General features: G+C 35.8%; 1 protein-coding gene across 1 annotated transcript; it reads right to left on the reverse strand.

The window, feature by feature from the left end:
• Positions 1-23,337: 23,337 nt before the first annotated feature.
• LOC120225124 (bifunctional heparan sulfate N-deacetylase/N-sulfotransferase 4-like) lies at positions 23,338-59,502 on the reverse strand (the record flags this gene model as incomplete). Its single annotated transcript, XM_039223352.1, is given in 9 exon segments — positions 23,338-23,444; positions 23,447-23,510; positions 26,193-26,295; positions 30,070-30,179; positions 31,327-31,497; positions 37,209-37,383; positions 40,024-40,147; positions 44,848-44,944; positions 59,320-59,502. Coding segments are annotated over 9 exon segments (1,134 nt in total), but the record flags the coding sequence as incomplete, so codon positions are not given.
• Positions 59,503-71,812: the final 12,310 nt, after the last annotated feature.

Genomic DNA, 71,812 nt, shown 5'->3' on the forward strand with positions numbered 1-71,812 from the left:
AATATTAAACATTGTGGTATCAGAGTTTAAAACATTTGATACTTACATAGTAAGTATCAAACATCTTACATAGGTAAGAATGTTATAGAACACTCAGTTTCCTCAATTAAATTGTGCAAAATCAGATTGTTTATGTGACAGCTGTACCCAGTAAGTTGGATCATATTTCTGTGTTAGATATCAGAATGGTGCGGGGATGTAGACTAGAATTTACAAGTGGTACCAGTTAATGCGGATGCAGTAAAGCTTTTTTAAAAGGCACTATAATGCTAAAACATGTGTTCTGTGTCATCTTAGCCTAGAAAAATTTTTGCACTGACCACCTGCTGTATCATGTTAGAAAAATTTTGGCCCCAAAATGATATTGATAGGCCATCAAATTTCCTCCCTTTGTTATGTGTATAAACACATATGTTGCCGTTGGAAAGAAATCACTGAACAAATAACCATATATTTCATTCCATTGAATTTCTTCTGTGAATTTTCTTCACTCCTGCCCTCTCTAATTCCTGTTTTCTCCTCTTACACATACCCATTTCCCTCAATTTACAATTCAAAATTTGATTCAGAGGTATCTCCACTGTAGGAATGTTCCCAAGTCTATTGTCTGAATCAGGTCCTTTCTCACTTCTCCCCATGTGCCATTTTATCAGAATATTAACATTCTGTATTGAAACTGACTAGTCATTAGTCTCTTCTCTCACTTTACCCTAAACATCTTGAAGGCAAGAGCTGTATCTTTCTCATTAACACCTCATAATCCTGAACCATTTTAAAGGCTCTGTAAATAGCTATAGTGAATGAATGTTACTGGTATATGTGAAGTTAGATTGAGGTTCAATCCATATGAACCAATTTCAAGCACTTCTGACTTTGATTCTCGGAGGTTCTGCTATATAAAAAACACAAAAAAAGAGAGGATGTTTTAGAATATTTGGCATTATAATACATACTTAAATTAATCATCTGGGAGCAATCAGATCAATATGTATAGGCTTGGATGTCAGTAGGTCAACATGAAAAATGTTAATTTCTGTGATTTTGGCCCAAGTCCAAAGAGATTTCTTTGAAAGTCGTTTGTAAGTACAATTTTATCACTTATATTTATTTTTTCTGATTAGGCAAGCTTAATGATAAACTTTAAGAGCAGATCAATTAATTTTAGTTTGTTCATTGTTATATTCTGGATGACAAATCAATATAAAGATAGGCTTACAGAATAAATGATTAAGTTACTATGGTAATGCTCATAAAACAATTAGATATAGTTGAATAATAAAGCACCATAGCCATATACATTTTTATTGCCTGTTATCTCATTATTTTAAAATCATGTTTTATGAAGTGAAATATTATTTTAACTCTTCTTTCATTAGATGATATTTAATCTATGCATAATAATGTCTCCTGTTAAGGAAAAAGATACTATAGAAAGCAAATCTGAAAATGCTACTTACATGGTTTTCAAATTCAATTCAAGTTTGTTTTAAAATAATTTAGTTTAGCAAATATTCATTGAGAACTTAAAATTGTTCTGGCTCTCAGTCCAGGCTGATCACACACATGAACGCACGGACATTTCTAAACTCTCTTCCTATCACTGGGAGATCTGTCTACAGTATCTTGACAATAATTTTATTTCTATAGTTAAAAGAAAATATGTTTACTTACAGATATACCACTTTAGTACTTGTAGTGAGACAATATCGAATGACTGTAAGCTTTGTAGTATATGACTTTATCTCACAGGGCATTGCAGGCTGGTGATGGAAACTGATCAGATGAATGAGTTCTTCCAGAAATGGTCTCACAAATTCACTCATACTCTATAAACCCTTCTGGATATGCTTCTTTTTTATTCATACTTCATACTGTATTTTAAAAATCCCAAGTTTTTTCCCAGTCACTAAACCTTGATAAAAGTTTGTTACATATAACATCATGAAATATTTAACAAATTTGAACTATATTAAACTTAAAAAAAATCTAAGATTAAATGAGCTTCCCCTGGAAGTGTATGATAAGCTCATATGTCCCCTAGAGAATGTAAAGAAATGACCCCATATGAACTTAAACTACATAAACTGTGTGAAGTTTTATTAATTTAAAAGTCTGTGTTCAACCTTTTTAAAGTTCTTAATATTGCAATAAAAATGTTCTATGACTCTATGAGAAGAGATAAAATTATCATGATTTTTCTTTTTTCTAAAATTTTTTAACGTTTTCATTTATTTTTGAGAGAGAAACAGAGCATGAGAAGGGGAGGAGCACAGAAAGAGGAAGACACAGAATCCGAAGCAGGATGCAGGCTCTGAACCATCAGCACAAAGCTTGACATTGGGCTCAAACTCATGAACCGCGAGATCATGACCTGAGCTGAAGTCAGACACTTAATCAACTGAACCACCCAGGTGCCTCTCATGACTTTTCTATTTAAAAAATTTTTTAATGTTTTTTATTTATTTCTGACAGAGAGAGAGTGAACAGGGGAGGGTCAGAGAGAGAGGGAGACACAGAATCTGAAGCAGGCTCCAGGCTCTGAGCTAGCTGTCAGCACAGAGCCCAATGCAGGGCTCGAACCCACAAACCGTGAGATCATGACCTGAGCCGAAGTCGGACGCTTAACTGACTGAGCCACCCAGGCGCCCCATGACTTTTCTGTTTTAAAAAAATTTATGTAAGAAATTGAAAGAAATCAACCACAAATCAATTAAAAAATTTTTAAAACCATCCAATTGTACCAACACAAAAGAATTAAAAGATCCCCATAGCTTTTCTATGGAAACAATAGTTTCCCCATAATGAAAACTAACACATTAGAAATGATAATGGGGAAAATGTTCCCCTGTGGACAATACAAGCTAGATTATCAATCAGGAGAAAACTGGGGATTAATATTTAGACATGCCCAAAATTTTACTTTACATGTATAATAATTGTATACAAAAAATAAAACTTAAACATACTATATTTTTATGGAAAAACTAAATAATGATATTTTAAAGTATATTTATGTCTAGTGCAATTCCATTCAAACCCTTAATAAGATTAACATGTTTACATGCTTGACAAGATTGTATTAAAACTGGTGGAGAATAAACAACCAAGAAAAGACATATCACTTTTGAAAATCAAAAATAATTCTGACAATACAAACTAAAAGCTAGAGGGATCCATAAAGTTCAATATTAGCACAGCAATATTTCAATAGAAGTGAATAGCACTAATAGTAATTTAATATTAGATAGAAATAGCACTATAAGGTTATAGGGGGAAGTGAAGGAGAGACATTTAGACAATTGGTATCACTTGACATGTGGGCAGTGGTTTATTATGGGATAATGAGGCACCATCATTCTTCCAGCAGAAATAATTAGTGAAAGTCATGTTAATATTTGATATAGCCTCTTTCTGAAATAAAGTAACTTTAATATATATAGTATAATGTGCTTGCAACTATTTTTAAAATATGAATAGACACTAATTCATTTATTGAAATTGGTATTTTCTGTAACCATACAGCTGCAAAACAGGGTGGACATACATACATGTATCCTAAGTTAAAGATGTGTTTCTTTTTGTTGTTGTTTATTTATTTATTTTGAGAGAGAGAGAGAGAGAGAGAATTCCAAGCTGGTTCTGAGTTGTCAGCACCCAGCCCAATATGGGGCTTGATCTCAAGAATTCTGAGATCATGACCTGAGCTGAAATCAAGAGTCAGACACTTAACTTACTGAGCCACCTAGGTGCCCCTAAAGATGTATTTCTAATCATAGATGGCTCCTCTAGTAATATGTAACACACATGGACAAAACCCCCCCGCCACTTTTTGTTGAGTGTCATAGACACCATTTTTTGTTATATGTTTCAGGTTTATAAATACTCATAAAAGTGGTTTGCAGGGGCACATAGGTGGCTCAGTCGGTTAAGCAACCGACTTTGGCTCAGGTCATGATCTCATGGTTCGTGAGTTCGAGTTCTGTCAGGCTCTGTGCCTCTCTCTGCCCCTTCCCTGCTCTCTCTCTTTCTGTCTTTCAAACATAAATAAACATTAAAAAAAGTGGTACCCTGCATATTACCACCAATAGAATGTTTTAAAGTTTGCCTTCCTTTTACTATTCTCAAATTTCTTGTTCTTTTGTGGAACTCTACAATGATCATTTTGATAAAAAGAACTATACCAATTGTCCAAGCTAGCTTGAACTTTACTTACTTGTTTTAAAAAAGATTTAAGTACATTAAGAAGGAGAACAGTAAATTTTTGAGCAGCTTTTTATTTGTATTTTTAAGTTGCTTCTTTTACATTCAAATCCTTTTAAATTAAATTATCAATTGCTAAATATGACTTGATATTTATGTGTGGGAAATAACTATCACATATACCAACTAAAATGAATGTCATTTGCTTAATTAGGCACAGACTATGTTTATTTTTTCTATTTTTAAACTTGTTTCACCAATGAATTCAATGATTTGAATTCTTTTTCTTTCCTTCTATATATCTGATACCAAGACATATATAGCAGAACTCCAGCCTTTGGGAAAATTAATTAGTATCAATGTACCTGATGGTAAGTAAAGGGACATATTTCCAACTTTATTTGGTTTCCTCAGCATGATAAATAAAGAGCAGCAATGACAGAAACAATTCTTTACTCGAATTAAACAATTGAAAAAGTAAAACATTTTATTTTATAAACTTGTTCTGAGTTTCTTGCCTTGAAGTCTTTGAAATACAAATTACACCCCTTGATTTCCTGGGTGTTCTTCTTCTCCAGGCTTCCTGGTCTATAAAAAAGAAGCCTCTGCCACAGCCTTGCTAGCCTTCCCACAGAGACTACTGCTCTGATGCTATCTAGAAGAATCAGGTTTATTTGTGTGGTTTTCCTTGTTTTCTTTGGATTAGTCATGATACAGGCTTTCTCAGATTGGTACCTTCATGTAGCCTTTTTTAAGGTGGCCCATTAAACCCTCATTTCTCATGGTGCTCGTGCTAGTGAATCCAGTACAACTTTTTTGTTTGACTTCTCTGTGAATTCTTGGATTTCTGTGATTCTGATGGCATTTGTCTTAGTTGTAAACAAGGCTAGGAAACCATGCATTCAGCACCCTCTCTGAAGCAGTAGTGAGGTCTGCAATAAATCCACAGAACTTATGGCTCCAGCTTTGGGCTTTAAAACAGACCAATTTACTTTCCTTTCTGTAGGGTCTAATTCATTAGACTCCTGCTATAAAACTTTTATTGGAGAAGTTGAATCATAAAGTCAACCAGGAAGAAAGGATTTGGTGATAAGTGGTATAAGTGTCATAATGTAAAGAATAAAATGCTACAGACAAAATAAAAGTGTTTATTTACTGCTTTTAGAAGTGAAGCAACTTGAAAAAGATAACAATACTGCATTCTTAGTGATGATAAATTTCAATTTTGCAAGCTTTTCAATGGTATGGCATAGTCAAGTGCTTGCTGTATTGAGGACATGATTATTATATCTGTATTACTATAGCGCATGCAGACATGCAGAACACACACACACACACACACACACACACACACTAACTACATATATATATGCATTTGTATATGGTTGTGTGCATATATGTGTATATGTTTTTATACATATACAAAAACATACTGTATAAATATTACATAAAATTTATATGCTGTACATTGGCAAACATGCCATAATGTATTTATTTATGTGTGTTCTCTTGGCTAGGGTAGATGACTTCATTTGGAAATGAGAACAATTGCTCCTTTTTTACAGAAGTTTGGAGTAGATAGAAGTCTCCTGCTCATGCTTCTTTATTAGTCTACAGATAAGATTAAGACCTGTATAGCTGCATTATTAAATAAGAGAACAAATTAAATAAATAAACAAATACAAAACTTCCTACACAGACAGACGATCAATTAAACAAATGTTAGCTGTCATTCCTCATCAAATGTTATATCTCCTTTCTCTTTTCTTTTACTATTAAATATTATCCTCTTCAGAATTAGAAAGGAACATAAGGCTGGAATTTCAGATTTAATTTATGACTTGCCTTTAAAATTCTAATTCAGTCTATCCTTGAACTTTTAAAAATATGTGCAAGTAACATACTACATCTTCCAAGCAGCTCATTCCACATGCCCTATTTATTAGAAAAATACTTTTTCTATTAAAAAGAAATTTACCTTTTTTATAACTTCTTTTTTTGTAGTAAGTTCATAAAACCTATTCACACTCTGGTTAACTTCTAATTTTCCTTGCTTATACCCACCCAACCCCCATCGAAACATTCCATTTCTCCATGTGCTCTTGATATGTTACGGTTTTATGTTCCTTTATAATCTCTTTCTCTCTTTTCATTTTTTTTACTAATATTTACTGAGGGCTTAATACAAAGTCTCAGGGAGCTCCAGGTATAGGGGATACCATAGTGAACAAAAGAGAACACTTCTCATGGAGCTTATAATATAGTCTATAATTTCCCTATAACATAGAGAAAGCAGACAAATGAACAGACAAACCATTCATGTATCAGTTAGTGATAAATGGCAGGGAAGAATCAAGAAAGGAAAGTAAACAGGAGAATGATGGTGTGGGGGTCTGGAAAGACTTGTCTGATAAGGTGGCACTTAAGCAAAAAGTTGAAGGGAATGGAGTGTGAGGAGTGCAGATGTTTAGGGAACAGATAGTGGGAAGGCTCTCCTGTAGTCTAGCACGTTCAGAGGGCAGTTAGGAGGCTTGTGTGGCCTGAAGAGGGAGAAGTGAAAGGAAAGTTGGTCAAAGAATTACTTTGACTGGTATTGAAAATAGTTGTAGGAGTTCAAATCCATAAGTAGGAAATTATATTAGTCCCTCTGAAAAAGATAATGGAGGCTCAGATTAGGGCTTTAGGGTTGAATATGACAGGATGTTCTTGGAACTTGAATAGTTTTGAATATAAAACTGACAAGAAGTGTCGAAGGCCGGTCCCGCAGGTCCAGGGGTCCCTGACAGATGGACGGTGTCGGTGAGGGAGAGAGTGAGAGAGCCCCGAGATCCTTTCTGATCACCAGGCAGGCATCTCCGTCCTGTCGGTTTCGGTGTCTTTATTTATAGGTCAAATGTTAACATGGCATCAGAAAATGGAATTTTTACAATGGATAGCTCTCTGTGATAAGATGTTTTTGGAAAATGTACAGAAACAGGTTTTACATAAGTCTTCTTGCAGAACTGCCCCAATAATAGTGAGGTTGAGTAACTAAGAAAATAACAAGGTGTTCACATTTTAATAACACTAAGATTAAGTCATAGCTTTGTAGATACTCTTATCCATCCTCATCACAACTGTCAGGGTAAGGGAAGGTGTTTGTGGAATGTAGGCCTTAGGGAAGGGGCTGCTATACACCATCAGTTAGCAAAGATGTATGTAGTAACTTATGTTCTGCCCTTATCTGTTCCTTCTCTCTAAGTTAGGTTCTTTGTCTCCAGGCAAGACTTGATTTTTCAGTTATATGCTTTATTGCACTGGAGAGCCAACCATACATTTAAAGAGTTTAGCTCATTTCCAATACACAGAATAGCCTCTTCGAGTGCATTTACCTTTGTGTCTACTTTTATGATTTTTTGAATAGCTAGGGCATGAAAGACATTATTGGTTAGTTGATTTACATGTTGAGCTGTATGAACATCTTGGACTAACTCAATGGTAGAAACAGAATTGTACATGTAAAGGTGAATCTTTTATGAGTAAGGGTCATTAGCCTATTCATAGCTCAAGGGAAAGTATGGAGGGAAACAGGACCTTCTGGAGACACGATGTCTGTTCCCATAATCAAAAGAAGAAGTTCCCACAATAAGTTCCTTCACAAGGTGCAATCATCATACCAGGGCCAGAATAAAGGGACAAGTCACTCCCGATATTGATCAACAAGGTACCCTAGGGGTAAGTGCTCAAGCAGAAATAATTGGTGGGGGTGGATATCGGCCATCATCTGATTGGCAAGAGACCATGCAAACTTGCTTTAACCTTACCAGGAGTTTTCTCGACTAGTGGGCTCAGAATGGTTTCCAACAAAGAAGTATTGATAGATGAAGTATGTGAGAACAAAGAAAGGACTCATAGCTGACTACAGTTTTTAGACTGAATAAATGAAATTGCCCTTTCTGTAAATGGGTAGCTTATTTTTCTCAGAATGGGAAAATAGTCCACTTGGCTATCATATCTTTACACCTCCCCCTCTCATAGTATGAAGTTCACTTGAGAAATTTCATGTCCCACGTGTGATCTGTTTAGCACAAAATAAAGCAAAACAATCGATTTTCATAAACTAGATTTACTATTTTGTTACTCACATGTTCTAATATAACATTTTAAAAAGTTTTATTTATTTATTTTGAGAGAAAGAGCACACCCAGGAGTGGGGGAGGGGCAGGGAGAGTGAGAGAGAGAATCCAAAGCAGGATCTGTGTTGTCAGCACAGAGCCCAATGCAGGGCTCAATCTCACGAACCCCGAGATTAAGACCTGACCTGAAGTCAAGAGGTGGCCGTGTAACCAAGTGAGCCACCCAGGAACCTCTAAATATACTATTTTTAATGGGCACAAATACTACATCACCATTTATGGATGTTCACTATGTTTCATATTGAGTTTACGATTAAATTAAATCCTGGTGTCTCTTTCATCCTCAGTCTGTGTGGAAAGTGCTAGATCATTGTTTACCATATGTGCCTCCCATTCTTCTTTGCAAACCATTCAACTACAGATCCTAGCCTATCTTGTAGTGAAGAGTGGTCATATGACTGAGTTCTGGGCAATGGAACATAGGTAGATATGATGAATATACCTTCTAAGCTTGGCTTTCAAAAAACTTTCTCATTTAGAAAGTCCCCACTCTTGGGTGCCTGGGTGGCTCAGTTGGTTAACAGTTTGACTCTTGGTTTTGGCTTGGATCATGATCTCATAGTTCGTGGGTTCACGCTCCTCACTGACAATGCAGAGCCTGCTTGGTATTTTCTCTTCCTCTCTCTCTGGTCCTCCCCCACTTATTCTCTAAACAAACAAACAAACAAACAAACTTTTCAAAAAGTTCCCACTTTGTCTTATCCTTGCTGCTTTCTGAAAATTGACAAAAGTCAATCTTGGGTTTTATATAATCAAGAAGACAGATCTTCTGTGAGAAAGATAACACTTCCTCCCACCCCCACTATTTAAAGTGTATGTGAGCAAATTTTTATTTTATGATATACTACTAAAAATTTGGTGTTAACCCATTACAGAGCTAGTAGCACCTTACTTAATGTTAATATTGGTAATTCAAGAAGTGACGCTATTATAAATGAACATTTGTGCCATTGTCCAGCAGTGTGGGTAGATGCTAAGGAGAAAGTGGTTATTAGATATTGGGTAAGAGTGGAAAAATATTTGCTAGAACTGTCATGCTTGGTAATTTGAAAGACAGATCAGATGCTTCCAAGACTATATTGTTACATATAGAAATTTTGAAATAGAATGCTTTTGATTTGTAATAGAAAATATTAGAAGAAAGAGATGAATTCAAGAATTGAATTCAAGAATTGGTTGATTTGTAGGCAAACATAAAATGAAATGGACTCCAGATATTTGAAGCCTCAAAAGTGGTTGAAGGAAATCTTCAGTTACAAAGACCCATTACAGTCAGACCCTTGATAAAAGTGAGACTGAATATTACCTTTCCACTTAAGTCTGATGCCTCTAGGAGAGCTGCCATAATGGAGGGAGTACGGATGGAGGACGGGGGACAGAGAGAGAGAGAGAGAGAGAGACTGAGAGAGGAGTAGAGAGAATGAGAGATGATTGGGGCAAGAAAATGAGGGAATAAAGCATATTTGAGTACTAGTTCAAGGAAAGAGTTTTGGTGATAATCACTGGCAACATGGAACTGAATGGAAACAAAATAACTAGGTTAGATATCTACTAAGTTTCTGAGGGAAGTATATACGGGAAAGAAATCATGAGTCCAGACTTTTTGAGAAGAAAAAGAGATGGGAACCATCAGGATGGAAAAAAATGATCATAGTAGATCCTTTGAGTGGGAAACATTAGGCTCTAATCAAGAAAAAAAATTTCCCACTTCCGGGCATCCCTATTTTCAAGCAAAAATGCAAAATGATTGCCATCTATTGAGATCCATGTCTCCTATTCTTCCCATTTTCAAATGGGATTGTTTATTGTGGTTTGTATGCATCATTGTATTTCTGTCTGTGATGAAAGAAGATGACTAATACACAGATTGTCAGATCACAAGAGCCATGTCTGGACCTGTTGACGAGGCTGACAGAGAACTCAGAGATTCTCCACATTGAGATGATTAAAGTTATGAGATAGGACTTTGTGTTACCCTCACTTGAAAATAGGTGAATGTCTTCTATGTGGAGGAGTAAGAATGTGCTGGATATTTGGTGACTGGAAGGAGAGACTACAACAGAGAATGTCTATTCTATTTACAAAATCTATTTCCTTCTCCTCTTGGCATATGCCTCAACAACATTTCCCAACCTCCCTTCAGTAAAATTTGGGCTTGTGACTAAATTGTGGCTACTGTGATATGTACTAGAATGTTATATATTATTTTGAGTCCCACAAAATACTCCTAAATGATTTTGATTCTCATTTCCTCTGTCTTGCAGCTTGGAGTCTATAGTGACCAGGGAAGCCATATTTGTGTTTACAGATGTCAAACTTAGAACAGACTGGATTTGTGAATGACAACATGGAGCACAATTTCCTCCCCTCCCCACCCCTCCTTATTCTCTCTCCCCACTGATTCAGTTTTATGTAGGTGCAAAATGAAGTTTTATTGTATTGAATTATTAAGCTTCCACAATTTCTCTATTATAGTGCATTAGCTTGAGAAATCATAAGTAAAACCACATGTCTTGACCTAAGACTAGGAACTTATATTTAAATACTTTATTCATGCTGAATCCAGGTCACAACACTGCTTTCTGAGATTTATACTCCCTCCAACTTTATCCCATATCTGGTTATTTTAATGATAAATTTCAGATCTGGGAATAGGAAAATAGTTGGCTGTGCATCCCGGGGAACTTAGAAGTATGTGCTCCATCTAAAACCAGTTAAAAATAACTATTTTCTGGTATCTCCAAAGACTGTGATATTGGGATCTTTAATTTATAACTCCATCTGAATATTTGTGTACAAATTTTCTTGGAAAAAACTGAAGAGTGGGCCACTAAATTTTTTAGGCAGACATTTATTCATTAAAAGTATTCTTTGACTATGCTTCTTCAACTATTTGCTGATTTACTAAACTTCAGTAGTTTAGAGTTCATATTACTTTCGGTTTTTTGCCTAAATAGAAAAAGAAACGTTGCACCTTAACTGCTGATTTAGACAGATACTTTACTTAAATCCATATATTTGGGGCTTCAAAGGTTGAAATATCTAAATTCTTCCAAACTTCAAAAAAATGTTATCTGAAGACCATTTGTATTTGAATTACATGAGGAATTTGGATATTCTATCTCCTTTTGATTTATGTACAGACAATGAGTTTTCTGTAGAATACTTTTGTCAAATTAAGGGGCGCCTGGGTGGCTCAGTCGGTTAAGCGTCCAGCTTCGGCTCAGGTCATGATCTCACGATTCGTGGCTTTGAGCCCTGTGTCGGGCTCTGTGCTGACAGCTAGCTCAGAGCCTGGTGCCTGCTTCAGATTCTGTATCTCCCTCTCTCTCTCTCTGACCCTCCCCTGTTCATGCCGTCTCTCTCTCTCTCTCAGAAATAAATAAAACATAAAAAAAATTTTTTTAAACTTAGTTGCAAACACTGACTTATGGAATCTTGGTCATTGGTAAATTGTTAAGTTCAATGGTCTATGGCTCACAGAATACACCTTTTTTTTTAACGCCATTAAAAATATAGGTTGAAAAATACAGGTTGATATTTTCCATTCTCCAGTCTTCTGGCACATTTTTTTTTATTATTCCTTAATAATAGCACTTAAATGTTAATTTTTTTATACGTATGATGATCTACTTTGCACATTCTCTCAGTGTTCTGAATAAATCTATCCTTCCCAGGAGACTTGAATTTAATGAGAAAATTTCAGTTTTCTGTTATAATTTCTTTTTTCATCAATCTTGTATTAGACGTTAGTTTCATTTGTCAGTGCTCTATCTTTAGGTTCCTATCCTCGATTCTTAATACAGGAAGAAATGAGCCTCATAAGAATTCCATAATTTGGTCAAGCACATGAAAAGGGTTGACAGAAGTAGAATGTTAAAACGTGGAGATATTGTAATTGATATTACTGCCATGTTACTATCTACCTCTTGGGTTTGTAGATTTTTGTGTTTCTAAATATGCTTACTTTTACATGCAATTAATTTTACATGAAGCCAGCTTTGAGGGAACAAAGTTGTTGTTGTTGTTGTTGTTGTTGTTTTTTAAGGAAAAGGGTGGAATTTAATCTTTATTTACAGGACACTGCAAGATATGAGATTCCACATAGAAATGAGAAACCCACTGAGAAGAGAAGCTTCATATAATTTGTACAGTTTGGGCCTCTTCAAGTATAGTTTCCATAGTAAAAAGTGCTACAATAGTAAAACATATTTAAAAAGAATTCTTAGTAGAGAAACAGTAAGACAAACTTATACCAAACATAGTACACAACAAACAGCTCTATGCCTCAGCTATACAATCTAAAAGTTAAAGGTCCCGGGAGTGCCAAACTGAACCTGGAATGTATAGCCTTCAGAGTTAATTTCTGGCACAACATTTTGATCTTCTTCCTCTACAGTGAAATACTTGTCAATCAAGTTTAATGAAGCTTTGTACACAGACACATTTTCATGGTTTTGTAGAGCTTGAATTTTGTCCAAACCTTCACATTCTTCAATCATTATACCGAATTTCTAAGTTTCACCTAGTTTTTCAGCAGCCTGAAGGATGTTTGACATGGCATCCAGAATAACCAGAATAGTTTTGGTATTTTTTTCAGTTAAGAGGTTCATCGAGGGTTCTACTATGCCATGGTGTACGAGGTTTACAATCTGTTCAGCTGCTCCACCCTGTGCGTAGTTGGTCACAGCCCATACAGCTTCCCTTTGTGTCTTAAGAGTCTGCCTTAGAGAGAACACCAATGAATAATGGAGGTAATCCATGGTTCACAACTTGCTGTATCTGGTCCTGGTGACCAGCTGTGATGTTTGACATTGTCCATGCAGCTTCCTTCTGAATATTAGTTTTGGGGTTTGTTAGGAAGAAAGACAGCAAGCAAGTGCTCCTGCATCTCTTACAACCTGAGTCTGTTCATCTAGGGGAACATATTTTTAAATGTGTATTGTGCATTTAGAAATATATATGTACAAAGTAACTAATAACAGTAAATCCTCTTGTAGTGGTTGATATGCTCCAGCTACTGTTATAGGTGCTTTTATGTATTTTAACACATATAATCCTCATAATAATCTCAAGGGGTAGGTGTCATTATCATTTGCATTGTAAAGGTGAGGAAATCATAGCCCAACGAGTGTACATAATGTGCCTGAAGAACCTCACATGATGAGTAAGCGGTATTGTCTGATTTTGAGCTGTGATTCTGGTCCAGAGATCCCTGCATGGCATTATGCATGGTACTTCCTCAGGTTGAAATAGTTTAAAATAGTTTGATAGACATTGTTATGGAAATCACAATGGGTTCATATCATTCATTCATTTCAGAGAATAGTACACAAACTGCTCAATGCTTGCTTTATCATTTATATTGGTTGAAGGTGGCTAAGGGAGGAGGTGGCTGGTGTCTGTATGTATTGTATATGTGTTACCTGTTACAAAGGCATAACTTCTTGTTAACTTAAGTCTGTTGTCATATTACTTTTCAGCTTTGCCATTCTCCTAAAATGGGATCTGAGTATCTTCAGGATCTCATCTGTGGATAACATTATTTATCTCTTTAGTACATAACTAACTATAGGTTTACATATGCTTGATTTTATCAAGAGGATAAAAGCTTTTGGACGACTACAATTTGCAGGAAACATCCTGGAACATTCAAGAGAGAATTACAGTTGACCTGGACCTTAATTAAAACTGGGGGACATAGGTGGCTCAGTTGCTTAAGCATCCAACTTCAGGTCAGGTCATGATCTCTCAGTTCATGAGTTCTAGTCCCATGTGGGGTTGCTGTTGTCAGTATGGAGCCCACTTTGGATCCTCTGTCCCTCTATTTCTCTGTTCCTCTCCTGCTCACACAGACTCTCTCTCAAAAATAAACATTAAAAACACTAAAACAAAACAAAACAAGACAAAACCAAAAAACAATTGGCTTGCACAGGTGAGAGTTTAGTATACAGACTTTAGTACCTGAAGGTACAGAGAGAAAAACATGTCTACAGTTTCACCCTGTAGAGTATAGAGGGTAGAGAGTTTATTATAGATATGGTAGACAAACCAAAGTCTGTTGGTTTTGAACCTCAAATGGCAAGTGGGTTACAATAAACGCACCACTCCCAAAACTTTCCACAACGTACTACTCTTTGACTTATGATCCACCTTCATCAGCAAACAAAATAAAGGAAAAAATATTTAATGTCAAGTTTCCTCTCCTGACATACTCTCACTTGTATGTCAATGTGGCTTGGTCCTTGTACCCACTTGCCACCTTATGCTCCAGGTCAAAAGCAGTTAAAATTTCTTTCTGCTTTTTGGAAAATATTGTTGACAGTTATACAACTCATAGCAATTTTTCTCTCTTACACCAACCCATGAGATTTAGGCATGGTCATCAGTAGTCACAAGAATGTGGTCATGATTCTCTTGCGTCCTCACAAATTGGTTCCTGGTTTCTCTTTTCTGCTGTATACTCTTACTTTGCTGCTAGTGTCTTATTTCTGGCATACAATTAAGATTTATGAAAAGACATAAATATTACAAAAATCAAAATGGAGTCTTAAATAATTAAGAATATCCTAGTGGGATGCCTCGGTGGCTCAGGTTAAGTGTCCGACTTTGGCTCAGGTTATGATCTCGAGGTCAGTGAGTTTGAGCCCCGCATCAGGCTCTGTACTGACAGCTGACATCCTGGAGCCTGCTTCAGATTCTGTGTCTTTCTCTCTCTGCTCCTCTCTACTCACTCTCTGTCTCTCAAAAAAATAATAAACGTTAAGGATTTAAAAAAAAAAATCCTAGAAATAAGTGTGCTTATATGGAAATATCTTATTAAATGGAGGTGTTTTTATTCCAGTTGAATTAAAAAAGGAAGGGTCAAGGTTTTTGAGATGACAAATTTCACCTATCTTTTCTTGTGCATTGTTTCCACAAACATTTTAAATGTATCATTAAACAATGAGCATTGTTCTTTTTGTCAGTACAAGAAAAAAAAAATCTTTATAACTCAAGGGCTTCAATGATCAATATCAAGTCAATGATCTTCTATCCCCTTCAATATGGTGAATTCTTTTCAATTCTAAGCCTGGCACTTCACCAACTAAAGTGCCTGTAGATAGGCAGCTCTTAGCATTGTCCTGATTATAAACAAACATGTTTAGGGGGCAATACTGTGAAATCTTTAGACCAATATGAAAGAACAATAGTCAATGTATTTTAATTCCTAATGTGTCTAGGGATGCTTAACTTGGTCTGCTTAATGGTCTTATTTATAAGATTATGTGACTTGGATGTACAACCATAAAGACTCTTAGAGAACAGGCAATAGTTTTAAACCCAAATCTTGAAAATGTATATCTTGGTGCTATGATTGAGAGAATAACTTTATATTTACATTTTACGTTTACAAATTGAAGTCCAATTTCCTGCCCTTGTAAAGATATAAGGTGATGCATATGTTCATCTAACAATTTCTTATTTTGTGCCAGATACTGTATAATGCATGAGTTACTAAAATGAAAAGATATTTCCCATTTTGATAACTTATAGTTTATCATGTAGACAGACATATGAAAAATTACAGTACAATATAGGTGCAATAATAATAGTGTAATATGATTAGTGAGCTAGTTGCTGACTAATCTAATTATAGCTCTAAATATGTTATTATCATATCCCAGATATCGATGGCCTAATGCCAAGGGAACTGGAAGATTTCAGGTACAACTTAAAGCCAGAGACCCAGAGTTGAGAGGATTGATATTTCTGTGACTTAGATATAAAGGACTTAGGAAGCAAAAGGGAGTAGACTTTCATAGCCAGTTTGCTTGAAATTCAAAGTGTTTCTGTGTTAGTGAATCAGCAATGTCCATTCATACAGGAGATCACTTAAGGAAAGGACAAAAAGTGTTCTAGGCAGCAGCATGTTCAAAAGACTAGAAATGTAAAAATTACAAGGTAATTGGAGAATGCCAAATACAGCATTGTCCCCTTATCTGCAGGAGATACTTTCCAAGCCCCTCAGTGGATGTCTGAAACTGTGGACCCTGTACACACTACACATACATATATATAATAAAATTTAATCTATAGTTAATTATAAATTATAAATTAGGCATGGAAAGAGATTAATTAATAATTAATAATAAAATAAAACAGTTATAAAATATACTATAATAAAAGTTATGTGAATGTGGTTTCTCTCTCTCAAAATATCTTAACGTTCTATACTCACCTTCTTCTTGTGATGATGTGACATGATGAAATGCCTATGTGATGAGATGAAGTGAGGTAAAAGACAAGCGTGATAATATAGTGTTAAGCTATTATTTATTTAAATTCAAGTTAGTAAACATGCAGTGTAGTATTGGTTACAAGAGTAGAATCCAGTGATTCATCACTTACATATAACACCCATGCTCATCCCAATGAGTGCTCTCCTTAATGCCCATCCCCTATTTAGTCCATCCCCCACTCATCTCCCCTCCAGCAAGTCTCAATTTATTCTCTGTATTTAAGAATCTCTAGGCTACTATTGATTGACTTTTTGACGATACGTCAGAAGGAGGATCATTTGCTTCCAGGCAGTGCTGGACTGTGGGGAACTGAAACCACCAAAAGAGAAATTGTGGGTAGGGGGACTCCTCTCATCGATTGTTACTAGCATTGGGAATGCGATTTTAAAGATAATGAAAAAAGAATGGTCAGGTATACAAAATCTCAGACAATAAAAGAACTCTGTAGAATATGTTATAGAGTTGGCTTATGTCTTTTAGGCTTGGGGAATATTTGAGGGTTTTTAAGGTAAGGAATAGCATGGTCTTATTTACAAATTAGAAATACTGTTCTATTAGTAGTGCGGTGCACGATTTAGAGAGAAACGAAAGTTCCATTTCAGAGGTTGTGATGAAATTCTACAAGACAGATGAAGAGAGGCTGTACTGAAACAGTGGTGACAGGTGTGGGGTGAAGCCTAAAGTTAAGACTTTTATTATGTGCTGTCTGGACATCTGCTAAAACTAGAGCCTCTTGAATAGCTTAACCACGAGTTCCCTTCCCACTCTACTCCTTGGGTAAGGTATCTTAGCCCCATATTGTTCTGTCAAGTGGCCCAGGAGCTGTTTCTGCTTATCCTGAGTAGTGGATTTCAGTTTTCTGCCAGCCTGCAGAATTATTAAAAAAATGCAAATCACATGTTCCTATGGAAACGAGGAGTTGCTGAAAGATCTGCCTCTCACTCCCCTGTTGTTTACTCCTTCTCAACTGCAGTGTATGATGTGTAATGAATGTCCTCCTCCCCAGACCAGGGGTATATGTAACAGATACACTGCTGTTGATCTCAACTGTTCCATGCTGTGTGTTGTGGTTTGAATCTTAGGGCAAGAATTCTCTCACCAATGTGGTGAATAGGAAGTGATCAAGAACAAGTAGAATGAGAATGTAGAGGCTAGAGCCGTGCGGTCCACTGTGGGAGCCTCCAACTACATGTGGCTATTAAGAACTTAAAATGAAGCAAGTCCAAATTATTATGTGTTCTAAGGGTAAAACACAGATTTTGAAGACTCAGTATGAACACATGAATGTGAATAACTCATTAATAATTTTTTATTGACTGTATGCTGAAACAATATTTTGGATATATTAAATGAAGTGTTCAAATTAATTTTTTCATAGTTTTCTAAAGGGGTTATGAAAAAACCTAAAATTACACATGTGGTTTACACTTGTGACTCACATTGAGCTTTTTACTGAGCAAATACAGTTTAGTGAAAGCCATTCAGGAAAACAATCAGTGGAGCTTGGACTTGCAGACAAAAAAGATTACCAGGAGGAATAAAAACATTCCGATTAGGTGTAGTTTTTTTTAAAAAAGGGGGATTGAGGGGAACTAGAACATTTCCCTGAAAAGGAAGAGTTCAATCAGTAACTAAAAGGCATGTGCTCAATTTAGGTGTTAGGCAGAAGTTTAGATGGGAAGAACAGAGTAAGGTGGGTAATAGGTGCGGAATTTATGAGTAAATTTGAGAATGGAGATATGGATCTTGGAGTCATTAGTTCTACGAAATCACTGATTCATTGAAAGCCATGAATAAACTCTGCACCTGGACAGTATACTAACAAAATGGTTAATGATATATACTAAAGTTGGGCAAATAATTAAGTGTAGTGGTAGTCTTCAACACATTTCAATATATTTCAATGGATTTTTATTGAGTATCTACTATGTGTCAGGTTTTGGTAGTATGTAAAACTTCAGACTTGTGAAAAAGAATAAAATATTTTTAATATAAATTATTTATGTAAATGTCTTCACTCAGGCCTGAGATACTGTGCATTTGCAATAAAAGTTTCAAAAAATAGTATTTGATACTAACACATATAATATAAAACAATATATTAAATAAAGCATAATAAAATGCTTTGTGGAAAGGAGATCTTATGGAGATAAGGACTTCTGGAGCATGCAGAGAAATTTTCTTGTAATTTTTAATATTCTAAATTATTTAAGTATTGATTCATTGTTATATTTATACCTCTATTAAATTTTGTGACTGTGACTTGGTTTGAGGAAGTTGCACTTCTGGGATATCCCTGATAGACTATTTGTTGGGTTGCAGAGGAATTGGGGGCATATGGGTGGCTTAGTAGGTTGAGTGTCCAATTTCAGCTCAGGCCATGATCTCACGGTTTGTGAGTTTGAGCCCTGCATCCGTTTTTTTCTTTTTTTTTGCTATCAGCATGGAGCCTGCTTTGGATCTTCTGTCTCTCTCTCTCTCTCTCTGCTCCTTCCCTGCTTGCACTCTCTCTCTCAAAAATAAATCTTAAAAAAAAAAAAAGAATGTCTGTTGGGTTGCAAAGGAATTGAAGAGAGACATATAAAGAAAGGGTATAAGGAAGATACTCTTCTGAATAAACTGAGGAAGAGGTAGGTAGGAGGAAAGGGGTTTCAACAGCATGGACTGCGATGGAATTACCTTGTTCAAAATGGTGATCAGAACAATAGCAGGGAGCAGCACAAAATCATTTTTGGACAGTGATGCAGAAGATAGTTTCCCATGTTGACCAAATACAATTAATTATATGTTTAAGACATACATGTTTTATTATTAAAGGAGTAGAAAACATACTCTTGTTTGATGAAAGAAGAGATAGTCACTTGAATATCATACATTGTTCTTGTAACAGATATTATCCAGCAAAACTACATCAGGCATTATGATGTTTTTTAAATATATTCTCATATAATGCTTGCAATAACCAGGTGAGTAACACTTTACTGTCTCTCTTTTACAGAAAATGAAATTGTGACTCAGGGAAATTCCACAAAATGCCCAAGACCACACAGCTAGTGAGAGGCATAACTGGCATGAGAGCACAAATATCCAAAGTTAGTTCTCTTAACTTCCTGGTTATAGTTTTTATGTGTTTGGAATTTAGAGAATATGCATATAGATAAGGTATAGGAAGGTAAAAGAAAATAGGAAGATAAAGGAAAGGAAAAAGAAGCATCTATTGATTAAAACTTTAGGGGAGCCTGAGTGGCTTAGTCGGTTAAGTGTCCGATTTCTGCTCAGGTAGTGATCTCGTGGTCCGGGAGTTCAAGCCCCACATCAGGCTCTGTGCTGACAGCTCCGAGCCTGGAGCCTGCTTCAGATTCTGTCTGTCTCTCTCTCTCTCTCTGCCCCTCCCTGCTTGCACTGTCTCTTTCTCTCTTAAAAAATAAATAAGCATTAAAAAAATAAATAAAACCTTAGGTTTTAGAGGAGAAACAACATTACTCTAGTTGCCATACCAGTAGTAGTATTTATTGTGAAGAACCAAAGATACTATATCCGTTATTTCACAATTTCAATAAATGCAGAGCTCTCTTTCATGTTTTCCCCATCCACTTCACTGGCTCACACACACACAAATATTCATTGCATGTTTATATACATATACTGGGTACGTATATGTACCCATGGCTACACTGTGTTTCTGTAATTGAGATGAAATCATATATGCAAGAGTACTAGATTTCTTTCTTTTCAAAATTTGGTCAGCATTACTTTTGAGGTACTTCCATCAAGCAAATGGTTAATATATTAACTATTAACCAAAACAGACTTTTAAGATATTATTACACTATAAAGTTGTTTGTGTAACTAAATATAAATCAATCATTCATGGCAAAGGGGACACTTTATGTCATATTAAAACAGTGAGATAGAAGAACAAAAACTACATAAGGTAAAAATAAATGAGTTCGTTTAAATCAAGACAAATAAAATCTCTAAATGGAATAAGAGTATTTTTTCAGAAAAAATACAGTAATAAAAAGACTGTAGATTTTTCTCACCTGCATTTCTCCTTGTTGCTTATTCAATTCTTTGGTGGCCATTGTTAAATAACAAGCAACATTTGTTTTTGGATGAGATTTGTAATATAATTTTTAAAGACTGGTATTTGACAAGCATGTCATTACCTCTTGCTGTAGGCTTATAATCAAACATTATTCCTGCCTTTATTAATGTGAAGTAATCAGTGATTATATTTGTGAGTTAGGCAACTGGTAGAAGAGGAGAAGACATTGTCTTGATTAAAAAGACTTAGGAAGTTCTTTAGAATGTAAAAAAGTATGTAATTCAAGATCATGAGATAGACTTTACTTAAAATTTTAAAGAGTTACATATATTAAATTTGACTCAATAATTCTGAAGTGGGTAACAATCGGGACAATCAAGATATTCTTAAAGCTGAGATTTTTCCTGATTTATTATAATATTCTCAAAGCCCAGAGTCCCTCCAAGTAGTTTACTATAAGATAAGGATGAATTATACAATTAAAATTTATTTTTTCTTATCAATCTTAAGAAGAAAAATGTACACACTGTTTGAAATGAAAGGGTCTGGTTGATTTGAAGGAATTTTGTTCTCTGATGTCTGTAGACAGGTGAATGATACATTACTTAGTAAAAAATGAGAAAATGTCAAAAATGAGTTACATTTTTACAAATCTGCTGATGAGTTGAACTTTGACTTGCGTGAATTTCACTTAATATGAAAAATATCTCCCCTTTTTTTCTATAAACATCTGTTATCCCACTTGGAAAAAAAGTTAAACTCTAGTTCAAAAATAAAATATTACTGGGGGAAACTAGTGAACCAACAAATGAAATGTGAGAGGTCTGAAACCCAGTTATTGTGATTATAGTGTGCTTAATGCAATGCTTTTAAGCAAATGATCATATAAATAACAATAAGGTTAAGAATTTGAGTCTCACAGTTAACACAGGAACAATCAAAGCAGTAATTTGTAATTTCTATTAACTCATCCCTAAGAAAAAGTTTCACATTTTCTCAAAAAGATCAAAAGGCTTTAGACATAGTGGGGAAACAGAAAAACAAAAATTTTCATGAAGTGTAATCTAAAGTTGATTCTGTCATAAAATGTGTGTAAATACTTGATTCTCTTTCAGATTAGATTTGATTTGCTTGCTTCACACAACAACAACAATAACAACAACAACAAAAACCAAACAAACAAAACAAGGCTCTTCAGTTACCTTTAAAGACAATGAATTATGTTAAGCATGATTTCTCAAATTGAAAGAAAAATATTATTTATAGAATATAGAAAATTACTCCAGAGGAAAGGTGGATCTATAGGTAATGTTCCCAAAGCATCTGATTTACTGTTCTGTTGAAATTTTACCTTCATGTATCACACTGCAAAGATTAACAAAGCCTTAATATGTCTTCACTAAAAAAATCGGATAAAACATTCAAACAGTATGACAATCCTCTCTACATAGGAGAGGAACCTATGGCTCTAAGACGGGAAGAGCCATCACTTCTCTTCTAGAAATTAATTGCTGGGTGGCATGGCTGGGAAATAGAGCTTAGGTTAGAGAATTAGTAATGTTTAAAGAGGTAAGTTTTAGATAATACATATTATGTATATGTATATATATATATAATTGCCATTAAAAACATAATCTTCTGCAATAGTATATGTACTGGCATATATAAAAGTCCATGCTTTAAACTGATTGACGTAATACTACATAGAAGGCATGAGTGCCCCACACTACCTGTAAACACATGTTGGAGTTTTCATTCCATATCTTATCAATCAAGTTTTTTTTTTCTTCCACAGAGAGTGAACAAAATATGTAAATACTACATCACTGTCAAGGTGGAGATTGACACCTAGATTACTAGTGTGGTAAGGTTTTGGACCCATGGAATGATGGCCTTATACATACTAGTTGATACTACACAGAGTATGGATCCTTACTCTTTTCCCCCAAATCTCAGATAGGTTTTGTTGGACTCGTAATGCAAAATTCACTGAGAATGAATTACCCTGCCAGATAAAATAGTACTATCAGTTGAAGTGAAACTTTTCCTCCTACAAAAGAAAAACAGACAAAAAACATGAGGAGTCAGGGATTACAACTTCACAACTTCTCTAGCAAGGCAAGGAAGTTCATAAAAAGGAGGAAAATATACATGGGCTGACTGTCATAAATAATAACTGCTCAAAGTAAGAGTATGGGATCAGAGAATTTCTTTTCACCACAAAAGCAAACGTGTTTTTAAATTAGCAAAGAGAAAATGTAAGCCCTTAATTCAGATACTGGGTGGCTGCTAACTTCATTTACAGATATCTCTGTCCTTATCTTTTCCTCAAGATTCTCATTTGTCACTTGCATATAATCAGGGTTCCCAGTCTTATGTAGAGTTTCTGAAACCTTATAGTTAACAGAGGAACTGGGCTGTGTTATGGTCCCCACACTGGAAATTGGATGATGCCACAAAACCCCACATTACTTCCCAGAAACTCATATAGGGATGGATGCTAGTAATTGCCAATGCGTGCATATATAACCATTTTCATTTTACGAAAAAGATAGAAGAAAATTTATTCACACAGTCGTCTGTTGACAATCACAAGTGCATTAAGGGGACAAAGGTTGTGGGGTTTGCTTTTCTATTTAATAATAAAAGGAAGCATCCTTCCAGCCTTGGTGCTTGTCTCCAGTGCTATCTCACTTTCTGCAGCTCCTGTCTCAGCCAGGATGGCAGAGGCTGCCCCAGTCTATGCAGCAGTTTGGACAGTTCCACGTTATGATCTCGGTAGTAATTAGAGAGGAAAGTTCTAGACTGAAAAGCAAAAAGCAAAAACAAAAACACAAACAACTTGAAGGAAGTTATTAGTTCATTAAATAAAATGATGCAATCTACATTTCTTAAGAAATTCTATTACAATATGGGTGTCTACAAAGTGTACATTTCTTTGTATTTTTCTTCAGACATCACTCATTACTTTTTGAAAGGATTTGGCAGAGCTGTAGATATAAAATAAAAGTAGGTCCAGGTGCATCTTTTCTGGTTTATATACTATTCAGGCATTTCTTAATTGCAGTATTGCTATGCAAGGAGAAAAGTTGATGAGAGGTAACGACACTAAAGAAGAGTGAAGTAGGGACCTGTTGTGGTACCAAATCCACAAAAGTGATCCAGAAAAAACATATATGTTTCCTTTAAAATTGGTTATTTTCTGTAAAATTGGGCCATAGCATACAACGTAAACATAAATAATCATACAAGCTGAAGTTCACGATTAAAGAAATAACTTGCAACTATACAAAAATATTTTCTATGTTTGTTCAGGACAAAAGTTGATGCTTTTAAGACAAGAGGAGGTTTTCTTCAAAAATTATATGAAGAAATATATTTTAATTTAACAAACTTAAGAAAGTTTGTGATTCTTAAATTCTTAGGCAAGCTGGAATGATTGGCTCTTATTGGATGAATGGTTAAAAAAGAATTCTCAAATATATTAGTAGTCTCAGTTTATGTCTTCTTTTATTTCTGGGAAACAGACAATTTATAATTGGGTTTTCTCTCTGTATGTCACTTACTTCATAACCCAAAGAACGTTGTTTTGTGTCTCTGATAAAATAGTAGAGATGAACACTTCTGTGTCAGTATAGTCAAGCAATGATCCAAACATTGTTTTCCATCTGGTCAGATACGCCATCTCTCTTAAGCCCTTTCCAATATTTTAACACAAATGGGTCTTTTTCCTCATAAAACTCCGTGGGCAACTTTGTGTATACTGTAGAAATGGACTTAAAACAACTACATTTTGTCTTGTATCATCCACCAGGCATTTCATTACATTTCTTCTCTTAAACCAGATAGTAAACACTTCAAATTCTGGATACGATGTTTATAGAAGTAGTGAGAACATTACGCTGACTTCTTGGCAGATTAAAGTGATTTCTGAAACCCTTTTGAAATTACTGATTTCACAGGTATAGTGTAAGAAGGAAGTTCTGGTACTTCTATTTCCATAGTAACACCTGAATCACTTTCAGCCTCCCTTTGCCCACCTTGTCTTGAGAGAGATACTCATTACATCTGGCTCAGCTACTGCTAACTGGTTTCCCAACCCTAGTCTACCTCCTCATACTATCACTTCTATTAAGAAAAAAAAATTCCTGCTTTTGTAGTTTGTGATTGTCTTATGTATCTTATTATAAATCAATGATAACAATTAATTTACCCTTCTATAATAAATCCGGGTTCATAACTATTTTATCTTATATCCTCTTTTGATATTGTGACTTACATTATAAAATATATCTTTACCCCTTCTTCTGGCACAAAGCTCCTAAAATCCTTGGAATTTCCTAAATGAAATAATAAAGGTATCTTTTGTTATGTTAACTACGTGGCTTCCAGATCCCACCTCCATGAGGGATGGTTGCCAGGAGAACCAACCTTGTGATTAGAAGGTTGGAAGTTTAAGTCCCACACTGCTGACTTCCTGGGAAAGATGGGCTGGAGATTGAATCAATCCCCATTTGCCAATGATTTAAACAATTGTGTCTATGTAATGAAATCTCCAATAAAACCCCCAAAAGGACTGGATTTGGAGAACTTCCCTGTTGGTAAACATATGGAAATTTGGGGGGAGTGGCTCATTCACAGAGGAGGGCTTTCCCCATACCTTGCTCTATGCATCCCTTCCACCTGGCTATTATTCCTGAGTTATATCCCTTTATAACTAACAGGTGACCTGGTAAATATATTTCTATGAGTTCTGTGAGTCCCTATAGCAAATTTTGCTACATTAAATGTAGCAAAAAACACACAAAGCAAATTTGTGAACAAGTCTCTGGCAAATTTTGTCACTGTAGCAAGGAGGAAATCATTGGAATTTTCAGTCTATAGCTGGTTGGTCAGAAGCACAGGTGACAACCTGGGCTTGCACCTGGAACCTCAAGTTGGGGGTGCGAGAAATAGTCTTATAGAACTGAGCCCTTAACCTGTGGGATCTTATGCTATATCTGGGGAGATAGTGTTAGAAATGAGTTGAATTTTAAAATATACAGCTGGTGTCTGAGCATTGATTGGCTTGGAGCAACCTCCCTACTCACATGTTGTAACTGGTAATCAGAACCCTTTACTTTTCATTCCTTAACTGAGTACCCATGCATGGTATAGGCATTGCATACATACATTTAATATATAATAATACAGTTTATGTATTTTATCTGAAATCATTTATTTAGTGAGCAATTCATTTAAGTACTTAACACATTTTGGAAAAGTGTTATTGTTCAGTAAGTATTTATGTTTCAATTGTACCCTAATGGTAAACAATTTCTACAAATATCTATCAATTCTTGATCTTTGTCAGTCTATCATTCTAAATATATAAAACATTAAGAGAAAAGAAAGATAAGAAACATGAAGCAAATTTATTGTCACTCATTTTGAAACAGTAGTAGGCACAGTTTTACCAGAGTGTTTCAGAGATTAGGAAAATATTACCTCTGGATCCATGGGTGGATATTTTCGGCCTTTGCTCTTTCCAAGACATTTGGTTTTTCCTCCTTCCAGGAGCTGACACCAAAAGCCCTTTTGGGGATCAAACCTACAAAAGAGCAAACATAAAAATAATTATAAAAATATAATGATTATAAATTATATACAGAATTTTGAGTGAGAAGGCCTCACCAAATGGATAAAGAAAATGCACTTTGGGGGGCATGTGGGTGACTCAGTCTGTTAAGCATACAACTCTTGATTTTGGCTCAGGTCAAGATCTCAGGGTTTTTGAGATAGAGCCCTGCATAGGCTCTGTGCTGACAGCTCAGAACCTACCTGGGATTTTTCTTTCTTCCCCCCCCGCCCCGCCCCTTTCCCCACTTGCGTACTCTCTCTCTCTCCCTCTGCTCCAAAATAAACAAACATTAAAAAAGAAAGAGAAAATTTAATATGTCCATTGTTTCAATTTAACTTAATTCAGTTCTACACATATTCACTAATTGATTTGATAGTCTAATTGAGATTAAATAAACTATATGTTATTATATGTTTTTTAATATTTCTACTGTAATGAAAAAGACCCATAAATATTTAATTCAATCTTAGGTTGAAATTATTAACTGAAATTCTATATTTACCTACTCATGCATAAAAGATCAACAATCATCAAAACTACAACCCATATACACAGGACCTTTAAAATATTTATTTACTTATGAATATGATTTCCCTGTCAAAATATATTAACAGATTTCTTTGAAATCATTTAATGGTACATATTAAAGTGACTGAATGTAATGTAAGTATACTTTTGTGAATATAAACATGAATTAAAACTTCTAATTTGGAAAAGGGCTGTAGATTTTAAAGTTCAAAATATTTACACTTTTTAAAGGAGGAAACTGAAATTGTAAAAATATAATTTATTATGTTATATATAATTATATATTATATTAGGCACAAGCTATGCAAGTGGCGAGTGAAAGATTAGACAACTTTTCATTTCTTTTGTAGGAGGCAAATGATCTATAGATTAATTTAGGTCCCTATACTCTTAAAGAAAATTCTAATGTTTTGCTCCCATGGCTGTACAAAGTTACAAAAGAAAGGATGTGTGGCCTAATTGTTTAAACTCAGATATATAAGAACTTTTGTTTAAAACTAACAAGATAGGAAAAATGGAAGAATAAACCAAATAAGAAGAGAAATTTTAAATTTATTGCTATGGGACTTGCTGCATGCATAAAACATCGAAAAGGTTTGCATTTTTGTTGCTCAGCAGATGTTTTAGAAAGATGAAGCATAATTGACGGGGATGTAAAGTTAATTAGTTGCAGAATATTTTGTTGCCCTGGGCCCATTCCTATAATACCGGTGCACCTGCAATTTGCCTCTACACATATGTGAACTCATTTAGGGGGAGAGGGAATTTTCTTCACAGTTCCCTGCCCATCCTATTATTAGAGACCCGATCCTTGCAGTCCAGGTTGTCCTAGTACATGTTATCAATTAAAATTAAATACATCACTGGTTAAATGGATAAAAGGAAGACAGACTCATTTCCAACCTGGACTTTTCAATCTGCTCCTTGCCTATCACAGTCCTTTCTCTAGTTTTCATTAATTTCCCAAGAGGAAAAACAATTCAGCCTGCTCTGCAAAATGAGATGGGGAAGTCGGCATAACTGTGCCCCTAAACAGCATTTCTGCCTCAGGATGAGAATATTTAACTGCATTAAGGTAAAATACAGTTCTGGCAACAAAGCCAAGACATTTATACACACGCGGAGAGCATCTCCTTTGCTCTCAGGTGTGTGGAGGTCCCAAGATGGCTGCAGTCTCTTCCTACTCTCCACAGCAGCTGTTGTGAGGCAGAACTTAATACAACCTGAACAAGAAGAGCCATATTGAAAGTCATTCTTGTTGAGAGGGTTGTCATAACCTTGACTCCATATTATTTTGCTGTCCTGGTTTTGCTTATTGCAATGATGGTATATACTCTAACAAAGGACATTTATTTTTTCTAAGTTCTATGAATAAGTTGTATAACGCTTGTATTTTAGTTGGCATGAAATTGTGAAATGAAGATCCAAAGTCTTTTTCAAATAACTGTTAGACAAGTCTGAGGACATGAATTGGTTGCCATATGACTTCTTTTATTACACTGAACATCACTATAGTTATTAATTTTTGTGATGTGAGACATATTAAAAGCCATATATTCTGTACTTGTTTGCAATCTCTTTTTGAAAAGTATGATTTTACAGGTTTATTGAACCAAAAGCAACTATTTGTAGTAAACAAGATAGAGCTATTCCCTAAACTACTGCAGGGAGGCATGGGAAGACATGCAAACATCAATAACTATTAATGTAAAACGGGTTATAGGAAGCTTTGCCTACTTAATCAACAGGGGCATGCCTTGTATTGTTATTATTTCCAAGTGTAGGTAAAAACTTCATTAGAGTTGTTTGAGTGGATAAGGAACAACCCAATCTTATTACTGCTTTTCCTGTCCTTCCATTACCCTCTATAATTGTCTAACTGCTGATTCTAATCTGCTGTGAACTGGGAAATTATATAATCAGGCTTGTTAGAATTTTGTCTAAAATTTAATAGGCTTTGTGTCAGGCCTTGTAAAGGAGTCAAGTATATACCCTTTTAAAATATTTTTTGGCTTCTTTGAGCTTTTGTTTGTTTGTTATTTTGCTTCTTTGCCTCCCTCCCATTTTTAATTAGCCAAGTATATGGTTTTATTTTTCCAAGATGGCTGCAGCAATATCTCCTCTCCCATATTCTTTTCTGTAGAATACCCTTGCCTCTCTGCATCAAGGGGAGAGGCTCATTTCCCTCTCTTTGCATTTGTGTTGGCTTTAGTGACTTGGCTATAATCAATAAAATGAAGTATAAGTGATGCTGTGTGACTTGTGAGGCCAGGTCAGAGAAGGCCATGGCTGTGTTGGATCACACTGCCTTGAACATGTCACTCCCTCTCAGAGCACAGCCACTGCACTGCAGCAATGCTGCACAAAGAGACCTCATCCCGTTGAGCTCAACCTTTGAGCCCTCCCAGTCCAAGAGCCAGAGATATGACTGAAAAACTGAAGAAGCCCCCAAAGATTCCAGTCCCTAGCCATTAGATTCATACCCAAATAGTCACATCTTCCCAACTGTGTCCCAGGTATTATGGGCAGAGATAAGCTGTTCTGACTGTGTCCTGTCTGATTGCCCAGCCCAGAGAATCTATGAGCATAATAAAATGGCTTTGGTAATGTGCTGGTGGGTTTGGGGATGGTCTGTCATGCGACAGTAGATAACAGGAACATTAGATGTGATTATATGTGGTTATACACAGCTTAATAAATACAAAGTAAACCAGGAATTTATCCTTTTCCCAATTCTGTCCAAAACACTGCTCATTTTCACAGAGTTAACAATGGCCATCAGCATTTCATTACTAACCTGTGAATTACTTATGGGAAGATACTATATACATATATGTATATGTACATATATATACATATACACATGTATACACATATGTATATATTTGCTTTTATAACCTCAGTTTTTAGGACAATTTCTGCACAGAGTAGGCATCTAAAAAATTTACTTAACCAAACATACATTGGGGATATGCTCAAAGAGGGGAATTTGTGACCTATGAAATGCCTAAAGGATAACACTTTGTAAAACAAAATATTTGTGGTATTCAAAAGGAAGACACTACATAAAAAATGAGGATACTCCTTTGACTGCTTTTGAGTAGCATAATGATGTATAAAGGCATATCTAGTATTAATGATGCTATATACACACCTACCAGTATAATTTATGATGGCAAATAATGGAAATGAAATCAAGCATGAGAATAGACTCACGTTAGTGCTTCAGAATAATTATAATGAGGTGTAACTCCCAGAAACTTCTGGACTTCATCCATCACAGTAGCTGGGTCAGATCTCAGCTGCTGTCCATCAATAATTAGCAACTATAAAGTCAAAAATAGTCACTTTATGAAGAACAAAACTAAATTAAATAGACTGAGCTGCCCCACTTGACCTGGTATAACATTAATCAATTAGGTCAGCATGAATAGGAAGAAAATATGTAGTACTTAGAATACATTTTAATATTTACTATTCTTGTGTCCTTCCAAATAAACAACAATTAAAGTTTGCCATAGGCATCGTTTATAACCCTTAACTAACTTGATTGTTAATCAGAAAGAAATGTAGATACTCTCTTGACTTAGTAGCTCAATAGAAACTCAATTTTCCATCTGTCATGTAATCAGAAAATTATCCAGCCTACAGGATCCCATGAGCTAACCTTGGAGTAAAGGCCTTAGAAGTGACATATAGATAAAAATTACTCATCTATTCTCCTTGTAACCAACGACAGAGAACTGAGGTTTTAGTTGTGACCTGATCTGGAGTAAAGAATATAAGCAATATGCTTTCTTCAAATCCTTACCTCATGTTCTATCCCACATTCCTGGAGTTGTTACAGCATTTTCCATTTTGACAGTCTAATGCATGACCTTCTTTCCTTATAAGAGTCCTACAGGACAGATGTCAGAGTATCTGCACATGGTATTCCATAAAGGTATTGTCTAACTAGCTGTTCTACTAGTAGTTGAGTTATTGCCTATGAAACCCGTGATGTCTTCCATATGATGACTTTGCACTTTGAGACCAGCTACTATCTAAAAGAAGATCCCAAGAGTATGTTTCACAGCCACTTAACATTTTAATACTATTATTGACATAAACAGTATAAAAATTGGGCCTCTTGGGTAGCTCAGTCGGTTAAGTATCCAGCTCTTGATTTTGACTCAGTTCACGATCTCACACATTGTGAGATCGAGCCCTGTGTCAGGCTCTGCACTGACAGCACAGAGCCTACTTGGGATTCTCTCTCTCCCTCTCTCTCTCTGTCCTTCCCCTGCTTGCTCTTGCTCTCTCTCTCAAAGTAAATAAACATTTTAAAAAATATGAAAATCCACAAATCTTCTTTAGATATGATTGTCTCATTATAAATTTTTATCTGTGGCAATGTTATTTCTTACTTTCTGTTTGTCAAATGCAATACAGCCAAAATATAATTAACAGAAGAAATTAATTCTAGGACCTTACCTGAGAAGTAGCAAAGTAAGTTAGCCATCTTTCGATGTGGACTGCATACCATCCAGGTACAAGGCACCTCCTTTGCAAAGCTTTCAGGTCTGATGGGGCCCAGTGTCCGGTTGTAATAACTTCATAGAAATTAAATCTCAGGGCAGCTGGATCTTCATGTGATCGATGGTGCTTTAACAAGAAAGTCCATTGTAAAATTAATTTTCTTTATGCCTGCACGGGTATGTGTGCGTGTGTGTTTGATGTATGTATATGTGTGTGTGTATTTTATTTCCAAAGAGTAATGAAAAATGGTAAAATTAATTTTAGAATGAAAAAATAAGAGGAAGAATGCATATATTAAAACTCAGGCTTTCAGCATATGTACATACATCTGTGGTCGTCTTCGTGTCTAAAATGTTTAGGTGCAAGGCAAGAGACACAGTATAGGATTGTCTTTGACGGGTCTGATTAAAAGTGAATAGATGTCAGGGGCTAGATAAATCAAGCCCAAGGAAAAGAGATTGAGATTGGCAAGAGTAGGCTTACACTTTACTTTGCTCATTGTTTTATCACAGCTACTCCTGCAGTAGTAGCTGCAGGACCCCTTTTTCCCAAGACCCCTGTGTGGCAGATGCTATGAGTACAGAGAAAGCAGATGTCTATTCCTAATGCTTGTGGAGGTGTCACAAGGATATTGATGCTGCCCCACATCCTTTCCTGTTGCTCTCCCAACAGTTTCTGCCCAACCCTGCTCATTTCCAAGTACTGCTTCACTCCTACTTTTCAGTACCAAATCCTCCCCATCTTTCATATCAAACTATCATTAGTCAAGCTCAAAAGCCCAATACAATGAGAGATGAACTTAGCAGTCAATACAATTTCCTAAGCGCTCACAAAGCTCCTTACCAGAGCAAAGAACTGCAATTGATTCTGGAGATAAAAAGATATAAGCAAAATGTCATTTCTATCTTCAAAGATAAAAATTTTATATGGGAGACAAGAGATTAACAGAGTGTAATAAAGTCATATATTTGACTAGAGGTACAAATTATTTGCTGTGGAAGCCAGACCTATAAGTGATTAGTTCTGAATGAAAGATGATGGTTTCTTTTTTAATGGTTAAAATTTTAAACTAAAATGTACTAAGAGAGATTTTTAGAAGTAGAAAAAATAAGCATAGAAACTGAACTTTTTTCCTTAGGTTTGAATGGAAGTGGATGAATTGAGGGAATGGATGAATGGACTTTGCAAGACATTAAAAGTTTAACATAAAGAAAATCAGCTGCAGGATGAGCATAAGAGTGTATTACGATTTGATACATTTGTGTGGCAGCACATCATCTATGTGAGAAAGAACAGTCATTTCAAAAGTAAAGATGATTAAGAAGTGACTAAACAGTAATCAGTAAGTGGTCGATTGGTGAAACAAGACTTCTGAAGTCCTCTCATTATTGTACATTTATTGACATTCTTATATGTATACACATTGTGCTGAGTACTCTGAGACTACATAATACATGGAATTGATATAATGTATAGAAACTATATACTATGAATAAGGAAATAAAAAAATACTACGTGCATATAATATGTTAATGCTAAAATTTCTATTTTAAACAGTGATAATATGGAGCTGTACTTAACCTGCCCTATATCGAATTATGAAAGTTTAACACATTGGGGTGCCTGGGTGCTCAGTCGGTTAAGTGTCTGACTTCGGCTCAGGTCATGATCTCATGGTTCATGGGTTCAAGCGCCACGTCGGGCTCTGTGCTGACAGCTAGCTCAGAGCCTGGAGTCTGTTTCAGATTCTGTATCTCCCTCTCTCTCTGACCCTCCCCTGCTCACACTCTCTCTCTCTCTCTCTCAGAAATAAAGTTAAAATAAAATAAAAGTTTAACACCAACTTTTCTTTATATTCAGCAACTAAGAAGATTAGCTTAGAAATATGACCAGAAGTCACAAAGGAACATATTTTATGGGGAAAAGAATCTCACTATAGCTTCTCTGTGAGGCCCATTATAAAGATGCGGGGTGGAAATTACAGTGGCAGGTGACATTTGTAGGAGTTTCTGAATTACACCTGCTGAGCTTTGGATTTACAGTATTACTGAATAGACAGGACTAGCTCAGTAATAGGCTGCATTCTTTTGAAATGTGGAGCGGTCTGGGGACCCTACTCTTAGCAATATGGCAATAAAAATATCAGAAAACATAATTCCTTTCAAGGGTGTATGTTCAATGCATTTATTTGAAGAAGCAGGCACAGATTCTCATTTATTTAAATAGTTAAATCCATGTAAAAAAAAGATTCATATAAAAATGCTCCATGGTTTCTGCTTGGAGAATGTGTAACATTTTTCCCCAAGGACTTGTATGCAAAATTTTTAATTAAGGCTTCATATTTTCATGTTTTTGTCACCATTTTGAAAAAAGTAAGTTTATCTTGCACTGCAATATGAATTTTCATAAAGTGAGAAAGACACGTTTTTGTGTCTTGAAGGAAACGGTGACTCATGGAATCTAATCATAACTAGATCTTGCTACCAATCCCAGTGTTCAGCTTGGATCCCCAACCACATGAAATCCCAATGTACACTTGGGTTATGATTCCTTGTCCATTATTCCTTGTACTTGGCCATATTCTAGTGAGGAAAGTCAAGAAAAAAGAATGAATAAAAAAATATAGAATGGGTAAAAAGTAAATAAATAAGAAATTAACACAGAAAAATTACTTGTGTGTTTTTAAACATTCCCTGTTAGGCTTGTTTATTTGAGCATTAATTTACATATGCATTAAACATACAGATACACAACAAACTGTGACATCATAGCCTGATCCAAAACCGAGAGTCAGACGCTTAACAAACTAAGCCACCGAGGTGCCCCAGAAATGGAAGGATTCTTAGCCAGAGGCCCACTGATGTAATTCAGAGTCTGTGAACTTGATTCTGAGAAAAAAAAAGTCTCTTTATTTTTAGTAACTTGTAAATGAAATTTTGCACTTAATTTGCCTATGAATTTACTACCGATAAAAATGGGTTATTTTTAGATCCCATTGTTGCAGATACATCAAACCGTTGTTTATGCTCATCCTGCTTCAACATTACAGGGGAATTAGTCTCAACATTAGACCTTATCATTGAACTGTTTAATAAGTAAATATTTGCTACTGATTTAAAAATTACTTTGACAATTATATTTCAGGAAACTTAATTCTATGTAATTCTATGTAGTTTTATGCTTTTAAAGCATATTTCTGGGTGCCTGGATGACTCAGTCAGTTAAGCATCTGACTCTTGATTTTGGCTCAGGTCATGGTCTCACCGTTTGTGACTTCAAGCCCTGCATTGGACTCTGTTGACAGCATGGAGCCTGCTTGGGATTTTCTCTCTCTTTCTCTCTCTCTTCTCTCTCTCTCTCTCTGACCCTCCTGTGCTTGTGTTCTCTCTCCCTTTCTCAATAAATTAATTAATAAATTGAAAAATTATTTCTGGAAAGGGACCCATAGAGTCTAGCAGCTGCCAGAGGGTCTCCACAGAAGAAAAGTGAAGTTTACAAATGGAGTCCTTCCTTCTCATCTAAGCTATTTCCTATACATCCCTTCCTGGCACCTCAGAATCCTGACAGGACTGATGCCAGGTTTCTCCCCAGGTTTACACATCTCTCCTTTTTTGGAAACTCCCCATAAATCACGTTGTTATCACCATAGCGGACAGTTTCCTTGAAACTGCTTTACCTTCTCCGTAACAAGCATGTGTCTTGATTTTTCCCCTTTGAAATCACATTTCTATTTCTACTTCCTACTTAGACTTTCCTTCACCAAATCCATCTGATTTTGCTCTTTTCATTCTGTTGCTAAATGTTCCCCTTCCCTACATGTCTTTCAACTCCGTGAAAATAATTCAGGCCTTGTTGTCTAATTTCTTAGCAGCTGTTTGACACTCTTGTCACCTCCTCCATTTGGTAGTCTGTGCTCCCTTGAACCAATGTCACCACATTCCTGGATTTCTTTCTTCTATTCTTCTGGCTGTATTCTCTTATCTCTTGGGCTGCCTCATCTTCTCTATACTTTTCTTCTCTAAACTCTTTCCTTATGCAATTTTACCACTCTGATGGCTCTTTTTTTGGCCTCTGATTCACAAATTTCTGTCTCAAGCTCAGACTCTCCCCAGGGTGCCTGCTAGCTAATTCTACTGTTCCTTTCAGTACAACAGTGATTCCATACTTCATGATCACCATTTGTGCCACAACGTTAGCAAACCCCCCCCAACCAGTCCTGTATCCTTCTTCAGTGCTTCTATTTTGGGGGGAATATATACTCAGCATCCAGTTGCCCACATCGGGAATTTGATTCACCTGACACTGTTTTCTCACCAGGTTCTATTGATTTTAATCCCTACCATCTCTTAAGACTTTATACTTCACTCAGTTTCTACTTACTCTCTGTCAATGCTACCTCATTTCTCAGCAGGACTATTGCACCAGCTTCTATTCGATTTCCCTGAATAGTCTTCTTTTCCACTCCACTCCATTCTTCAAATAGCAGATAGTCTGTTTTCTAAAAGAAATCTGGTGGTCATACACCGTCTTAACTTCTCAAAGGCTTTCAGTTACTTGAAGAATAGCGTTCATGTGGTCCCCCCACCTGAGGGTCCCAGCCCCTGTGTACATCTCAGATTCATCTTCCATAGATCCCCACCTCAGGTTTGGCTCTCTAGTCACACTGAGTTTCCTTAGTTCTATAAATATGCTTCCGTTCTACCCCCACTCGGTTTATACTGAATCATTGTTCAGTTTTAAATCGAAAGTTTATTTCTCAAGCAAATGCTCTCTCAGCACCATAAACATTTTCTCACACAGCATTCAAAACTTCTAATTATATACCTTTGTGATTATTTGATTAATATGTAGCCACATCTTAAAATGGACACAATGTTTCAACTCATTTTCTACTGATTAGAACCATTGTTAAATGTAGTTGCAGAATACTGCCTTTCAGTGTGACACAGATCTATATTGTTGGGTATTTATGTTTCCTTTCTTTGTCTTTATTGTGTGAATAGTGCTGCAATATATAAAAGGATAAATATTTGTCCACCCCTTTGAAACTTTCTTTATGATTCATTCTAGAAGAGGATCCATAACACGAAAGAAACTTCACAAAGCTATTTTGATAATTATCACCAAATTAGTTTTTAGAAAGGACCTCCACCTACACCCTCCTATAGGAATGTTTGAATATCTTCACCATCACAGCCTTGCCAGGAGGATGAACAAACATTACAGTTTCTGTTGAGATGATATTCAAAAAAAGTATCATTTTTATTTATATTTTGTTGATTCCTAATTGAGTTGATCATTTTCCATAGAAATAGTTGAGCAGTTGCATTTGTGTGTATTTGTGATATGAAATGTCTATCTATGCATTCTGTTTGTTTGCTCATTTTTCTACTGAGGTATTATACTTTTTTATTTTCACCAATTTACAGAAACTTTTTTTTTTTTTTTTTTTTACAAATTAAGGGCACTAAACCATTTGCCATGTATTATTAAAGTTGCTCTACCTAGATATGTATTTTTAATTTTGTTAGTTGTGATAGACTAATATTTTACATGTTTATGTTATCCAATCAATTAATTCTCTGATGTATGCTTTCTATTACTTTATGCCTGAAATTCCTTGCCTGACTTGACATGAATTAAGTATACAACTTTTATTTCTTACAATTTGTTTTTCTTCTTTTCTTTTCCATTCTTTATTTTTTTCTGTGTGTTTAGTTCTATAACACTTGACCAATTTAGTACATCTGATCATCTAACTTTATTTTGGTACTCATTATTGCTTACATTTAAGTTCTGGCCAAATATTTATAATAGTATTTTTTACTGCTTCATACCTGGTACCAAGAATATGCCCTGTCTGAAGGGTCGATGAGGATGGTGATGATCTTGGCTTTGGGGACCAGAGATGCAGCTCTCTTGGGAGCTTCTTCTGAATGGAAGTAATTAGCACTCTTTTCAAATAGAAAGTCACTTGTAATGTTGGATGGAGTAGGGAAAAAGTCCATATACCTGAAGGCAGAGAAAGATAATTCATTAATTTGAGTTCTAAGTTTTTTTTTTAACATGCAATGGATATGAAATAATTGAACATATTTACATTCATTTATATTGGTTTCTAATTATTAGTGTTACAATAGTTGAAATTTTGAAATTTGTTATAATAGTTGAAAACAACCTGAAATACTATTGTCCTAATGAACTATTAGGGGAAGGAGTGAGATGAAATAGGTGGATTTTTAAAAGTTTATTTATTTATTTTGAGAGAGAGAGAAAGAGAGAAGCAGAGAAAGAGGGAGAGAGAGAATCTCAAGCAGGTTCCATGCTCATCACTGGGAGATCGTGAGCTGAGCCCTAAGCCAGATATTAAGAATCCCACACTTAACCAACTAAACCACCCATGTGCCAGAAATAGGTAGATTCTTTTTTTTTTTTTTTTTTTTTTATTTATTTTTTTTACAAATAGTTTATTGTCAAATTAGTTTCTACATAACACTCAGTGCTCATCCCCAAAGTGCCCTCCTCCATGCCCATCCCCCCCTCCCCCCCACATCCATCAGTCCTCAGTTTTTGTCAGCATTCAAGAGTCTCTCATGGTTTGCCTCTCTCCCTTTCCCCCACCATTTCCGCCCTTCTTCTCCCGCTTGTTCCTCCGTCAAGTTCCTCCTAATCCTCCTATACGTGCAAACATATGATATTTGTCCTTCTCTGCCTGACTTATTTCGCTCAGCATCACACCCTCAAGGTCCATCCATGTTGCTACACATGGCCAGATTTCATTGTTTCTCATTGCCATGTAGTATTCCATGGTATAGATAAACCACATCTTCTTGATCCATTCATCTGTTGATGGACACTTAGGCTCTTTCCATGTTTTAGCTATTGTGGAGAGTGCTGCTATGAACATTGGGGTACATGTGCTCCTATGCCTCAGCATTTCTGTATCCCTTGGGTAAATTCCTAGCAGTGCTATTGCTGGGTCATAAGGGAGTTCTATTGTTAGTTTCTTAAGAACGGAGGAAACATCCTTTAGATTTGGGTTGATATTCTGTGTTATCAAAAGTCAAATCCTGAAATATTAAGTTTACCCTTGGCAAACAGCAAATTACACAATATTGCCTGGTGAATATTTTAAAATAGTAATTGCATGTTTGCAAACTTGAATTCAAATTTTTAATTTCGGATGAAAGTGCACAAGAGAGGAAGATGTGTAAATCAGAATAGCTATAAAATCCTAAACAGATTAAGGCATAGCTGCTCTTCTCCTTTTTAACTTTTGCATAATTTGTAGTATGTGTAGCAATGTGAACACATTATAGTCTATCTAGAGTAATTAAGAGGATATTTCCTGCCAGTTGATCCTGTGGTGCCTCAGTAGGTTCACTCCTCCATATGCTGTTGGAACATTCCTCTGTGTGTAGATTATGGAATCAATATGTTCAGAGGTTAACTCAGTGCAAGGCTTTAATTATGTGTGTAATCCTCCTTACAGCTCATCACTTCTCTAATCCTCAAATGTTCTAGAAATAAATAATGAGAGCAATTAAGAATTCATATAAGACACTTATTTTCCTCTTTGACATTTGTTATTATGTTTCCCAAATGTGAAGTGGTGAAAAGTCTCATCTATATTCCTGCTTAACAATTTGTGTTCCATTTGAGCTCACAGATAAGTGAAAATTGCTGTTCTGCTTTTAGTAACTTGCATGCACTTCCAAAATTCATTTAGTTTTTTAAAAGGAAGGTAGAACAGTGATATCCTAGGTGCAGAGTGGGTACCAGAACTTCTCCCTGGCATTGCCCCTCCCCCACTCTGACCCTAGCTTGGTCTCAACGCAACAGGCCTCTTGTTGAGACCAGGTTCATGTATGGTGTCGACATAAAGTTACACACTGCCAAGGTATGCATGTAGGGGCATTTTCCTAGGGGGAAAGTTGTCTCATATAACTGGAAATTGGAATTAGAGCCGTATTTTCTTAAAAACTGTAATAAAGCTAAGATAAAGCTCCAGAGTAAAGATCAGTTGTAATATCAGGTTTATTCTATTTCAGTTTAGGGAAAATATTGTGATTTAAAAATTTTTCATAATTTATTAAATGCAAAGTAATATTCCTTTTATGCATATGTGTAAATAGCATTAATATGGTTTTGGAAATGCTCTGTTATTATTTGCATGACAAATATCAGCTTATATTATAATACAACATTCTACAGTCTATGTGGTTAATGAAGATACATGTCACAGAGTAGGAAATAAAACAACTTATTTATTTGTTTCCTTAAGCATCATTTGTGAAGACAGATTATGTATTTAGTTAAAAAAATTCCAGGCACAGTAAAATAATAATATGCTTAAGCAGAATTTTAAATATCCTTATGAATAATTCTGACAAAAATATCCCATAATGTTCTTTATGCAATCATATTAATTTACCAGAAAAATATTATCATTATTGCACTGTCCAAATCAAATTATAGGCAACACTGATTAAACATATCGTTGTTATAAATTAATTTCTAATTCACTATGGTTGAATTGAGCATAATAAATTTATGCTGTAATTATGTAGATGCCATGCATACATCTATAATTGCTCTGCTGTGATTGAGCATTTGTTAATAATGGAGTTTATTTTTTGTTATTTTCCTTACCAATCAATTCCCTTGTGGTAGTTGTTGCCGTTAAAGAATTGAACTTCTTCAAATGTTTTGGGGCTGGGAAGATTGCTGATGATGGAAGGGTGCATAAGAAGAAATAAATAAAGTGCAGTTGTTCCTATTACAAAAAAGGAGGCAAAAGATTATATATGACAACAAAAGAAGAGACAAATACTATTTTAGCAAAATTTTTGTTCAAGGAGTAATATTCGGAAGCCCAATTTTTTTCTGGTGTCAAAATGACTTCCTTAAAATCAATTAGGTGTATTTCATGTGGCAACAATCTAAGTATTGTTTTATTAGTCTTCATGGTTCCATTTACCTAAACATCTGATTTAATATTTGTACAGAGGCAAAGTTGAACAGACTGAGGATATAGCTTATTTTTGTCCTCAATGTATGTTTTACATTTTTTGGTTTGACATGCAGTAACCGTTCTCCCGTTTATAAGATGATACAAAGTTTCTGCTTTAAATTATTTTATATGTGGTAAAAAGTCAGTTTATTTGAAGATGAAATATGAAATATACCACAGGAGAAGCACAACATACAAAAAGTACAAAAAGCACACAGGTGTTTGTACAAAGATATGACAAAACTGGGCATCTGAAGGGGATGATTCTGTACTTTAAGAAGGAAGAGAACTTCAGATACTGGCAGTTCAATTTCCCTCCTGGAGTCAAGTGAGAGGCTAAAGCATCAAGGGATTCCAGCACAATACTTAAACGTGGTGGGTCTCATTTTATATTATATTCATATCAATACAATTCAATAAAACTACTCAACAGATGCTAACTGGTGCTACTCTGTGCAAGTCGCTGGTGATAATTCTTCTTTTATATTTTTATTCCTGGTGATAACTCTTGATAATAAAAACTCATTTGCTGGCCTTGATAAACTTAAGGTATAAGCGTGGGCTTGGGCCAAGTAAACAGGTAATTGAAACATAGTGAGTTTCCATACTGAGAGAAGATCAGAGTGGCTTTCCAATACATGAGAAAATGAGTGACTTAGACTTGGGAAGTCAGTGACAGCTTCCAAGAGGAAGTGTTTTCTCTGGTTTTGCCTTAAAAACATAAGTGTTCCCAGTAAGGTTGAAAGAGGAGGGCAGGAATCTGGAAGGATGGCCACTTGAATGTCCTACCCTGGTAAAAAAGGGCAATCGAATCGGATAACTGAGGCACTCGTCTGAGTAGATTAGCTGCTAGAACCCACTGAGTGTATGTATCACAGAAGGCTTAGATGCAGTCTCTGACCCTTGTTTCCATTTGAGTTGGGCCAGAGACTCAGGGCCACAGCAGAAGGAATCATGAAGCGATTGGGTTTTCATAGTTCTCATAAATCAAAATTTCCCATCTGGGAAAGATTATCCCTTTTTTAAAACATGGACCCAGGAGGTTTGTTGGGTTTCCTGGCCTTGGAAGAGCTGGAGATGAGCTACACATATGGGTTGGCAGAACAGTAGTGTTTGCAGCAGGAAAACTGGAAGCTGAGCAGATCATCAGAGAATAGGTACTTTTTTCTAACATATCTTAAGCTTATAGGAGCAAAGTCTACCATGCTTCAAGTATTAATGAGATGGCCCCCTGTTTATATCCTCACAGCTTTTACATGACCACCAAAACTGAGGAGGGTCATGAGTAGTTAAAGGAAAGTGACGACAGATCTAAGGGGACCAACCACCTTGGAAGGAAGACAGGTTAGGAATCTAGAATAGGTGGCTCCTAGTGAGATGGAGGGTAAAAATTAATACATGTGCTTCAAAATCAATTACTAACTAAAATAACTTTTAAAAATTAAGAAAGATGGAATCAGATCATATGTACTCAATTTAAAAACTGAAAGAGTCAGAATTAGTTAGGTACTCAATTGGAGGCCCAAAGGATTGGCAGCACTGTCTCAAACATGTGGAATTATGAGGGGGTATGGAGTCCTGAAGAACTGATCTAAGTTGCTCCTGAAAACAACAGGAGTTCAAAATGGAGAAACTTTTAGAGGAGGAACAAAAATGTTTCAGTGAGAAAAAAAAATTAGAGTATTATAGAGTATCTGGAAGGGAACAGGGAATTCAGAAAGGTTCTTTCTAAATACCTTTTTTTTTTAAATGTAGGGTGGGAGCTACATAAAAATGTTTTAACTAATGATGAGAATGAAGTGTGTGTGTGTGTGTGGGTGGGTGTGTGTGTGTGTATGCACCCATGCACGTGCGCATGCACGAGAGAGAGAGAGAGAGAGAGAGAGAGAACGAGAGAGAGAGATTTGAGACACACAAGAGAGCTGCTGAGAATATTCACAGTTTCATAGCCCTGAGATGTAGAGAATGGATGGATCCAGAGTACAGATAAAGGAATATCTTTGAATTATTGCTGAATGTTGCAAAATAAATACATATCATTTCACTCAGTAACATGTACAAATGTTTAGTTACCCTGATGGTCACAGAATTGTACCAAATCTCCCTGGGCTACATAAAGGCCTTTATGTTCAGAGCCACAATACCTTCATGCCTCTAGGAGCCAGAAGGACATCAGGAGGCATCTGACCATAAGTAAGGAGAAAGCACTTGCAACTGGGGACAGTAAGTATGTGGCTTGATACTCCTAGAATGGGTCATAGAATCTGGGCCTACCATCTCAAACTATATATTTATTTTATTATCACCTGTGTTTTCATCTACTGTTGACTTTCATTTTTATCCAATGCCTTTGGTATAAATATTTTGTGGAGGAAGTAGAAAAGACCTCATCCCCGGTAATACTCTCAGATAAACTGCATTCTATTTTATACACAATCGATTTCTCTTCAGTTCTACCAGAATTAGCCAGTCAAATCATGACGAATTAATATTGACAATGGGGACATTGCTTTTCTGGAGAGATAAGGCCAACGAATTATGGTTTTAGAATTATGGTGTTAAATCTAACCCTTTTGGAAACCCCCTCCTCACCTGGTAATATCAAAATTTGACCCAGAATCATACAGGATGCCTATCTGTATGAAGGATTCTAGCAGGCTGGGGATTTAATTTTTCAGTGCCTTAAGCCTAGGCCTACCCTGCTCTCTGCCTGTCCTCATTCACTGCCACTGTCAGCTGACAGGAATTCCTTCTAGGATTCAGCAACGGGGAAGTGGGACATCAGTTCTTTCCATTCTCACCTCACAACAGTGGAGAAAACAAGGGTTTGAGGACTACTTTTGTATTTCATGTTTATTGCAAGAGAGGTGTAGGCCATGTTTAAATTGTTTAAGGACAACTTTTCACTGAAGACCAGATTCTTAGCATTTGCTGTGTCCAGGAAATTTACAGTTCTGACAGCAGTTGGGAGCTCTGCCAACTAAAGCAATAAGAACAAAAGAAGACTTTAACTTCCATGATTGAATGGATTTTAAGAATTATCACCACCATTTTCACATTAGAATAGCATTTCCTAGCAGCACATAAAATATTATTATCATCCAATTCCTTTATTTTAACCTTGTTTATTTGTTTGTTTGTTTGCCTTGGGGATGCCAAAGGCAGTTAAAAGATTTATTTCCATACCGGCAGGTCAAATATAAATACAAACAAGGAGGAAAACTAGATTTATACTTACTAACCTGTAGTTTTCTCGCAGAACTAAGAAGTAATAATATTCAATGACAAATGATAAAAGATGCATCTTTAAATTAAATTTTTAGCATAATTTTACGACACAAGGATGTTTTATTTCTTCAGTAGTGTTTCCAGAGTTAGCACTGCTATAAGGGAGTTGGTAGAAAATTAATGCACATTTTAAACAACAAAAGCACAGGTGATATATCTGAAAATATGTGCTGCTTTTTTCCCCTCCTTGCACATGTGTAACTTATTGTTGTAATACAATTTATATTCCTAGAGGAAGAAAAGATTTCAACAACCAATATCTAATAGTCTGGAAATTTTTCCCACAACCTTTAAAATGATCTACTTGCTTGTATTACAAATGTCTTCATCTGGGCCAGGCTTATTTATTGTGACTGTTTGTTTTGTGTTATGGTTTGTGCACTCACTGATGAAAATGCTTCTAGTCAAAGTAGTGAATTCAAAGTACAGCAACTCAATAAAAACTTTAATTAATCAGGACATGAGCAAAGTGTATAAAACTGTCACATGCTGAAGAAAGTATAAAATATTCTAATTGAAAGTGTCATCTCATTGGTGAAATACTTTCATTCTCTTTTACTGCAGTCTTATACACTTGTCCTTCAGCATATGAGAAAATACTAAGGGGAAAAATGCCTGATGAACCTCAGGTATATCAGATAATAAGTCCTAACCATATTTATACTTAATAATTATTTTTAAAATACAGGTCACACGTGTAGAATATTTTAAAGTAATAATGGAAGTGGTTCTGGAAAAAATCAATTCAAGGCCGATCTACAGAGTAAAATAGTTTGAATCAAGGCAAGCACTTGCTTTATAACCTAATTTAGGAGATAATTAGCCAAAACTACAAAAATGTAGAGATTAAAATCAGATACTGCAACTATGGTACATTAACACAAAGTTGTCAAAAATTTGACATCTGTTGAACAGGTTTATCTATAGTTAAAATTTTAGTCCTCAAATCTAATTATTAGGCAGCATTAGGGCCCCTTTGAGGTTCATAGCATGAAGATGATCCATAGGGATGAAGTATCATTCAAATAATGAACTTGGATGGGTGTCTAGATATTTCACAGGGCAAAACCTAATCCAGTTATACTGTATGGGAATATGTTTCATGACAGAGAGAGAGAGAGAGAGAGAGAGAGAGACACAGAAAGCAAGCAAGCAGCACAGTTGGCTATTCTTACCTGTTTTTTGTGGCCCAATGACAAGGAATTTTGGCAAGTGGTCACAAGTTTTCTCTCTGGACCAAATGTCTTTGTGCCGTTTATCATCACATGGATTCTGCATGACGGAAGAATAATGAATCTTACTATGTAATGAATTCCTGGCTCTGTTCTATAATAGTTGTTCAAAGGACTGGATTGAATTCTTATCTGATATCCTAGAACTAAGAGTTAGATCCTGTTCTGGTTCTGGTTTTCTGATTTCCACATTATTTCCTTCTGAAATGGCATCTTCCTTTCCTTTAATACTAGAGCTTAACATCAAGTTGATTTTGTTGTCATCCTCTTCTGAAGCTTGGCTAGGTTCTAAATGCTGAGATTCCACTCTATATCTAGAAACATGTCCTTTGGATTTACGTTTCATGTCTGTATATCTGAAAATTCACTTGTCTTAACCTTCTTCTAACCATAACTTCTTAGATATCTGTGCTCTGCCCTAATCTTTCCTATTTCTCTTTCCCTGAGGGCTAGGGGGCCATCCTTGAACTCCAAACTTGGACAACTTTTCCTTTCCTTTTTGTACTATGTGCTATTCTCGACTGATCCAGCAAATCCTAATGTTTGGTCATACCCTACAAACTGATAACATGTCGATCAACATTTCTAGTCTGTATCTCCCACCTGAGCTCCTAACCTATATTTTAAATGGCATATGTATAATTGCTATATAGACATGGTGAGGAAATGCCAGACCCAACATACCCATAGGTCCAATTTTATCTCCATCTCAACCTTCTCCTGTTTCATTCTCCTCCCATTTCATTTGAGTGACCCACATTTATTATCTAAATCATGACATTTTTGAGAATTAAAAGAGCCATTAAATAAAAATAATGCAGTTTTAAAAATACGTTTTGACTGTCAATTTGGTTTTACTATATTATTAATGCAAATAAAATATTCAAAAATAATTTTCACAAAGTTCTGCCTAAAAGCAAACATTAGGCATAAAAACAATTATAATTGTATATTGATTATCCAAATATTAAAATGTCATACAATAAGTAATCATTTGTGATTCATATTTGTGTAATTTAATCAGTTTTTTAGCAACGTCTTTTTTCCATTTTACTATTTATTTATTTATTGCGAGAAAGAGACCCAGCATGAGTGGGGGAGGGACAGAGAGAAGAGGGAGACACAGATCCAAAGCAGGCTCCAGGCTCTGAGCTGTCAGTATAGAGCCTGACACAGGGCTCGAACTCACAAACCATGAGATCATGACCTGAGCTGAAGTTGCATGCTTAACCAACTGAACCACACAGGGTGCCCCTAGCCACATCTTTTTCTAATACCATGTCATGAAAGTTCCTCTAAAGAGTGATTGTTTTCACCATGGTTTTATTATGTTTTACTTTTCAATAAAATTGCTTACAATCTTTTTCAAAGTTACATTCATGATTAATAAATTTGAAAATGTTGATACTTTCAAATGACTCTTTTCTATAGACACTAAATTTTCAATTGGGGGAGTATTTTCTTTATAGAGTTGAAGTAAGCTCAGAGTAAATTCTTTTAAAGGAAGTTTGTTTCTGTTATTTCCAATTCTAATTTTTTTCCATATTGGAAAATCTATTAGAAGCCAAATATTTCAGTTATTTCCCATTTAGAGTCTTTTTCTTTGATGAATATTTTTCAAGAATAAACTTGTTAAAAGAGTCATCTTTAACTGAAACTTTTGACCTTTTTGCCAAATACAAGTGCTGCAAAATCATAGACTTCTCAACATTACATTCTAGCACAGAATATAAATTTATTTAAAAAAAGATATCTATCAAGGAATGCTTACCACAGTTGAACTTCCAAAATTCAATTAAAGAATGCCAAATTAAACCCTCTAGTTCATTTGAATTCTCATTACTTAATTTGTTTAGTCTCCTCCCTTCTTGCTTTGAAGTTTTTTTTTAAAGATGACAAAAAGCACTAAAGGAAGAGAAAAATATTATTTTTCTCAAAATAACATTTTAATATTTTTCTCAAAAATAATAATCAAAGCTGCTTGTCCTCAGTGTCATCATGTAGAGTGAAAGGGCCTAGATTGTCTTGACATTTCACAGAATTTACCACTAGTTTTCTATATTGATTTCATGTTAATTATATTTGAAAGGTACCAAGTATTAAGTGCTCTGACTGTCTTGGTAAGACACATGCACTCCAAAGGATAAAAGATAAGGGTAGAAGCAAAGTTGCAGGGACCTACTACCTTTTGGGGTTTTTTGAGGTCCAGTGGTCTCTATCATGCTGAGACATCTCTTCCAAGTAAAGGTCTATTATTGTTCTTTGTGACTCCAATTACTAAGAAAGAACACAGGGCTTGATAGGCCTTTTTGGGTTTTGGAAGCAGTGTTTTGTTGCACAAGGGAATGCTGCTCTGAGTTATTGACAGGAAGATGCAGAAAATTGCTAGTTTTTGAGCCCAGAACAAGAAAGAGCCCTGCACGAGGTAAGACTGAGGTACAAGCAGCTCTCCCACTTGGATCATACATCTGGGAAGACCTATGGTACTATGGCATCCATGGTACAAAATGATGCCAAGGAGAGTTTTGGTTAAGCCCCAGAGAAGAATCACAGTGTACACTCTGAAGATTCTACAGCAGGGCGTGCCACCTGCAGCAGTCATTCAAACTGGTGTCTACTCCTGGTATGCTACTGGGCCCTAGAAGAGATAGTGTTTCTCATGGATAACTGGTGATCATAAGTTGAGTATTGGAAGACTCACCAAATCCTAAATTCACTTGTACCCAGTAGCAATTCATTGTGAGATGAGAATGGTATGTCTGGGACTGATCTCAAGCTGATCCAAAGGCTACAAGTAACCTTTACAAATGAGTGACCCAGGCCCTCATGTCACCTATCACTGTTCAACAAATGCCTCTATATTAGCTCATTCCTTTATTTTCATGGAAGAGCCCCTATATCTGTGGATGAAGAGGGGGAAACTCAAGCTTGTTTTGTGGATAGATTGACCCACATGTTAGCAGAGGCAGAAAGTGGACTGCTGTTGCACTACAAACCCCACATAGAGAGGTTCCTAAAAACTAGTGGTTAAAGGAAAATTTCCAATTAACATAGTTCTGGGCAATGTTTCTGGTCATTTTCTTTTTTGAGGATAGATTAGTAGGGCAATGTAAGAATAGGAAAGATGAATAGGCAGTGGTGAATAGGTTAGCCGAGGGACTTAAAGGAGTGACATGGGAGTATTAGGGCTAAGTAGTTCTATGGAAAAGACATGTGGATGGACCCATGGTGGTGACCAAAGTGCGTGATGATCTTTGTACTGCACATCAATGTATACCAAAGAGTATTAAATGTAGAAATGTTAAACAACCAAGTGGACAGAATGATTCAGCCAGTTCCCAACATTCCCAGATGTCACCTAAGCTCTGTCCTTAGCCAACCCATTGCTGGAGCAATGAGTTTGTGAATGGAGTACCCATGGTATCAAGATGGAAGCCATTCATAAGCTTCCTTCTCCTAAGTCTCTTCTAGTTACAGCCACTGTTGAATATCTGACCTGTCAGTAAGAGAGAAAAGTTCTAAATCTCAGAAATTGACCATCCTACCACTTAGAAGAAAATTGATTATATTGGACACTTTTATTTTGAAAAGGGCTGTGATTCATCCTGACCCATGCTGACACATATTCAGAGTATGGATTTGCCTTCTCTATTCACATAGGGTATATCCTCTTCTCTTTCCTGTTATACTTTTCCCCTTATAGGTTTTTCTGAGAGTATCTCTTCAATAAATCATTTGGAGCCAAATTTCCTATCTCAGACTTGATTCTAATGAATTTTCCATCCCCAGTTTCCATTGGAACATAAATGCAGTGCAAAATAAAAAGACCAATAATAGATAAAGACAACTGCACTTTGTGAGAATTTGCCTTGGAAAAAGTTAGGGTATACTTTTTGGCTCTTTCTATGAGTTCATTTGTAAAACTTGTGATAAAAAGAGTTAATTACAAGCCAATAGACTTCACATTTATTATTCATTTTGCACAATACCATAATTTTATTTTATTTTACCAGTGTCTTTTATTTATGTCATCTTTTTATTTAGTATTCAATCTCAAATCCCCAATAGTCTAGCTTCAGTTTAATTCCATAACCATAATTTTCACTATGGCAGAGAAGGGTAAACTCTTTGGTTTCCTTTTCTTCTTTCAGTTAATCCCCTATTTTGCATAGTCTATAGGTTTCAGCCAGAGACTGTACTTCACAATCTCTTTTGAATCAAGCTTTCTTCATCTGATTCTTTTCAGTCCAAAGAAAAGTAAGCCAAAATGATGTAAAGTACCTTCTTAAGGATAAGACCACCCTCCCTGGATTTTCCCTTTCCTACTGACTGCCAGATGTAAAATGGTTACAATTGTAACATATGCCTTGGACTCAGAGGCATTGAACAGCTGCCAACCTGGGGCACTGGACGATCCTCTTTGTAGGATAGAGCTATCTAATGCTCCTAAATGTTCTGCCCATTTTTAGACAGTTGTATCAGTGAGACATATATATCTGTTTTATTTAGTCAATTTGTTGTTTGGAATGTCATTGTTATAGCAACATTGCCTATACTCTAACTCAATATGTTTCAAAGCACTTGTCTGTGAGAAGATAAGGAACTTGTGTCAGAATGTGAATTATTGAACTGCTTACTGCAATAAGAACATCCTGATACAAACAAACAAACAAAAAAATCCAACTGAAGCAGCCAGTGTGTTCAGTGACATAGTTGGGTTTACATATATTCACAAGGTTTTGTCTCATGGCAAATCAGCAACAAGCAATTGAAGCCCATTCATGGACCACACTTTGAGTAGCACTGCTCTGAATTGACAATCACCAACACTATACACAAAAAATAAACTCAAAATGGATTCAAAACCTGTGAGAGCCCTGGAACCATAAAATTCATAGAATAAAAGAGGCAAACAGGCAGTAATCTCTTTGACATAGGCCTTAGTAACATTTTTTCTAGATAGTTCTCCTCAGGCAAAGGAAAGAAAAGCAAAAATAAATTATTGGGACTACACCAAAATAAAAGACTTTCCACAGCAAAGGAAACTATCAATAAAATAAAAAGGCAACCTACTTAATGGTAGAAGATATATGCAAATGATATATCAGACAATGGGTTAATATCCAAAATATATAAAAACTTTTACAACTCAACACCAAAATAAATCAAAGAATGGGCAAAGGTCCTGAACAAACATTTTTCTAAAGAAGACATACAAGTGGCCAATAGACACACGAAAAAAATGATCAACATCACTAATCATCAGGGAAGTGCAAACCAAACCACAATGAAATATCACCTTACACCTGTCAGAATGGCTGGAATCAAATATAATGTGAAGTGTGGAGACATTTTACTTCCAAAATTATGACAAAAAAGCATCTGCAGTTTTCAATGATGTCATTCACAGTGGCCCCAGAAGCAAGTGTTTGCTATTTCCTTAAGCCATCACTTTATAGCTTAAACCATTTCCTCATATTATTTATCTGCTACATTTGTAAAGAACTTTATTTCTCAACTCTATTTTATATGTTAAACAAGAGGAATACAGTTCCCATGACCTACACTTACCAAGATTCCCCACATACATCTTCATGAAGAACAAATCTCAGATTAGATGTTTAATTAATCTGCCCAAATGGTTTCTATATTCTTAGCAAAGGTAGATGAGCCAACTGATCAATCATTCAGTGCCACTGCTGAAAGTGTCTTTTGTGAGATCTTCTGGTTCCCTATGTTCAACTAGGCCACTTATTTTCTTTATTGCAGTACACATGTCTTTGCCATTCAAATTCCTGCATGCAAAACCTATGAAATAAAACTCACAGAAGTGGACTAATTCAATATAAGACTTGAAAAGAGTTTTCTTTGACACACACAATATGGATAAACATGCTTGTTTTAACACACAAAGACACTAGTTATTTCTAGTTGCACTTTCCCAAGAAATTATACCAACAGAAATAAACTATCAAATAAAATTCCTGGATGCTGTGACCCTGCTTGCTGTTCCAAGTGCTTTTATTACTAACAATTCAATTGACACTACTCCCGTTTTCCTATATGTATTTTACAGTTGGTGGCATTTGTATACCTCAATCTAGGCAGATTGCCTGTTTTTATAACTGCCTCCCTTCTATGTTATGCTATTTTCAGACATCCGTTATTTCTTCTTTAACCTCTTTTCCTGCATGTTTCCCCTTGTGTCTGTTAATCACAAGTTTATTAACAGGATGCATGCATTTCCTATTTTATATTCTGAAAATGTTTGTTTAGATTTTTCCCAATCTGAATTTTCTTCTATTGCCTGAATATTTGAATAACAGCTAACATAATATCTAACCTTTATTGATCACCTTCTATATTCCAGGCACTTGCTTGACATAGATTATTTCTAATCCTCAAAGCAATCTGGCAAGACAGATATCATTATCCCTTCTTTACACCTGAGGAGACTGAGATGCAAGGTGTTTTATTTAGGTATTGCTGAAGGTCACACAGCAAGTTAGTTTCATATTTGGAATCCAAAGCTGGGGTTGTCTCTGCAGTTAAATTGTGTATGTGTGTGTGTGTGTGTGTGTGTGCGCGTGTGTGTGTGTAAGAGAGAGAGAAAGAGGGAGACAGAGAGAGAGAAAGAGGGAGACAGAGAGAGTTTCCAGCAGTGATTATGAAGGTGAAAGGGTCTTCCCAAGAAAAAACAAAGCATTTCCTTGTGCTTTCATACTTTGTTCCATTGCTATCATTTTAATTTCAAAAGTCAGAAAATTACAGAGCAATTATAATCCCTTTTCCTTCTCTAACCTGACTGTTCTCTGCATATCTGAAACTGCTGTAAACAGTAGTTTACTGTTTTAAATATCTAGATATATTGAAACTTAAAAAAAAAAAGTTCAGTTAAAATTGCTTTAGGCAGCTCATGGTTACAGTGCCAGTCTAGTAAAAATGCATGTAACTCAGCTCTCACACAGGTAAAGAGGATGCAGGTAGTTTTGCACACAGAATATTTGATGAGGTGAGGCAGATTTACTTTTAAGAAGATATAAGAGTGGTAGAGAGAAGATTCCCTGAGGTGATGGACCAGACTTAGTAAGGGGAGTAAATTCTGATGAAATTGTGTTAGGAGAAGGGTTTTAGCAACCAGCTTTTTCCTCTCCAGTTGAGTAAAAATTTCAAATTCATAATCAAGCTAAAAAACATGTATTTTAAAAATCACACTGCTTACATTATTCTGAAGTTCATAATTTTATAGAATACATGAAAATAACTTCTGTTCTTATTAGATGTAGTTGGAATAACATTGCCTTTACTCTACTAAAAATCTGCTTTGCTCATTGCTTCTCCACATCCTTCACTGACAAGGACACTGTGGAATTATCAGTGAGATTGATTATCCACTCTCAAGTCATGTGCCTATTCCAGATAACTGGGACATATCTAGACTTTAATAGCTGAAGCCTTAAAAACACCCAGTGCTCAGGGCAAGATTATTTTGTTAATTACAAATGTTTCAGAGGCTTTCTCTTCATTTCCTCTCTGCTTGCCTTCTACGGTTCTGACCTCACTGATTAAAGGAAAATGCTATGAAAGGCGTTTTGTTTCTTTTAAAATTCTTCTTCTTCCTCCCTATCTGGTTGTGTCATTTTAAAAGTTCTTCTGTTTATTGAGTTTCTCCATGTGCATGTCTTTAAACAAAATCCTTTTCCAATCTGTTTTATACATGCTGATGATTTCCAATTTTTTTGTCTCTTAATGTCATTTAAGCTTAATACAACCCACATATCCTGATGAGGAATTTTAATAGGCTATGGATGTTATCCTCAGTGCTTCAATCAGCAAATCCTTATGGAGAAACTCCGAGACACACACAATCTTTACAAAGCTTGACTCTACCTGCACACTATGTAAAATTCAGCTAGTCCATCAACTCCTTGGAAAAGTCTTTCCTTTCTGAGTGCACTGATTTATAATGAATACTCTCCACAGAACTCCTGTAGCACTTAATGGTCTGATTCTTATTCCAACTTTCCTACCAAAGTAGTGTGAATATAGAGGAGCATAAATGCCCACTTTAGAGAGTGGGAGTGGTTGGAAAAGGGCGTGTATGTCTGTGTGGGTCTGAGGTAACAGCTCCATGAAAGCTATGTTAAGCACAAAAAACCTCTGATTTACCCTAAACATCTATGCAGTCATCACCATATTATATAAATTTTTATTTAAATAAATTGATACTGTTGGCATTTTACCATGAAATATTTTCATAGTAAAATTGACCCCAGAAGATGATAGGTTTACTCTGAAGTTCTGAGTATATTCAAACAGATGACTGCACATTCCTGCACACGGTATCTTATGTTATTGTTTACGGTTTTATGAATATCATGTTAGAGAATCTAGATAGCCAACTCAATTAAAAACTGTATTTTAATATTCTTATTAATAGGTTGGTCTCATGTAACATATTTGCTCACAGTATGCCATGTAAGTTACCAGACATATCTTCAGGGCACATACACACAAGGTCAGGTCTTTGTTGTTGTTAGACTTTATGTGCTCAAAATCTTTTTTATGATGATTTTGATTCAGAAAAGATGAAAGTATTATAGCTTTTTATTTTATTTATTTTATGGCACTATCTGCAATTAGTTTTTCTATTGCTAAACTTCAGTAAGTTATTTGTGTGGGGAATTTGACACTTGGCAAGATCATGTTTGCAACTAATTGACAGGAAAAGGAAGATCCATGACTTATGTCACCATTTCTGGATGTCAGAATTCTGACAGTATTGTATAACCAAATAAGAAAGTGTTTCAGTGTAAGTTAAAAATTAAAATCATGAAGAATGCCAACATATTTGGGAAACACTCCTGAGACGTTTAAATACTAGTCTGAGTTAGGAAGATAAGTGTAACAAATACATAATTCAAACTGTGGTTAGGAAAAAACAGAGAAAAGTAAGAGGATGAGGTCTGTGCCTCTATCATGCGTGCCATCTATGAAGTGATGAAAACTTACTCTGGCTATTTCACTAAAAAGGCTAAAAGATGAATAACTAGCAATGAAAACATGAAATTATAGAGCTCTTATTCCCTAAACTGCTGCAGATAAGTTTTCCTTTATCCTCAGTGTCTCACCCACAAACAATTTCTACCATTTCTTTAAAGGTCTCACTCTTTTCACTACCACGAAACTACTCAGAGTTTCCCTTTTTCATAACTATGTTATTGTCCCAGCTTAAGTTGCCCCCTGTTCCTACCTATCCTGGAAAAAAGATTCTGGTATAATCTTTATTGGCCAATACTTTTTTTAAAATTAATTTACTTTCATCTTCAGAACCTATAGAGAATTGCTCCTTATTGCCCATCAAATCCAGATTACTCTAACTGATAGCTTTCAAAGGTTTCCCAACTGACTTGTGTGTGTGTCCCAAGGTTATTTCCTATTGGATTCCTACTGTTCTCTAAGAAATGAGTGTTTATGTTATTGTTCTTTGTGTACATGCACACACTTCTGCCTTTGCTTATTCATTCATGAGATTTTCATGACAGTGGTTATGGTACTACACTGGATTCTAGGTTACAATCATGAATAAATATAGTCTCAACCTTTTCAGGTTTGTATGAGCAGGCATATGACAGGCGTAAGTGTCTGCAATACCATATGGTAAGTGCAGTTATAGGGTCATTAAAGGTATAGAGTCGAAAACAGAGGAATGAATATGAAAAGAAATTTTACGGTCATTTTGCTCACATTACCAAGAGCAATTATGGTTTGTAAGTTCTACGAAGGACAAGACCTTTCTATTATGTAGGTACATCAAAAGTATAGGTCAAGGGGTGCCTGGGTGGCTCAGTCGGTTAAGCGTCGACTTTGGCTCAGGTCATGATCTCAGAGTTCTTGAGTTAAAGACCCATGTCAGGCTCTGTGCTGACAGCTCAGAGCCTAGAGCCTGCTTCAGATTCTTTGTCTCCCTCTCTCTCTCTACCCCCCCTACCCCTGGCTCATGCTCTTTTTGTCTCTCAAAAATGAATAAACATTAAAAAAAATTTTAAGAAAGTATAGGTCAAACAAATACACACTGAGTACACCACCAGATTCTTCTAAAGTAACAAGGTATACCTGAAATTTCATCCCTCAGAGGGAGTTGATGACAGAAGTAAATTAATTTTTCTAAATGTAAAACTACCATTTTGATGTGGTTGGAACTACACGGCAGTAGGAATAAGAAAATCTGAGCTTTACTCCTGACTTGTCCCTAATAATCTGAGTGACTCAGAACAAGATATTTCATCTTGCTAGGTGTCACCCATTTCTTCTCTAAAATCAATAGGTTGGGTTGGACACCCCTAACTTCTTATTCTGCATTTACAATCTATAATTCTTTGTGTCAGAATTCATTTATTCTTTCAACAGACACATAATAATAGAATCTACAGTGTGTATGTTGCTAGACCTTGTGATTTGTTTATGTCACAGTTGTTCAAATCTCATCATTTCTAAACTGGAGTTGGAGGATTTCACAGCTAGAATCAACAAAGGTGCTAACTCTTAAGGTTAGCACCTTGTGGTTTACTTTCCTGCGTCTTTAATCCTGGAGATACTGGCATGGAGAGGGAGAAGGCTCTTTGAGCATTCCCTTGGTCACACGGGCAAGCAGGAATCCACATCACGCTTGGCATGTTTGTTGATAGTGAGAGTCTGGAGTGACTGCGTGAAGATTGAGGCTGAGCTAACCTGACAGCTTGAGAGCTTAAAAGCATCGATTAGCGAATGTGCAAGAATCTGACCTTCTAAATGCCTCCATGTTGTGGTTTTGGTTTCTATAATGAGAGTTAAAAGGAAAAAAAAAAAAAGGAAATCCTATTCTTCTGCTTCAGAGTGATTATTCTACCAAAACAAAAAGGGATATGAATAAATAGGAACCAGTGAGAATCCTTTTAAGAATCTTATACACTAGGGATGAGAGTGAGAATAAACTCTAGGGACAGAGTTCCATATGGGTCTTCAGCATATATTCTCACATTTAACAGCTTTGAAAGAATCAGCTTCCAGTGAAGGAAGCACACACACATTTTGTGTTGTGCTTACCATGCTGTCCATTGAAAGATACTCATATTGCACTTTTTAATTAGGTGACAAAGCAGTTGTACATATATGGTAGTTGGTGCTAATGAAAATTTACATAAAGAACTGAAGGAAATTAAATAGATGTGAAGATTATCATTATTTCATGTTTTATTTTTATTTGTAGAAACAAAAATGTGCGAACTAAAAATCTTGAGAAAAATAAGTTGATTTACTTTTAAAAATGAAATCCACTGAATACGACATGCTTAGAATCACAAAAGAGTACCTGACTTTTGAGAATGTGTAACAATGACTTTGAGAATGTGTAACAATGACTTTGAGAATGTATAATAATGACAGACTCATAATACTCATCTATCCCAACTCTGTAGGGTTGTGATGAGTGGGCTACAAAACATTTAATTAGTGCTGGTTATACTTATATGTTTTTTGTAAAACTAAATTCATATTGTATAAAGTACATGATGATATTGCTCACAGCTGTTCTCTTTGCCATTATAAATATGAATATGGAAAGAAGAGTTAACCACCAGGGAAAGGGACTCACAAAGTATTATGCACTTTACCTCTACTTAACCATTTGTAGTCTTGTAGACATGATGTATGCCTGGCAAAGTTGATCAGATTTCTTCAATATGTCAGCTGTCCTCAAAAATCTCATGTACCTTAACAATTCCTTCTTGAACTTAACTGCTTTCCTGCTTTCTACTCCTTGTTTTCCTTCTTAAATATATTTGAGATAATATGGCACTTTAGTTAGTGAGAAATGCTTGCAACTTTATGTTTCAGTCAAAAGAAACCATATAAATAATATAATTTGCTTGATACAATGGGAGTCTTTTAGTAAATATTCACTCTTCAATGTTATTTAAATACATTTATGAGGGTCCCCTGGGTGGCTCAGTTGGCAGAGATGAGTGTGCAACTCTTGATGACTCTTTATGTTGGCTCAGGTTGCAATCTCATGGTTCGTGGGATTGAGCCCTGCGTCAGGGCTCCGTGCTGACAGTATGGAGCCTGCTTGGGACTCTCTCTCTCTCCTCTCTGTCTCTCTCAAAATAAATAAGTAAACTTTAAAAAATTAAAAAAAATAAGTATTTTTATTATAAGCTATTTTGAAAACATGTTAAAATTGCTAAACATGTAAATTACAACAGCAATACCAAAAATTTGTGAATTCTCTGAAGCCTTTTCTGATTAATTCTATCATTTGTTAAGAATTGTCTAGGAATTTACCTCTGTGATGCTATTCAAAATTGTTATCCCTTTCAGATATTTTGTGTATACTTAGGTTCTCAAGTCCACCATGACTTAGTTCTCTAAGAAACAGTTCTATTTCTGTGTCTAATTTTCATTTATACCATCAATTGACTAATGTAGTATTTCATATTTAACAGATATTCGATAAATATTTAGAATCATCAAGTGGACCAAACTGTATTGGAGCTTGTGTATCCTTGTGTATCTTTATTTACTCCTTGCCAAAATGAAAAGCATTTCTGATATTGAAATGATATCAATAAATACAATTCTTAATTTAAAAAAACACACAATATTAAGATATACAAATTCATCATCTAAAGAACACTTTCCTTCCTGTAAAGGAAAAGAAAAATTGGCGCTTGGGGGTACTGACTCATTTCTTGTATGTTAGCTGTTTGCAACCGTTGTTAAGTTGGCTACTTTGTATTGTTACTGTACCATGAATTATAGATACCTCATAAATAAGCATGTGTGAGAAAAGAATTAATTTACTATCAATGATTTATCAATTTTATATGTGTGTGAGCACTTTTGAATAATGCCATTTATGGGACACAAAGCTTGGCCTTTATGGAATTCAGCAGCTACTTTGTATGATGTGATACACTATAATAAACTACAAAAATTATGTCTTCATCCATTTATCTATGTAATTCATACACCAAACATAGAAATGATCAAGCAACTTATTATAATGATAGGCAAAAGAATTAGACTGTGTAGTTCAACAAAAACACAAATGGTGAAGAGTTCCTGACTAAAGCATCAGACTAAAGTATGAATTACTCTAGCAGTCAGTTGTAAAGCACGTTTTGAAATATACGCAGTGAATAAGAATAGCAAGGAAACCCTGCTGACTTTGGGAGAAAATGCTGTGTTTCATTCTTTGTACTCGCTAGAGCAACTAGCCTTGCCTTATGCACAGTAGATGCCCAACAAACATGTGTTGGACAACTTCCTGATGGTATAGACACAGAGTGGCATGTGACATGAATTATGGAATAAGAAGAAATATAGAGTCTTGTGGGGGGGGAGATGGTAACAAGGCTGGTTCACAGTGATTTCTCATTAGCGATGATGCTTTTCCTCTACCAACTGCTTAGCGGGGGACTATGTGATCTGTTCTCTGCAGCCAGCTTATTGATTGTGCGGGTCAATGTAATGTAATGCATAAAGAACCAGCAAAATGGGAGGTAGCATTTTCCCAGATAACTCCTAAGAAGCAGATAGTTCACATTTTCATACAATGACGCTGAGTGGCTCCCATGTGAAACAGAATTATTTGTAAAAGCGATCCTAAAACTGACAATCTTTCTTTTACCAATAGATCTGGTTCTAGTGAAAGATTAATTAGATTTAAAAGAAATATGAAGATGGGCGCCTGGGTGGCTCAGTCAGTTAAGCGTCCGACTTCGTCTCAGGTTATGATCTCGTGGTTCGTGCATTTGAGCCCTGCGTTAGGCTCTGTGCTGAGAGCTCAGAGCCTGGACCCTGATTCAGTTCTGTGTCTCGCTCTCTCTGTGCTCCTCTTCCACTTGTGCTCTCTCTCTCAAAAATAAATAAACATTAAAAAAACTGTTTTTAAAAAAAGAAACGTGAAGACCTATTAAAGATAGCATTTGTAGAAGCATGAGATAAAAAAGTGTTTTTTCCTTTTCATTTATACTATTTGTGTTTACACATACATATCAGGGGTTAGTTATAGGGTCTTAGATTATGATGGCTCTTGGCTTCTATCTCCCTAGATACCCAGTGCCTACCTATTTTGCTGCCAGTTAGTGCTCATACTAAATGAGAGTCAAAATGATTAGCTGTGAGGAGACACCAATGATAAAACATCATCCTCAAAGCAAAACTTCCAAACCAAACAAACAAACAAGCAAAATACGAGAGAAACAAAAAATACACTTACTACATAAAACAAAAAAGTTATTGAAGGGAATGAAGCTACTGCATAAAAAAGAAGTTTGTGTTAAATGTCAGTTTTCATATCTCCAACAGAGTTCCTAATACAAATTAGGCCCTGGTTTCTTTCCTACCACAGCAGGAGAGAATGTTTTGCCTTACCTGCCAGAGAGGGTCTTTTTGCTCAGGGAAGAGCTCAAAGTACTTGTGCGCAAGTTGCACTGGAGGCAGAGTTTGCAATTGCAGGTTGGTCCAGCTGTGCACGAAGTTGGCCAAGTTCACAAAGGTGTATAACCCCAGGCGGTCATTCCCATAGTTTGACAAATGGGTCATGAAAATGCTGATCTGAAAGACAAATACAAATGATCATAAAATATAACATACTTATGGTCAAAAGTGGCAAAGAATCTTCAGGCATTACTTCACCTAACGTTGGAATTTCATGAGAAATACAATGATCATTTTAGGCAGTGTTATGAACTGAATTGTGTTCTTATTAAATTCATATGTTGAAACCATAATGTCCAATGGGATGATTCAAAGATTGGGCCTTTAGGAAGATAATCACAGTTAAACAAGGTCATAAGGGCAGGGCTCTATTCCAATAGGTCTTGTGCCCTTATAAGAGGAAGAAATGTCTGTACTTTCTCTCGCCCTCTCTCCTTCCTCCCTCTCTCCATCTTTCCCCTCTCACTCCACTTCCTTCTCTCCCTCTCTCTCTTTTCTTCCCTCTCTCTTTCTCTCTACTTGCTTCCTTCTCCTCCATCTCCCTCTTTCTCCCATTTTCTTCCCCTCTCTCCACCTCTCTCTCTCCGTCTGTTCCTCCCTCTCTCTCTCCTTTCCTCTTTCTCCACCTCCTTCCCTCTCCCCCTCTCCCTCACTCCCTTTGTATACATCCAGAAGGCTGTATCTATAAACCAGGAAGAGGAGTCTCACCAGAAACTAAATTTGCTGCCACCTCAAGCATAGACTTCCAGACTCCCAAACTGTGAGAAAATAAATGTCTGTTGTTCAAGACATCCAGTCAGAGGTATCTTGTTGGGGCACCTTGCACAGACTAATACAAGTGGAAAGCCACACATTTGATTTCTATTTTAAAATCACTCTTAATCTCAGTCTTAAAATAGAAATTGAAATTGGGGTTTCCTCCCACACTGTTTATTAAAAGTATATTTTTAATTTCCATATCAGTTTTTCCCTATTGTAGAATCAACATCATTAAAGCCAATAATAATCACTTCTAAGCAGTGAAGAACCAGAATAGACTAGTTTGAAAATTAATTGTTCCTGGTTTAAAAAATTTTTTTTAATATTTTTATTTATTTGTGTGTGTGAGAGAGAGAGACAGCATGAGCAAGGGAGGGTCAGAGAGAGAGGGAGATACAGAATCTGAAACAGGCTCCAGGCTCTGAACTAGCTGTCAGCACAGAGCCCGACGTGGGGCTCGACCCCACGAACTGTGAGATCATGACCTGAGCGAAAGCCGGACGCTTAACCGAGTGAGCCACCCAGGCGCCCCTGTTCCTGATCTTAACTGGTATAGATATGTATATAGATAGAAATGGAATTAGACTCAAAAGTCTAATGAAGACTTCTTACTGCAATAAAGTAGTTGTTGAGGCTCTGTTGGTTCAACATCCCACTCTTGATTTTGGCTCAGCTCATAATCTCCAGGTCATGGGATCGAGGCCTACATCGGGCTCCATGCTGAGCATGAAGCCTGTTTAAGATTCTCTTTCTGTCCCCCTTAGCACCTCTACCCCACTTGTGTTCTCTCTCTTTTTTTCTATCTCTCAATTAATTAATTAAATTAATTAATTAATTTAAAAAGGAAACAGTTAATATTTGCATGGAAACTGATTGCTTTTAGCCAAAAAACTCTTCCATACTTATTCATCCTTTTGCAATATTTCTTATTTCTATATTAACTCTAAAAACACCATAGCATTTTGGTATTGTATTTTTGTAGATTAAAGATGAAGACAAAATAAAATCCATATTTATTGCTCTTGGAAATAGCAAAAATTTTTGAATAGGATTATAGATATCATATACAATCATTCAGGGATTGCAGTTGAAATTTAAAAATATTAAATGAAGGGGACGCCTGGTGGCTCAGTTGGTTGAGCATCCGACTTCCATTCAGGTCATGATCTCGCAGTTGATGAGATCAAGCCCCACCAGGCTCTGTGCTGACAGCTCAGAGCCTGGAGCTTGCTTTGGGTTCTGTGTCTCCCTTTCTCTGCCTTTCCCCCGGCACTCTGTCTCTCTCTCTTAAAAACATATAAATATTAAAATAAATTAGAAATAAGCAAATGAAGGAGAATTTGTATATTCTTGAACTAAATAGTAAAGATTACTAATGTAAGTCATGAAAAGGGAATTAATAATTCTCTACCATAAACAATATTTGTACTTGCTCCTCAATCTCATATTTGCATATAAGTATTTTAAAAATTCATTTTTATTACTTATTATTTAGATCTTTACTATTTCAGAGAAATTAGCATATAATAATTAAGTACTTTATTAACTTAATTAGAAAAATAACAGTAATTTAAAGTTAAAAATAATAACAAAGCAAATATAACATGTTAAGTAAATCAGAAAAATAATATCCATCAGCAGTATATAGAAAAAAAGTCAAGTGTTGCATGGCTAGTTTTTGTATGGATGCTAACTGATTCTTTTTTTAAGGGTTAATGTTTCTTGGTGTGCTTATTTGGGTTGTTTGAACTATTTTGAAAATAAAAGTGGGTTTGCAGTAACTATGCTAATATCATTATCTTTGCAACCTGGTTAGAATGTTAGCCATGCAAGAATGTTTATATACAGCAAAACCATCGATGCTTAAGACTTAACATATCATTGGATAACTATAAATGTCTAAAGAGGATACCTTTTGTGTTAAAAATAACAGGACGTTAACTTGTTCCAGAATTTCAAACAAACAAACAATGCTCTGGCAAAGTATTGCCAGAGTGAGTTACAAGTTAAAAGATATCAGGTTCATTGAATGGCCCTTTTACGTTAGAAAAAAACATTCCCTTTCTATATATTATATTAGAATATTGAAAATAGTTCTGTGAGTAAAGCTTATTAAAATTTTTAGAGATACTCTCACCATGGTTGAAGATGGGGAGGAAAGTGGGAGAGCCTGGTTCATTATCCTTCATATCCCTAAATTACATAAAATAATACCTAAAAAGTATATGGTGCTTACCATGTGCAAGGCATGTAATTAACCCTTTATATATTTGAAAAGATTAAATCCTTTAATGGATAATTCTTATAAGGTAGGTACAATTATTGTCCCTTTATACAGATGAAGAGACTGACGTATAATTAAGTAACTTGTCTGAGCCCCACATCTAGTCAATGGCAGAACAGAATTTAAAACCCAGGTCATTTACTTCCCAAATCTGATACATGATATACCTGACACCTTCACCCAAACATTTTAATACATAGAGTTTCACATCCATCATTTTTATTTCCTTCTGCTTTTTTAAAAACAAAAGACAAAGACATCTGCCTATACAAAAAAGTGGAAAATATAGGTAAGCAGTATCTTGATAACTTAAAGTTTTTTTTTTCTTTTTTACTTTTAAATTGGAAAGCCAGAGATAAATTATTTTTGGAACCTTACATGAAAACTTTTAAAACGATGAATTATAGTATTTGAAAGAATATTACTGACTGCCTGCAGATTTATCTTTGAAGGCAGTATCACTCCTATCATATTTCCAGTCCATTTTTTTCCCTGTGGAGTGTGATCAAAGCTTTTTACTCTAAAGGTCAGAAAAGAGAAAGGCTATTTTTATGTACAGAAGATTCTTTACATAGCTTGTTTAGATACAACTTTAAATTAAGCCTCCCAAATGTTAGTCGATACAATGTTCTTACTTGAGATTCATGTGGAATCATTAGAATAGACTTGGGGTATCTATGTCTGTCAGTGGTTTTTACATTGGCCAGCCTCTCTCTCTAAAGCCTCCCCCCCCCCCATAGGAAGTGTCCTCTTGTCAGGACTTAATTACAGAATTTCTAGAATATAACATAGTATCAGTCATTATGACCATATAATTGCAATTGTTGTCATGTAGAACTTCTTTATAATCACCACAAAATAATATACATTTGATCCCAATAAGTATGCATTTATCTCATGTCACTACTATAATTAAGAAATAAGACAGTGTAAGTAGTGTGCTTCAGGATAATTATAGTTTCTCAGGACTAAAATTATTATGAAAAACCAGGCTGCCAGCTGAATGCCTGAAAAAAATATAATAATGTCCTAGAAATCTACCACCTGCCCTGTAGCATTATTATTTTAAGAAGGCACTTTAAAGCACCTGTGTCCAAAATCTGACAAAATTATAAATAAAAATACTACTTGGAAACTACTGTAAAGATTATTTTCATATCATAGACAGATGTATATTATAATTTCATTAAGGTATTAACTAAATGCCTTTAAAAGATTTTTGTCACAGTGTAATTCTAAATCATTTGTCCAGAATTTCCTTAGGAGACAAGCCTTGTTTTCTGAATGGAAGTATCAAACTTAATCCAGGGCAAATGCAAAATCTATCTTTAGAGGAAAGCAGAGTCTGGTTGTGTGGTTGTGTGGTTCTAAAGTGAGGCATGCTTCTGCATTTAAATTTTTTTAATGTTTTATTTTATATTTGAGAGAGAGAGAGAGACAGACAGACAGACAGACAGACAGACACGGAATCTGAAGCAGGCTTCAAGCTGTCAGCACAGAGCCCTGATGCAGTGCTTGAACCCACGGACTGTGAGATCATGACCTGAGACGAAGTTGGATGCTTAACCAACTGAGCCACTCAGGCACCTCAATGCTTCTGCATTTAAATGTTCCTTTGCTGAGACTAGTAGGGGCATCCTGGCTGGCCATGATGGTTACAATCACTATTGTACGGGGCATCATGTTTACCTGCCTTACTGGTTAGAAACAAATTAGTACTGGTACATGGTCAATCGACTGCACTTTAACAAGAAAAATTCTGCAAGAGCAGCTTAACTGTGCATATCTGACTTGCTAAAGCATCCATTGTGCAGACAGAACATTTTAGACTTAGTATTTCTAGACAAGTGACTTGTTCAAAAACAAAACCTATTCAGAGGGTGTAGGGAGAATAAAATAAATTAAGAATAGATGTGGTTTGAAGCATAAATAAGGGAAGTCAAGGAATATGCAGCATGAAATAGTAGCAAATAATTAATTTTTCACAGACTTGTAATCTATTACTACTATTTTTTACATGACGATGTCTGTTCCTCTGCTTATCTTGCCCTTTTATTTATTTTGATTGTTATTTCTTTACTTATATAGTAAGAATGCTATTGCTCAGTACTCCCTAAGGCATCATCTAGAAAAGGTATGACCGTGCTATACGTTTGCTACACTGCAAATGTTTATAGATGCAACTCACTGTACCTCACAATATTGCCGGTCAGAGATATACATCGATTCTGACAAGCAGAGCTTCATCTCTCACGTCACGAAGACAGGCAAGGACATCGTGTTCAATGAGTGAGTTTAAGAATAAGATATCAAATGCTAATGTCTGTAGGCCAACTGCGGCAGGCTGTCCAGGGTGCCCCTGGGGTCTGGGTGCTCTGGCTTCTGTCATCAAGCCTGCCTCTCTGTTGCCTTCGACACTTCTCCATACATCCCTCCCTCGACTCTCAACGTGCTTAACTCTCTCAGAGCCAACATGAAACACGTCTAATGTCTTCCTTTTATCTGCTGTTAAAATAGAAAACTAAAAACACTGGAAGGCACTCTCAAAGTCTAATTATTCATTAGAAACATAAAAAGTGTTTCTGAACGCTAGATGCAATATGCATGCACCAAATTTGAGAAGATCATTACCTGTGAAATAAATCCATTCAATGATAGAACTATAGTCCAAGAAAAAGGGAGGCTTTACGTATAGCAATATATAAATCTTGATAATAAGGAAGTGGGGAAAAATAATTGAGCTCTACGCATAATCCTTAAATATGGGCAAAGTATTGCAACATGGACATAATGGCGACAGATGGAAAAGTATTCTATAAATGTGGGCAATGGTTATCCTCCTGTTTAGCTGCAAATTATACAATTTGTTGTTCGGTATAGAATTTTACTTTGCCTGTTACGAAGTCACTAACATTCAAAATAACAGAGAAAACTAAAATAGAAACACAAAGGTCTAATTTTATTAATCAAATGAAGCAATAACCTCTTTTAAATTGAGTTAAAATATTTTCAGATTTCAAATACCGGAGTAACTTCCATTGCTTTTCCTACTTGTACGACAAACAGAATGTCACAGTAAATTGTGTGTGTGTTAATATCCATAGCCAGAATATCAAATACAGTATCTTAAATTAGAATATCAAATCACGTCTTAGAGCATACATTTTTACATAAAGTGGACACTAGATATTACTTCTGTATCTTATAGTACCTTTAAAAAGCAAATCATTTACAGAGTAGTCAGATGCAAGTTTCATCAGAAAATATACATCATTACAACAGATACAGAAAGAAACCGTAGCTTCGCAAAGCAAGATGTACACCCCATTTTAAGTCAGCTTGTCCTGTGCTCACCCTACAGCATGGTACTTTTCAAGAGAAGCACTCAATATTAGCAGTTAGTTTCTGCCTTTGTTCTGTGGCCCTACCAGCATGCCCCTTTTCAGGAAGATTCCATTGTGTTTAAAAATATACCCATTAGCTTGTTAAATTATTGATTAGGCTTTTAGTTCTCATAAAATGTGAAGATAGATAGAATATAGGGGAAGACGTCCCTGATGGCCCATCTGGTGGGCTTTGGCATTAGACTCATATTTTGCCTATAAAAAGCAATTTATGTCTTTATTTTATTTTGAATATAGGCTGGAAGTACACAGGAGATACTCAGACTATGAGTGTCAGACATTACCAATCTTAATGTCAATATACTTCTAGGTTTAAACACACATGCTATTGCTGTTATGCAATAATTATAGACTCCCCAAGTAATACCTTTTTAAGTCCTGGGAAACTAACAACTTAAAAATGTTTACATCTATATTCTCAGATACCAAAAGTAAGGAATATTTGCTCAAACCTAATATATTATTCTGCCACTCAATCTAAAAGACCATCATGAGCTTGGAATTCACTATTGCGATATACCACTTCATTTTTGTAAAAATGTAACATATAATGAATACTTGGTTAATGGTTGATCATTTTTTAAAACATACTATGTTGTTGAATCAAAATTTATTTTTGTAACTTTGCTAAATATTTTTATGGTCTCTTTTGTTGTATTTCTTGATTAGGTACTAAAAAAAAAAATCCTACTTTAGAAAAAAGGAAATGAGGACCAAAGGGTTCAAGTAATCTTTGTGAGGTTATATGGGGAATCCCAGGAAATCCATTGCTTAAAGTTAGGGCTTGTGAATTCCGAGTCACGCTCTTTCCCACATAAGGTTCTGCCAGAGACTTTGGCAACAATCTCATTTAATTTTCTTCTGTTTCCAGTTCTCTTTCTTTTTATCATTTTAATTACCTGGTAGATTTTATTTGTAACAGTTTTAGGTTAAAACTGAGAACATTTCATTGTATACTTTTCCTAGAATTGGCCCAGCATAAAATTTCATTTACATATTTTAATACTATTTTTATAAATGGATGAAATGAAAGTTGATATTTCAATATCTACATCTCTACACACATGTACATTTCAACTGATTATTGACTCTGAACATTTCAAGACAATATATACTGAAGAGAGAAACTATTATTTCATTTAGGAAGATTAAGAGGTTTCTTAATGGAAATGTGTCATAGAACTAGAAAGTAAACCCAATCTTCAAATATTTTTTGATGTTTATTTATTTTTGAGAGAGAGAGAGAGAGAGAGAGAGAGAGAGAGAGAGATAGTTGGAGCATAAGCGGGGAAGGGCAGAGAGAAAGGAAGAAACAGAATCCGAAGTAGGTTCCAGGCTCTGAGCTGACAGCACAGCACAGAGCATAAGTTGGGGCTCAAACTCATGAACAGGGAGATCATGACCTAAACAGAAGTTGGACACTTAACCTACTGAGCCACCCAGGTGCCCCACCCAAACTTCAAACCTCAAAGGAGCATGTTTGATTTTAACAAACCTTTCAAGATGTACTCCTCTAGGAACTATTCTTTGAAAGAGAAAGAAAACGAGTGGGAGAAGAAAAAATGAAAGGAAGGAAGGAAGATAGAGAGGGAGGAAAGAAGAAAGAGAAGGTCCAAAATCCAACATATTTTGCCATCTGTAGGTCAGATAGACAGGGAAAAAGTAAGCCACTAATAATGATTTAGTTTGTGTCTTTAAATATCCACTCATATTAAACTTTGACTATTGATTCTCTTACTCAGACGACTTCCCTAAGTAAAGGAGGTTCTTGCTCCATGTGACTTTCAATGTGGTTTCATGTAAAATGTGCATCACCACAAACATTTATAATTAATTACTATTCTTTTAGTTGATGTTTTAACATTCCATACCCTTTTCTATTAAAAGGAAAACTTTCTTGGGTGTGTGAAAAAAAATTAAACCTTTGATTTTAATTCTGAGAAGGTTTAATGAAGGAAATAATACCAAATGAACAATTTAAAAATTAAAAGAGACAGTAGTTAAAGTATTATCCTGGGGACTTACTGCTGAAGTCAGAAAACATAGAAAATGATTTTGGGTTGTGGTATAATTCACATCAGTTTGGTCTGCACACAGTGGGGGAGTACAAATGTGAAGCCTGGAGCCAGAATGCCTGGGTTTGAGGCCTGTCTCTGCCTCATTGTACCAATTAGCATCTCTGAATTTCAGACTTCTCTACTGTCGAGGAAAACAATAACTTAGTTTGTAAGTCTATGTGATGCTCGATGAGTTGGGGTATGCTAAAATATGTTTTAAAATTAAAAACATTATATGAAAGTTATCGTCATTAAGCATATTCAATTGAGGTAACTTACAGAATAGTTGACATATCAAATATAATTTTAAATCATTTGATTTAAAATAATATATTTTATAAATAAAGTTGATACTTTTTGTTCTGCTGAAATCAATTGTATGTATACCATGTTTATGATAATTAATGTGATTTCCAATTAAACCAGAAAATGTTGGATACATGTACACCAGAATAAAAAGTACTGTTTGATACCTAATACATGAAGCTCTTTTGTAATCTTCATGTTATTTTTTAATAAATGCAAGTTTTATCCTTCAGAATCACCTCTGACAGCTGCAATTAAAAATCAATATAGGAGGGATCCTTTGTTTCATTTCAAAAAGTGCAATGAGTAGATTTTAGAAATAGACACTACTCAAGGGTAATAGTGGGATGAGTTGATGTTTCTTTGCTTTATTCCAATGCATCCCAAGTCAGAGAGCACTTCCAGCCCTCTCCCCATCTTCTTGCTTTCCAGGGCACTCGATGCCTGACATATTTCATATTTGTTTGCTTATTTATTGTCGCTGCCCTCACTCCCAAATTAGAATGTAAGCTCCTTGAGCCCAGCCACCCTACTGCTGCTGCATCCTCTGTGTTTCATAAGATGCCTGGCACATACTAGGGGCACAACAAATATTTATTAAATAAAAAATGAGTCCTTGGTAACATACACTTCTTTTGCTAATAGAAAATGTGGAGTAACTTAATTGGTTTCTAATTATTCCCCATATTCTAAAGACGTGAGGGGAAAAACAAAACACTATCCTAAAATTCTGAAAACAGCTGGCATTTAACAGGATACAATGAATTGCTAAATTACATTTTTTATTTGTGTTTTCCATTTCCATTATCGGACTAAATGCAACAGAAGTTCCATTCTGCATCTGATTATTTACCAGTGTCCCAGTTTTTCAGTCATAATATTTGGTTAGTGAATTATTAACAAATCATAACTGTTTTGATTCAAGACCGACTAAAGTGTAAACACTGATCTTTTTGAATAAAGAAGTTGGGCAGTGACTTCACCAAAGCAGCAGTAAATAGGGCAGCTGTTCTAACAGAGAACAGAAGGCTCCTGCTATATTTCAGTGAGCAGGAGTTTTACTCTCCATTTTTTCTTGTACATTAATAGAAGCCTAAGTCATTAAAAGGCAACACATGCTCACATCCGTATCGTTATTGCATATATTTGCTTTGTTTTCTTTTTAGTAGTCAAGTCAGAACTGAGGTTTTAGATGTTGCAGTAATTGCATTTTAGAATACCCTGATTTTGAGACAAGATCTGCCATTGTTATCCAGAGAGAAAAACAACCAAAAGGGCTTCTCACCTGAGTTACTTAGCATTACTCTCTTTTCAAGAGATCAAATCTCCTTTCCAAATATGTTGCAATGATGACATATAAAAGTCACTGAAGTACAAAATCATAACCCCAGGAATAATCATGGGCATGCCAATGGGTAGAGAAAACATGTTTATTAGTCATCAGTGTAAGTTGCACTAATAGCTTCAGAGTTCAATAGTTGTTGGTGGGAAAAAAAAGTCATCTCCGTTTATTCAAACAATCAACCAACTGACAAATATTTATTAAATGCCTACTAAGTGCCTGTCAGTCTATTAAGAACTACAGATATAATCATGAATAAATAATGCATATTTTTGCCTCAAGGTATTTAGGGTCAAATGGGGGATATAGAAAAGAAAATAGCAGAGTATAATACAATGTGATCTGGAAATTCACATGGATGCAGGGGGTTGGGAACTGATGTAAGACATGTGGAAGGCTTCCTGAAAACATGGACCTTGGAGCTGACATCTGAAGGATAACAAGTTACAGACACTTCAGGTAAGAAAATGGTTGGAGTAGTGGTGGGTGACATGGAGCTGAGGTTGTGGGGCTTAGATGCAAGGAACTGTGTATGTGAAAGGTGGTTCATGAGAATGCGCATTGAGACATAGTCAGATATGTATTTTTGGAAGTGTCCTGACTGTCTTATGAAAAATGATTTAAGTTAGGGACTATAAGCTTTTATACTTATATGACTGATACACAATGATGGCTATGGGAAAGGAGAGAAAACAGATTCAAACAATATTAAGATAATGAAACCCAAGGAATGATATCAGCCACATGGCTGAATAAAAGGTCCCTCATTCTTGTCCTCCAGTCCAACAATTTGGCATATATCCATGGGCAAAGTCATGTTGAAGGAGCAGGACCAGCATCACATGCCAAGGAACATGGAAGGAGGCTCTCGCGGCCATGCATTGGATTATAGAAATACAGACCTTTGTCCCAGATGTTGGCCCTGTAGTGCCCTGTAAACTGGCTTCACAGCTCTTCTTGGGTGTGGTCCAGGATCCCTTGGAGCATACTGTCTAGACAATCACCTACAGACAAGAAAGCCTTGTGGCAAGTCCAGGCTCCTGGTGGAGAATTCTAGCATACCACAATTAGAGCAAAAACATACGAGTTTGGATGAGTTGGAGAGGCTAAGGGAAATATTTTCATTTTATCCACATCATCTGTCTCCCCAAATGGCACAGTTCAGAGCAAGGGAGATTTTCTCAGCCCAGAATTTCTCCTGCAGGGGAATGTGAAGCCAGAATCAGGCTTCCACAGTGGTATAGAATGCTGCCAAAGAGGCCCATTTCCCTCACACCTTATCCAGAGTACAGAGTTGTGAGCTGCATGACTGTAAGGGGGAAAAAAGCTGGAAAGAGTGGCAAATAAGATTCTTGGAGTGTACTAAAGGGACATGGATCCTCCTAAATGCTTCTCAGACTCCATCAAGAAGTCTATCCGGAAGCCTCTGAGCACACCTGACTACAGATCCCTTCAGGTAGCCCATAAGCTACCCCAGTGCTCTGTACCCTTCACTCACACTCTCTTCCATTCTGTGGCTGACTCTCAGTGTATGCTTCCAAGGGTGGCAAGAACAAGGATTAAAAGATTGCTACTAGGCATGTGCAGAAAACTGGCTAGAATCTCAGCGCCACAGAGAAACCGCAAATGTGAGCTTTAGCTTATCCTTGGGAAAACAAAAGGAAGGCCGTAAACTCAGCTTAGTATGTTGCAGGATCAAGAGAAGGCATACAAGTTTAAGAATTCAGCCAAAAGGGAGAGCAAGAAGCCTGGAGTGTGTTCATAGAAACACTGAAAAAAAAAAAAAAAAAAAAAGCTTCAGAATCACTACCAGAGCTGATAGAATGCATTCTTTCCCAAAGTCAATAAGTAAAGACTGCAAGAGGTGGCTACCACTTCAAATGCATCCACAGAGATGCAAGACTTCAAGGAACATAAAAAACAAAACAAAACAAAACAAAAAAAAAACAAAGAAACATGACACCACCAAAGGATTATAATAGTTCTCCAGTAACTGCTATTAAAGACATGGAGATTGTGGAATATTATTCATCCACAAGAAAGAAGGAAGTTCTGCCATTTGCAGCAATATAGATGGACTTTGTTGGACATTCTGCTAAGTGAAATAAGATAGACAAATACTGGTCCGGGGCAAGATGGCGGAGAAGTAAGGAGCTCCGTACTTGCACTCGCGCCCATACATCACACAGAAAAGATCTGAAGCCATTGGAAACCTTACAAAACCTGAGAGATTGGGAGAAAAGAGACGCAGAATCCACTGAGAGAGCCTTCTAAC

The sequence above is a fragment of the Hyaena hyaena genome, unplaced genomic scaffold (assembly GCF_003009895.1).
Source record: "Hyaena hyaena isolate Hyena2069 unplaced genomic scaffold, ASM300989v1 scaffold_1325, whole genome shotgun sequence".
NCBI classification, from domain to species: domain Eukaryota; kingdom Metazoa; phylum Chordata; class Mammalia; order Carnivora; family Hyaenidae; genus Hyaena; species Hyaena hyaena.